General features: G+C 40.3%; 1 pseudogene across 1 annotated transcript; it reads right to left on the bottom strand.

Annotated features, from left to right (window-relative positions):
* Positions 1-11,154: 11,154 nt before the first annotated feature.
* LOC308426307 (phosphoglycerate mutase 1-like) lies at positions 11,155-50,541 on the bottom strand (annotated as a pseudogene). Its single transcript has 3 exons — positions 50,478-50,541; positions 41,706-41,860; positions 11,155-12,022 (listed from the first exon to the last, which is right to left on the bottom strand). The product of its transcript is annotated as a phosphoglycerate mutase 1-like (transcript).
* Between the last annotated feature and the right edge of the window lie 21,548 nt (positions 50,542-72,089).

A 72,089-nucleotide genomic window follows, 5' to 3' on the forward strand; every position in this document is an offset into this window, starting at 1 on the left:
CCTTTGTACTTTCCTTACTAAAGTATTTAATCTATGCAGTGTATTAGAGGCACTATCATTGTAACTATTGTGTAGATAAGAGAACTGAGGCACGAAAAGCCCAAGCAAGTGACCCCAATATAATACAGTAATTCTATAAATTATTCAGCACACATATTTGAAATTAGGTAGTGTGAGGCTGGAAGGATGGCCTAGCGATTAGAAATGCTTGCTATTTTTATGAAGTACTTGTGTTCAGTTCTTAACACACACATGCTGGCTTACAGCCACATGTTACTGATTCAGAAGAGGAGACCTAATGACCTCTGTTGGCCACCATGGGTACTGTGCTCACATGAAATACATACCCATATAGAGAGATACTCACATACAAATGAACAAAACTTAACATGGGTAATACGGACCATATCAACTTAGGAATGTTTTTATATTTGTAATTTTTAATAAGTGAATCGGTTCTCTTTGAAACACATTCTAAGCAAGTCTGTAGTACTGGTGGCACGTCTTTTGACTCGTCTAATACAATATCCCAGATCTCATTTCTCATTGAGTTGTAGTAGAAACAGTGCTTATTTCATTTGTTTCATTCAGTTTTAAATTGTTTCTAGAAATTTTACCAAAGTTCTTTAAGTAACTATTTCAACAATATGTAGACTTTGCCCCCGTGCCTCACGGAAGGACATCCTGTGATCTCAGTGACATAATCCATTACCTTGATTTGCATTTTTAATCAAAAATAATGCAGGAAAATGGATTAAAATAGAAATAAGTACTAGGAACTTACAAATACATCATTTGAAAGTACTCTCTCAACCTCCTGATCATCAGAAAAAGTCGCTCCTTACTTTTAATTTCTAATCCCTTACAGCAGACTGATTCTACTATTTCTGCACTTACCAAATTTAGACAAAAATCTATAATCTTCCTGCTTTGAAAAGTGAGGTTTGGAACACCTTTATCACTGTTTTCTCATCCGGCTTAACAGAATTTCTCCTAATGGTAGAGCTTCTCTTAATTAAATAGAAATTCACATTTACATTAATGTGAAGAAGTTGGGACTGTGTATGTGCCAATTAGGGTTTTGTCAACGTAATACAATGTGTGGCCAGCTGAGATGAGAAACCTCAATTGAGAAAATACCTTTACTAAATTGGCCCGTCAACAAGCTTGTGGGACATTTTCTTGATTGAGGATTGATATAGGGAGGACCCAACCCCTTGTAGGTGATGCTGCCTCTGGGTAGGTGTCCCCATAAACCATAAAAAATGCTGAATAAGGCATGGGGAACAAGTCAGTAATCAGCATACCTCCATGGCCTCTGCTTAAGTTTCTTCCTGGAGTTCCTGACAAGAGGATGCCTCAGCAAAGAACTGTAAGCTACAAGCTGAAAAAAACGTTTTCTTATCCAAGTTGCTTTTTGTCAGTTTTCTCACAACAAAAAGAAAGAAAGCAGAGTAGGATAGTTGTTCTCTGTTGAACAATATATCAACTTTTCTACATTTCCATTTATTTATTGGTTTTTGGCTTTTTTTTTTTTTTTTTTTTTTTTTTTTTTGTTTGGTTTGTTTTGATTGGTTGGTTTTGGTTTTTCAAGACAGGATTTTTATATAAAACAGAACTGGTTGTTCTGGAACGCACTCTGTAAAGCAGACAGGCCCTGAACTCATGTAGATCTGCCTGCCTTTACCTCCCAAGTGCTGGGATTAAAGGCATGTGTCACCACCCCTGGCTATTTATATTTCTATGGGTAGTTATTGCCTTATTTTTCTCTTGATCCTATCCAATCATGTGTCTAATCTTTTGCTTTTTATTTGAGATGGGTTCTTCCTATATGTAGCCTTGATCCATTATACTGACTATATCGCTCACACTAATTTCAGTCTCTAAGTGCTGTAATTATATCAATGCAACACTATGCCTGGCAGAAAAATTCTCTTTTGTTTCCTAGACCCAATTAATGTTCTCATTCTTGCTTTCTTCTAAATCTCATTGAATGTATCTTGCATAGTTGCCCATGAAGGAGCATTATGGTAGGTTTCAACTGGCTGAGCATGCATTCACAATTCAGTGATAATTTAGCTGGGTAGAGAAATCTAGGTTGAAATAGATTTGCCCTCCATTTAAAATTACAATTTTTTTAAACATCACATGTAATTCTATTTCTGTTTCTCTTTCCCCTCATAATTTCCTCCAACATTTTTCAGGTTTGTTTGTTTTGTTTTATTTTAATGTTACTTTTTTGAAGCCCCATGACAATAAAATATTCTGTTTCTTAAGATTTTTCAACCTAGAAATTCATAATTTATATTTGGTTATCATGTAGGTTCTCTATCATGTGACATTTCCTTTTCTGTTCTCCATATACGTCCTCCTGTCGTCTGGACTATTTAATATGTGGTCCTCTGCCTTCCTCCAACCCAGGGTACTGAAATCATGTGTATGTCCCAAAACTTCATGTTTGGGATGATCATCATTCAAGACATCCCTTTATTATTTCTTATTTTTCAACTTTCCCCTTTGTTCTACTTTGTAGATTTACTGAACTTTGTTTTCCATTTGCCAGTGTAGATATTTTCTAATGCAAAGTTTTTGAAATCACAGACTTCCCTATTCTATTTCTGACTCTACCACTTAAAACTTCATAGGTGTTTGACAAAAATTTTAACTGGTTTTGACTCAGTTTCCTTTCGAGGAAAATGGGAATGGTAATACTACCTGACTTCCAGGGTTCTCACAAGGATGAAATGAACTAAAATGTAAATCTCAGAGACTGTCTGACAAAGGAACAGCAAGTGAGTTCATTTTAAATTTAAAAATTATGGGTTTCTCTAGTTACAACTGTCTTTAGCACCAATGATTAACCCAGATTTAATAAAAAGATGTACCTTAAGTTAACTCAACTTCCCAACTTGTTCATATCCAATAATTTATTTTAAATACTGAAGGAGACAGTCATCATTGCAATGTGTCTTCATTCCTCTTCAAAGATTTTTCACTCCTACATATATTTTCTAGAAAGATTCTCTACAGATTGTTCTTACCAATCTTGAAAACATTCAATATTTTGGCCATAGCCTTCTGGAAAAAGCATTCAGAGAATACTGGGTTGGAAAGAGGACCTCAGACTTTAACATTTTAAGAATACTTAAAATACTGGCACATTCTGTCTTAGAAGATATGTGGTTTAATGTCAATCAAGAAAAGGTTTTATCTCTGCCTACTGTGATGGTCTAGTTATGGCCTCAGTGTATGAAAAATATTTTAATCTAAAGACATTCAATCATGTGGGAGCTTTCATTATCTCATCAAAAACTTCTTTTTTTGATGGAACATGGCCTAGAACTGTAAGTGAAGTATACCCTTTATTTCCTCTGAGTACGTTTTGGTCATGGTGTTCATAACAACAACAAAAAAGCAAAATAGAGCATTTAGATAGCATTTATCTCTTCATGGGCTCCTTCATAAGAGGACCCCTGTGTGCATACCTAAAGGCTTATTTATTTTCCTTTTAATATTTGTCTGTTTAGCTCACAGCAGAGTAAGAAAAGTATTCTTTCCTGGATAGTCAGGCTCTAGCACCCTGTAGTTGGCAATCACTCCCTCATTCACCTTTGGAAAAACCATCCTTCCCTCATTATGGTCTACAGACTCCACCCACATTAGCTTCATGCATGTCACAGGATGTGGATTCAGCAGGTGCCACATGGACAATGAAAACACAATGTCCTTGTATTCCATTCACTTCATCTGGGATTAACTTATCCTGGCTAATTGAATAGTAGCTTGTGGATGGCTTTAAGTGATAGTAATACTTTGTCTCCAAGATTGTAGCAAGAGAGACATGATTTTCATCCAGTGAAGAAATCTTGGGTGGGGAAAGTGACCAGAAAGAGAGAGAGACAGAGAAGAATGCACTGGATGATTACTAACATACCAATTAACCCACAATCTTCTTACATTAAAACTACTCAATATGAGACTGTTCAATGTGAGCTATGAATTTCCACAATTTTGAGTTGGGATTCTGAGTTACGATTTTGTCCTTTTTAAGCAAAGCATCCTGATTAACTCAGCAATCAGAAATGCTAGAGATATGAGGGAAAAATGGAACAAAATTTACCAGCTAGGAAAACATCTCATGGCTATGATACATGACAGCTATGAAGAGTTCTGAAAAGCTCCCATTCTAACAAATAGCTCATATATAAATTGACCTTGGCCTAGATAAGAAGGGAATGTTTGATTAGACATAATACAGGTAAGAATAATCTTTCAGGAGATAGGATTAAATAATATCTTCTGCTCGGATCTTTATAGTAATCTGTTTTCATTGTTTCCTAACAAAGCAGCTGCTGGGAATTAAATCTTCTTAGTATAGACTTGTAAGCTGTGATTCAGACATATGTGTGAGTATTTGTGTGTAGATGTGTAGGTATTAATATATGAATATGTATGTGTGTCTGTGTGTGTGTGTGTGTGTGTGTGTGTGGTATTTGTGGATACACATGCATGTGAACACACTTTGACTATAGAGTACAGAAAAGAAGGAAAAGATGACTGGAAACTCATCAAAGTTTTAGGTTCTAGTCCAGCCACTAATTAGTAATACACATGAGTATTTTACCTCCTCTTTTTGTTTGTTTTGTTTTTCTTGTCTTTCAGTTATCATGATTGTTAAACTAAGATTGCTGGGATGTTAAAAGAAATACCATCTACAAAGAATGTAGTGGGGGAGAATTGCTCAGTGGGTAATGCACTGGCCATTCAGGGGAGGGTATCTGAGTTAGACACTTCAGAATGCACATGAAGTCAGATGTCAGACTACACAGCTGCAATTCAATAAGACACCGAGACAGGAGAATTCCTGGTAGTTTTCTCTTGGATAGACTGGCATACAGGACAATGAAGGACAAAGTAGAACATGAGATCTAACATTCAGTGTTGTGGTTGATCCTACACAGGTATGCAGAGGCATGCAGACGCCTGCACAAACATGTGTGGGTATACAGGAATACAACACAATGTACAATAATTTTACTATTACTGCTATCACACCAATGTATAGGTTCAAGCGCTCATAGTAAAATATTTGGTCTAATACAGTTTTCCCATCCTATAGCTCATTTTAAATGTTGTTTCTTTTCTGCATCCAAACATTCTCTGCATTCAGACATTCGCTGCCACTGCCTATGTGTTGACCTTCATGGGGATGTTAGACAGGAACCTTTACAGTCTAAGAACCCTTTAGTAGATAAAGTCTAAGTCAGTACTTCAGAAGGAAAGAGAAAAATCCTCCATGTGGATATCAGGAATGTTCCTGTCTCTGTGTCTCATCACATTGGAGGAGAGCTGGGATATAGCTTTATAGTCTGGTATCTGAGTTCATGTGGGTTCAGAATGATCTAACTTAGGCGCCTTTTTTCTCTGCACCTAACTAGTGACCAACAGTCATTTCTTCTATCATTCTTCGTTCACTGCCGTGTAGAAGGCCACCTATCAGCCTTTAAAGATACAGTCAAAAGCCAAAAGTAATTGCCAAGCCACTCACATATTTGTAAATGTGTAAGAATGCATCTGTAAGCAATCCATTGGCCACAGCTATCAGAAATGCTGATCTTTACAAAAAAAGAGGCTCAACTGAAAGCTCAGGGGGCCATGAAGCAACAATACACTCTCCACGTGCATCAGAACAAAAGAATAGCTGAGCAACCAGGGCTGCTTTTCTGAAGTGAAGAATACATTGCTGGCAACATGTGGACATCTGTGAATATATGAGTTGTCTTTCAATGAATCAGTTACAGAGGACAATGGGTTAGGTGGTCAGCAGTGCTTCCTCTGCCCATAGGCATAGATGAACGTGTGACTGAGCCAACACACATTTTTTTTCCTGGCTACTCTATACCAAAATACTCTGCATTACCATATTTATCACAAAGATTAACGAGTTTAGAAATGAAAACCGAAGCTCAGAGTGACTAATCAGCTGGTCAACAGTCACAGTTAGGCAAATGAAGATGACTTAGTAGGTAACATGCTTGTTATGAAAACATGAACACCTCAGTCAATGGGACCTCAGTCAATGGGACTTGCTTTCCTAGTGCTGGGGACAGGCACACAGGTAGAGCTCCAGGGATATGGCTAGACAGCCAGCTGAAAATCAAGATTTCCAGGTTCAGTAAAAGACTCTGACACAAAAAGTAAAGTGGGCACCATTGAGGAAGGCACATAATATTAAATTCTAGCCTCTTCATTTGTCCACACAGGTGAGCACAGCCTCATACATTGGGCATGTAAACCTGTGCTCGTGCGCGTGCACGTGCGCGCACACACATACACACGCACACACACACACATACACACACACACTCACACACACACACACACACTTCACAGTCAATCACAGAGTCAAGACTTAGCTCTATGATCATGTTTGGTGTATTGTCAGCCTGGTAGCACTGCTCTGGATAGAGCACATCTACTCATCAGGCTCACATATGAGACAAAGTCTACAATCAATGGTCTACTGAATTTCCAGAATGAGTGATGCCTTAGGTAGGACCAGAAAACATCAGGTTCTGCTGGGAGGATGCCAAACTCACACACATCCATGGAATAAAATCTGCTTTTATACCTAAAAACTTTTACCTTTAACTTGGGTGATTATGTTTATAGAAAAAAAATTTACTTAAGTTTCAATGAATTATCTTCATCAAATGGAAAATAAATTAAAATTACCATAATGCTTCTAAATCAAAGCACACACTTCTAGTCAATGGATTCTGTCTTACATATTCAGTCAAGGCACTCTCTGAACTCTGGATAACTTCTTTTGAGTAATTTGGAAAGTGATCCCTATGACAGTGGTTCTTAACCTGTGGGTCATGGTCCCTTTAGGAGTTGCATATCAAATATCCTTCATACCAGACATTTACATTGTAATTCATAAAAGTAGTAAAATTACAGTTATGAAGCAGAAACAAGATAGTTTCATGCTAGGGGCTCACCCCAACACGAAGAACCATATTAAAGGGTATCAGACTTAGGTAGCTTGAGAACCACTGCCTTGCTTTAATGAATGTATTTATCTGTGTGTGCATTGTGCACACGCAACTGCTTCCGAACAATGGGGAACTCATACCCAGTCCACAAAGTTCTGTGTTAGTTATGATTGTGTTGCTATAATAAATCATCTGGCCAAAGGGACAGGTTTACCACAGTTCAAGTGTACAGTTTCTCAGGGTAGGGAAAGCATTAGCATGATACAGCTGATTACACTGGGTCACTAAGGAGAAAACAGAGAGGGGGAGAGACGGGGAGGGAGGGAGGAAAGGAGAGACAGAGGGAAGGAGGGAGGGAGGGAGAAAGGGAAAGAGGAAGGGAGGAAGGGAAGGAGATGAATGTTGGTACTGGTACTTATCTTGCTTTCTCCTTTGAATTCACTCTGTGACACAGCCTATAGGATAATGTCCATATTTAAGGACTCCTTAACAGGCATGCCCAGAGGATTTCATGTCCTAGGTGCCTTTTGAGTTGGCAGTGTTGATCATGGCAAGTGCTACAATCTAAATCAGCAAACAAAAATCATCTAGTCTTATTTCTTTTATTTTCTAGGTGTGTAAAAGTGATGCCAGGTAAGCAAATAAATAAATAAATAAATAAATAAATAAATAAATAAAATAAATAAAAAATCCAGGCTTATCTAACTTTAGAAGAGCAAGTGTGGGCCAGATTTTGCTGACACAACCATCTCTAAGTTTTCTCACTTTGGGTATCTTAAGTACAAATATTTGGCATATTCCCATGAAATGTTCTTCAATATTTTTTTTTTAGCCAAAGACTGAATTTTTTATCTGGGCAACCTCCATTTGTCCTGGTCCTGGTAGTTTACCTTAAAATACTTCAGTGTAGGGTGCCTGCTCTGGAAACAGATTATTTATGCCACAGAAGAGTTACCATATAACAATAATCATATCTTATTTGAAAACACACCTTCAAGACAGTGTCTCAAGGATTCACCAAAAATGCTCACATGAGGTCTCTAATCCATGTCAAAGTGTAGGTTAATCAGCACAAGGGGTAAGCAATGTCTTGCATGCAGACATGGAAACCTAGCAAAGGCCTTGACACGGATGAGCTTAAGGGCATTTTCTAGGCTTTGGATTTAGAAGTTCAAGTGCTGATATGGAAGACTTATGCATTTTGGCTTCAACCAGACTTAAAGTTTCTTATGACCCAGGCTTGTCTGATTTCAGTGGACCTTGCATTGAAAGAAAATATGTCTCATGACCTAAGTTTATTATTAACATGCGAATTCCTTTCTCAGTGCCTACAGTTCATTATAGTTACCTGGAGGAAGAAATTTACAAATTCTTGTCTATCTATAGCTTATAGAGGCAACTGAAATTAATCAAAATATCCAATGATCATGAAAGAATAAGAAATCATAAGTCAGTTTGCAAGCAGGCTCTGAGATACTTTAGAGTTTGAGCAGAGTGTGGCTGAGTATTGGATTTAAGAAATAATTACATGGGGTGAAGACAAGTCTCCATACACTATGTAAATTGAGCATGATGCTATAATGCCAGGACTCAAAAAGTAGAATCGGGAAGTTCTGAAGTTCACGGTCATTGCTGCTAAATAGTGAATTCCAAGCCATTTTGAGCTACATAAAACCCTGGGCCAAAAGATATATTTGAACATAAGTCTGTAACGGAATGGTTTTGACTATACATAGGATATACATACTCAGGGTTTTGAAAGCAGTTGGCAAACTTGACAAGATGGTGCAGTGGGTAAAGACAGTTGATGTGTGCTAGCCTCATGATGTGAATTTGATCTTTAGAAGTCGTGCAAAAGTTTAATGAGAGAACTGACCCTGCAAACTTGTCCCCTGATGGCTACCTGTCTACCTGTGGCATGTGGATGCCACCCTATTTTATACACACAAATGATAGTAACTTAAAAACAGATTACAATCTGTTCCTAGAATTATAGAATTGAGATCTCTGAGGAGACTTAAGTATCTACAATATTCATAATTTCTCAGATGAGTCTTAAAATCCCAGATCATCATTAATTCATGGGTCAGCTGATCTTTGGAAATTACATAGTTTCACGTTCCTCAAAGTTTGTTGTGTATATCTATCTATCTATCTATCTATCTATCTATCTATCTATATCATAACGAACAAACAAAATAAAAAATAAGCAGCATGAAGAAAGAAATGCTCTGAAAAGAGCCCCTTGGAGTACATATCAGAGAAGGATGAGTAAAGACAGGGAGAAAAAACAAAGCAGACATGATGGGCACTGGTGTAGGGACAGATACAACAGCAATCCTAGTTGGACATTTCCCTGTACTCCAAGGAAACTGCAGGGAGCACCAGGCAGACAAGGGGCTTTTCTAGGAGCTGAGAAATCAATCAGCTTACGTTGGCCAACTCTCAGTTAAATCTCTGGCTAGAGTTTGTATCAAGCAAATTAATTCTAGTTATTCCTCCTAATTCTTGCTGGCAGAGGACAGGAAGTTTACCATCTGTTCAATTGTGCTCTGGCAATAGGTAAACATGCTATTTCCCCAAGGCCATGAGTGGAATGCAACAACACTCGGGCAGAACTGAGGTGGGGCTCTGATGTTCTAGTAGGGAGAAGCCATGAAGAAAGAATAGGAGCTTGCTTAATGACCTGGGTCAAGGACCTTGCAATCCCACAGCAAGCAAAATTGAGAATTCTTCAGGGCTGGCCATTTTGTGTTAAATAACCAATCTTGGGATCTTCCCCAAGGGAGACTATTTTTCCCCTTCTCAACATCTCTTGGGTGCTTATAGTTCTTTAAGTAGGACTGAGGTCTCAGGGGCTCTTCCTTGTCCATATGACATGTCTACTGATGTTGTCCATGTTTGGTTCATGCTTGAGCAGTCAGGTTGCTGAAACTATAGGTGCAGCTTCTGAGTCTGTTGGGAGATGGTCCCACAGCAAACTGCTGGTCCTCTGGTGCTTACAATCCTTTTACCCCACTAAACACAATGCTATATTTTTCCATGTTATTTCTGTACTGTTGATCCTGTATCAATACTGCCTTAATTACTTAATCGCTGTGGGTTTAATTTTTGAAAGCAGAGAATTAAATCAGAAAAGTCAAATATTGGGAGTATTCTTCAGCTGGTCTTTACCTTTATATTTTGAAACAGTGCCTCATGCTAAACCCAAAGTTCTTTGATTTAGCTTAGTTAGCAGACTAGCAAGATATAGAGATCGTTCTTTCTTTCTTTCTTTTTAAGTATTGCACATCACTCCTTTATTATACTGAACTGGAAAGAGACTTGGTTATGCCCAAACACGTTCTGAACCCACACGGTAGGGTCAAGCAACTGGAACATGATTAGATAGTGAAAGACAAAAACTTGGGCACGATCAAGGGGCCCTTCACCTCTACAAAACAAGGCAGGGGGATCCAAACACAGCAAGAGGTACACAGAGTTTATCCCATTTGATATGAGAAATGGCTTATTTTTCTAGGGACCACATAGGACTGTTTCAACTGCCACTAGCAACCTCAGAGTTGCTTTTGTGTGCTGGTATCTGTATATATACTTAAAAAAATAAAAGTAAATGTAGACTTGACAAGATTGATCCCCACTTTCTAGGGCCAGCAGCTCTTTTAGGGTTAGAGAGAAATTAGGGTCTTTCAAATCACCATGAGGTTAATTTCACTTTCCACTGGGATGACTATGCCCCCAGTTACCTAATTGCGGGAAGAATGCAGGACAGGTTCCAGGGACAAACTGGACCGCAGCTTCTAATTGGTCATACCACAGTGCAGTGCCTCCCTGACTTCTTCCTAAGCAGACCCTTAGTAAACAAAGAACTAAAAAAAAAAACTATAATTACTACCTCTCAGCTCTCCTGGTACAGGGAGCCGTCCTTGGATGTAGACAAGAACTTGCACCCCCAGGGGTGTTCTTCTGACTAGATTCTATGAAGGGAGCGGATGCAGGAGATAAAATACTAAAATGAAAATGGAAGCCACAGGTCCCCATCTGCAGCTACAACTTAAGATCCTAAAGATGTAGTCAGTGTGGCAGGTGCTGGGGAGGGTGCAGGAGGCAGGAACAGGCAGGAAAGGGTGCAGGGTAGGAGCCTGCCTCCTCGCCTTCACTTCTTCACCTTGCCCTGAGCAGCCACAGCTTCCATGGCTTTACGCACGGTCTCCTTATCTCCCAGGAACTGCATGGGCTTGATGGGCTTCAAGTTCTTGTCCAATTCATAGACAATGGGAATGCCCGTTGGCAGGTTCAGCTCCATGATGGCCTCTTCTGAAAGACACTCCAAATGCTTGACGATGCCCCGCAAGCTGTTGGCATGGGCAACATTTAAGACTCTTTTCCCCTCCTTGATCTGGGGCGGGGGGCAATTTCTTCATTCCAGAAGGGCAGCACTCCGGGAATAATGTCCTTCAGGCTCTTTCAGGAGGGCAGCTGGTCCTCAGTAAGGTCTGCATACTTGTGATCCTTGCTGATGTTGCTGCAGAAGGGATGATAAGACTCCATTGGAGGCAGCGGGACATTGTAAGATCGTCTCCAGATCTTTACCTGTGTCCCATGATGCTTAGCAGCAGTTTCTGCTTTATTGAAACCTGTTAGACCCCCATAGTGTGGCTCATTGAGACTCCAAGTCCTGACCACCGGTAACCGCATCTGGTCAATGTCATCCAGGACTGTCCAGTGGGTTCGGACTGCAATCTTTTGAACAGAGGTGAAGCAGAAGTCAAACTCATAGCCAGCATTTCACAACGCCTGCAGGCTGGGCTTTGCCTCCTCGTCGCCCACCGGCTCAGGCTGGCATCGTACCAGCCTCTAAAGCCGTTCTCCGGGTTCCAGGCGCTCTCGCCATGCCTGATCAGCACCAGCTTGCAGGCAGCCGTGGCGACAGACAGAGACTGCAGCAGCAACTGGGGTTCGCTGAGATCCTCCTTATGCCTGAGCACTTGCTGTAGGGATCTTTCTATCCCCACTTCTTTTCTCTTTCCAGTTATGGGGCCTAAAGCAGCTACTGCTGCACAAAGCCGTTACTTTTTCTCTTTTTCCTGTTCTCACCTCCTCCTTCTCTTCTTTCTATTATTTATTTATTTGTTTGTTTGTTTGCACTGAGTCAGGGATGCAAACTCAGGTCCACACGTTTTCACAGAAAAGCACTTTCTTTACTGAAGCCGGAGCCATCTTCTTAACCCTCAAACATTTCTCAAAGCCCGTATTTCTCAAGAGGTGTTTGTGAGAGAAGACAGAACAGCCAATGAGCCAGAGCTGCATAGATCATGGTAAAGAAGTGGGTATTGCTGAAAGCCAAAGGGGCTTAGTCCCCAAAGACCAGTGGTATTCTTTCTGTTACCCACCTCTAAAGTTTTGGCTTAGAATGTGTATGTTCACTCGGAGTTCTCAAGGATCAGGCATTCTCAAGGACTCAGAGCAACAGTTCTGAAGTCAGCCTAAGCTGAGTTACACGTATCTGAAGATTCATCTTTAATGAATCTGCCTCCAAAGTGTCCCGCTCATATGACTGGCTCTGACTGTGGAGATATCTTTCCCAACAGATGTCCTTACAGACCCACCTGAATGTCTTTACAGCATGGAGGCTACCTTGCTCCAGAGAAAATGATCCAAGAGGTTAGAGAAGGCATTCAATGGCTTCAGAAACTAGGCTAAGAAGTTTTGCTGTACTGAGTGTGAGTTCCCTCAGTCAGAGCCTTCATTTATTGAAAGACGGAGGGTTTCTGTGAGGTCACTTACACTATGGCTAGAGTCTGGCTTCATTGATATCCTTCTGATTTCTTGCTCACTGAGTCATTGAGGAATATTCTTGCTTAGAGATGTCAATAAGCAATTTGGCTATGTTTTAAGTCCGTTATACCAATCAAGCTACAGGATCAAAAGTCTGTGTTTCTCCTGGTGCTGGAGAGATAGAAAAGCTGCTGAGATACCCTTAAATAAGCCTCACTCCCCAAGAGTCCTCAGCCCAAGGATAGGAAGATGCTTCAGTGGGTGAAGTGCTTGCCACATAGGCAAACACTGCTATCTGAATTTGAGTCCCAAGTACCTATATTAAAAGCTAGGCACATGTCTGTAGCTCCTGAGCTTAGCTTATGGTGCAGAAACAGATGGATCTGGGGGCTGTCTGGTCAGCTGAGCTATCTGTTGGTGAGTTCCAGATTTAGTGGGAGATCTTTGAAAAATAAAGTAGAGAAGTGATTGAGGAAGATGTCCCAGTAACAGCCTTGGGCATGTACATGCATTTTCACTGGGATATAGACATTCATGGACATGTAGACACAACACACACATATACAAATGCAAGCAAATACAGAAAATACATAGACCATTGTCCATAACACGAGTCAGTTACAGAATGCTAACCTTCCCATTTCTCTAAGGCTTCCAGTCACCAAGTCTGGAAGGCAAACCCAAGCCAGGGTCCTATTTACTAAGAACTGGGTCTTTATAGCTCTGGGTTTGGAACACATGGCAGTGAATTTTTTTTTCTCACTGTCTCATCACAAAAGATTCACACAAGGCTTAGAGTAAGAAGATTAGTTATGGCCTCTACCTAAAATAGCACACACACAAAAATAATACAGAACTCTAAGATTGTACCCCAAGTGCAAAGCTCTTGATGTAGGAGTGTTTGGAGAAGCAGGAAGACAGCACGAACTTGAAGAGGGGAATGGATAAGTTTGGAGAGGTGCCATGGATACCTGTTTAGTGTATATATAGCCGAGGATTTCAGAGGCTTTCTAATGCAGCAGAAGGCACCAGAACATTCAAAGCATGGGGAGACAGGACTATGACATCTTTAATGAGGATCAGTTTTTCTGTTTGGTTGTCCCATGCTCTGCCAGAAGGATATTCACCTGAAATGTCTCACTCACATCTTTGTTCTGATCAGAGTTCCCAGAGTTCCCAGAGTTCCCAGGTCACTTCAACAAATAGGACCTTCTGAACCACTCCACCTACAATACCTTTTTATAGCCCTGATTCTCTATTCCCTTCCTCTGCTTTGTTTATACAACACATGATATCTGCTGTTACATTTAAGTGGTGTGTGTGTGTGTGTGTGTGTGTGTGTGTGTGTGTGTGTGTGTGTGTAGGTCAGAGGGTAGCTTTGGGTGTCCTTTATTAGGCCTTTTATGCTTTTGTGAGACAAAGTCTCTCTCAGGCCTTAAACCTTGGTAAGTAAACTTGGCCCCACCACCACTGAGTTGCTAGAAACCTACCTGTCTCCATTTCTCATCTTGCCTGTGCTATGGTTATAGGCACACACCTATATTTCATGCTCATTGTTTTTTCCTTTCTACTTTACTTTATGCTTTTATTACTTGAGAATTTTATTAAATATTTTGATTATTTTTACCTTCCCCCCAACTCCACTTAGATCCATCCATTCACTACCCATCAAACTTTGTGTCCTCTTTTTTTTCATCCATTAAATATAATTTTCACTGTCAATATATGTTTGAGTGTGTGGCTTTACACTGAGCAAGGTTGACTTATCAGACTATATTTGTAAAGAAAGCTGACTCTTCATTGGGAGGTGAGCTAATGTATAGGCAAAACAACAACTCACTAGGAATTGCTTTAACACTGTGACCATTTAGCAAAACAATATTAACAGGTTCTCTCCTTGGGCCTATGAGCTATGTATGGGTTCTTGCCCTGACAGTGGTAACAGGTGTATGTATCATATTGTGAAGTAGATTTTAAATCCAACCAGAGAGCCATTAGTTACTCCCATAATGTTCATACTGCTGTTGCTCCAGGCCATGTGCATATTTTGGTCAAGCCCCTCCCATTTCTTTCCCTTCTAATACCTCCCTTATATTGATTATGACTCATTCCTCTCAATTTCACATGTTCTCAGCCTTGCTCCTTTTTCTTTTCTAATCCACTGATCCTAATGTGTTCATGGATACAGGATCATGTGTTAGAACACAGTAGCCTCTCATGGACCACATCTCTGAAGAAAACTAACTCTTCCTTTCCCAGTGGCCATCATTTTTTAACTGTGTCTTAGCTATGGGTGAGATTTCCTGACCTCCTACTCACTTCATGCTGAAATCTTTCTGGCTTGATTTGTAATCATTCACTGCCTCTGTCTGTTAAAGTCTTTCTACCTACCTTGTCAATGATCCCTAAGCCCTGAGGGATGAAGATGTGAAACAAATGAGCAATTTGGGGATGAGAATTATGTAATTTCTTATTCTCCGCACCTTGACCAGCTATGTCTCCCCAGATTTTTACATGGGTTCTAGAGAATAAACTCGGCTCTTCATACTTGTAAGACAAACATTGTGCTAGCTGAGCCAATTCTCCTGCTCCATTCACAGGATAAACAATATTAATTATGCCAGCTTCTCAAGAACAGGTTTCTTTTCTAAGCATTTCCAAAATCCTATCACTAGGCAGAATATATTTAAAATCAATATTTGTTGATAGTAGACTGTTGACTACAAACTGAGATTACATTTATTTTTACATGTAAATAACTCTCATTTCTAGGTCTCAAATATTTTGTTTGGCTGTGGTCAGATGTCACAACAACAACAACAACAAAAACAACATCTTACTCATTAAAATTGCTGCATATAAAGATGTGTTGAAGTAATGCTAAAAAATGATGTTTGAGATTGACAAGGATGTGGGTGATCAGTTTGCCAGGTTGGTCAGGTCCACGATAGGAACATGTGCTCCCCACAAGTTCTGCAGCTTGCCTCTTTGCAAGGATTTTGTTGAAATAGGACTGTTACTGCCCTCAGCTTTCTAACTCCCTGATACTTATTTATTCCAAAGAATCATGTGTCCTTTTTCTTAACCTCTTAATCTACCAAAAAAATCAGTAATATTTTTATTGTCTTTATTTTTGGTGTGAAGATTTAGAAGATATGCATTTTGCTCCCTTAAAGCAATGATCACTGAAAGCATGTGCTCAGAAATGTTGACTGCTTTTCTTACAATGATGGCAATAATAATTGTGGTAACATAAGGTTTTCATGGATAGCTATTAAACAGCTTCACCCACATTGAATAATATAGATATTAAGTGAAATCAGAGATTTGTGTGAAGCAGAAGTTTATTGAAACAGTATGATGGTTATATTGTTAACTTGATTGTAGAGTATTAAGTACCTTAGTGCTTTAGTAAAGTGGGGGGGCATGTGTGTGTGTCCCTGTGTGCTTGTGTATATGTATGTGCCTGTGTTTGTGTGTGTACTTATATGTGCTTGTATGTGTGCCTGTGTGCATGTGTGTGTGTGTGTGTGTGTGTGTGTGTGTGTGTGTGTGTGGTGTCATGTGTACCAATATACCCATTCTCATTTTCATATAGGATTAACTGAGGCTAAGAAGACTTACCGAGGTCATGGAAAGCTACATCGCCTGGCTAAGATTCATACAAGCTGAGCACCAGCATGTCCACATCTTCCTTTTTCTGCTTTCTGTTCTGGGAAGACATGATCAGGCAGCCTCCCTTTCTTCTGTTTATCCTGTACCAGTCTTAACTCCATGTCTTGTTTGCTATACATATATTTTCAAACCATTCCAGAATCAATGTCTCCCTCTCTTCTTTAAGTTGCTTCTTGGCTGTTATTTGGTCTCATGATTGAGAAAAATTAACCAATACTAAGGTTATGAGAGGGTGGAGCTTGAAGAGCAAGTTATTTGTCTCTGGTGACACAATGGAGTCTTCTGGAAAGACAAAGAACCCTCCTCCTCACCCTTTTTTCTCATCCTGAAATACAAAGAACACTGTGAGAATGTGAGCACAGAGGCCCCTGCTGGATCAGAACTGTCTGCCAACTTCTTGGACAGTGGAACCAGATCCAGTGACCTTCAGAGATGAACACCAGATGTCTACTGTCTATCTTGGTTAGAGTCACCACAGGCTTCTGCCTGCCTCACCCCTGTGTGACCGAGGACAGCATGTTTTACCTTATCACCAGCTGTCCCCAGACTGTTACAGTCTTTGTGTAATTAAACCTGAGGTCTTACTCCCTGTGGCTTAGAAGGTACCACCTGTAATTAGTCTACTTGGAGATGTCAAATTTTTGTATTTAAGATATCAAGCATGGTTTTGTTCCCTTAGGATAGAGAGACTAATATAAAATTCTAGGCAATACATGCTTAGTTTCAGTGTTGCACCAAAAACCACAGGAAACAATTTCTTCAGTCCAATTAGCATAGAAAGTCATGGCATAAACCTTCCATACTATGTTAAATATGAAGCTAGGCAGCCTGTAAGCCACAAAAGACATGAGATGTGATTTTAAGGAACCTTTTCTATTAAAAATACGTTTGGAAGGCAACATAAAACTAACTGCTTTTGACCAGCAGAAGAGAATGTGAATTCAGGGTACGGTAACAAAGGAAAGAAAAATCGTGCTTCAGATCCAGATAGAAGAAAGTTTGTATCTTGGCTTTCCTGGTACTTGGAAGTGTGGCCATAAACCCCTGCCCCCTCTCTGACCCTCAGTTTTCCCCTTTGCTAGTAGCAAGACCCAATCCAGAGAGGTTTAATATGAAACTCAATATGAAAAAGAAATACTTTAGTGTTTGTATAGAACACTCTCGCCATGACTTTATCCCTCAGTGGGCCTCCATCATATACACTTATGTGCTAAACAGATAATACTGCACTGAATATGTATGAAGTTAAGATTCCAATAGAAAGATGGCCCCTGATGTCATATAGGGAGTTGCTGTGTGAATGGCCCCATGTTGAAGCAAGGAACCAGGTACATTCAGGACTTTCCAGCCAATGAGATAGATGGGAAGTTACAAGACGTGGAGTGTTTTCAAGAAAGCAGTCATGCTATATGAGTCAAAACAACCTGCAACATACCTTCATAGGTGAGTCAGCTCAATACATGCTGGGTATTACTGGTGACTTTAAACAATTCGCTGTCTTGGGATGTCTTCTAAGTGTACTGTGTGGAAGAGTCCAGGATAGAGATGGGGCAAAGTGAGCCAATGAGGACTGGACATTTTAGATGGAGCAGAAGCTGGCCTGACTCAGTTGCTAACGGAATAGGATTTAACTAAAGTAGATAAAAATAAAACCACTACATATCTCACTCACAGCACAGACCAGGAATCTCTTCTAACCATTTCCATGAATGACAAGTGTTCTGGCTGGTTTTGTGTCAACTTGACACAAGCTGGAGTTATCATAGAGAAAGGAACCTAAATTGAGGAAATGCCTCCATGAGATCCAGCTGTAAGGCATTTTCTCAACTAGTGATCAAGTAGGGAGGGCCCAGTCCATTTGGATGGTGCCATCCCTGGGCTGGTAGACCTGGGTTCTATAAGAAAGCAAGCTGAGCACGCCAGGAGAAACAAGCAAGTAAGTAACATCCTTCCATGGCCTCTGCATCAGCTCCTGCTTCCTGACCTGCTTGAGTTCCAGTCCTGACTTCTTTTGATATGGAACTGTAAGCTGAATAAACCCTTTCTTCCCCAATTTTCTTCTTGTTCCTGATGTTTTGTGCAGAAATAGAAACCCTGTCTAAGCCTAGGAGGGAGTCTTAGTTCAGGGATTGTCATATCATATTGGCCTGTATGCATGCCTATGGGGGGAGTCTTAATTATGATACATAATGATGTGGAAAGAAGTAACCATCTACTGTGGGTGGCACCATTACCTTGGCAAGTAGTCCTGACCTCTGTAATTATGTAAGCTAAAATAAACCCTTTTCTCTCCTGTGTTGCTTTTGGCTGAAGTGTTTTATTACAGCAATAGAAAGTGAACCAGAACACCAAGACCAGTTGTGTGTATATGTGTTTTCTGTCCCATGGCCTTGCCATAACATCTCCTAGTAGATTTCTCATTTCCTCTTAAGTAAACCCTCCTTTCTCAGGTTATTTTAGGCTGTGTAAGTTGTCACTTAACTCTGAGCAAGATAGTTATCATTAAATAAAAACAAAACAAACTAATACACAATCCCAGGAAGAGCCACATTGCCATGGCTCTGGTTTTAACTGCCATGAGAGAGACAACTGTGGTTCAAGACACTAGGCATCTCCAGGGCTCAGCTCCTTCATCTACGGAACAAGAACAGTGATGTATCTTAATACTCAGAGGTGCTATGAGCACCAAATGGCACTTAAGACATAAAGTGCTTAGCAACAACCTGACATTTTATTAAAGGGTCATTAAATGTCACAAAATTAAATCAAACGAAAGGCATTGATGCCTATTTAGCCAGCCTCACACAATCTCCCTAGAGGAGACATTTTAGACAGTACAATTATAAAAGTTCTTGTCTACATTACAGGTTGTGGGGTTACTGCTCAGCTGAGGAAGCTGCCTGGGGTGTTTTCTTGACCTGTGATTTCCAGTGCATTCTTGGGAGTCAAATATTTCTGTGCCAGGTGCTATTCAAGCTGACAAGTCACTGACCTATGATGTATGAGTCTTAATTACTATCCACAGGTACTGCCTAATACTTCTGGGTTACACTTAGAAGGCCATATGGCAAGCAAAGGCATTTGGGATGAAAACATATTGTCAGAGAGATGGTTCTCTGATATGTCTGAGCAAGCCTGACTGTGAAATTAAACTTTAAAGTTTAATCCAAATACATGCATGCAATTCACCATTTTAGACAGAACCACATTCTAGAGGAAACTCAAGTTCAGAGGTCAATCATATTTCTGGATACGGCAGTCAGAATTTGCCTGAGCTCAGACAAATCACTGGGCTCTCACATGCCCCAAATTCCTTATAAAAGTGGTAATAATAACTGGAAGGAAAGTGAAAGACAATGAGATGAACTATAGATATTCCTTGCCATAATTAAAAATGAATATGAGGTTAGAGCTCTGCTGGCACTATGAGTTTTTTATGAACCTGTCTTCTGCTTCATGTGACCATGACTCATTTAGTGAGTCTTTGATTCATCCATAATAAAAGGAGGCTAATAGGGTCTATCCCACCTGGAGGATTCACTCCTTCAATAAATATTTTAGAGTCTCGTCTCTAGAACTAAGATGGTTTTTAGAAAAACAATATTAAGCAAGAAATGCACAGGACTTACTTTAAAGCTATAGAAGTTTCAAGAAAACAGAAAGATGAAACTAAGGGAATCACAGGTAGGAATGTAAAAGAACATATACAAAAAATCGTGACAGAAAATCCAAGGCAATGAAGAAGGAAGTGCTTTGCAATGGATAATGAGACAATGATTCAAAACAGGTTGGCTTTAACTTTGTCTTAGATTTGCTCTTATTTTACCTGCATGTGTGTTTGACCACATTTATGTCTGTGTACTGGGTACACGCTTTGCTCATGGAGGGAAGAGAGGGCATCAGAGGCCCTGTAACTGCAATAAATGGAGATTGTAAGTTGCCATATTGGTTTTGTCGACTGAATTCAAATTCTCTTCGAGAGCAGCAAGTACTCTGAACTGCTGAGCTGTCTCTCCCACCCTAAACTTTGCTTTTACTAAACAAGGGTAGCCAAGAATGGCCTGACAAATGTCAGATGGAGGTAACTGCATAAACCAGTGCCCCGTTGGGAATTAAATTAACTGGTTGAATAGTAAACGGTGACCAGATATTCTCCAGGCTCTGCGACAGAGACAGCACAGACAACCCCTGGCTGTGTTGCCTATGGAGAGCGATGAGGAAGGCAATGGCATTTAAATCACTCAGTATTGCACCAGGCACAAATCAATGGCCCACATGTAGCTGGAAGTCATTAGTGTCACTGTAGCAGCCATGAAATAAAATTAGCAGTGAGCTTCCCTGTGTAGCCGGTGCAATCCATCTTCAAAGCAAGGCAGGGTAGGGCAGTATTTGCTTCTTTCTTAAGAAGGGTACCTCTCTGCCATTTTTTGTTTTATAAGAAGAATAGTTCCAGAGGCTGGAGAGATAAATGAACAGTTAAGAGAACTTTCTGCTCTTCTAGAGAACTCAAGTTACAATTCCAGCACTCATATCAGTAGATTAACAAACACTTGTACTTTCAATTCCAGAGGACTCGACATCCTCTTTTGGCCTCTTCATATGCATATGCATGGTGTTTAGACACACACACAATAGATAAATAAATAAACAAATAAATAGATAGATAAAATATTTAAATAAAATCTAAAAAGAACATTTTAGGGGTGTTGGTTTAGACTCTAGAGCCCCAGCACGTAGATTATAGAGGCTTGAGGATCAAGGTCCTCCATGACTACATAGCAAGTTTGAGAACAGTCTGAGCTAATGTGTGACCATGAAACTGTTTATATTAGATGACTAGAGTCTGAGTTTGAAGAATTGGTTACTACACTGAGAAAACAAGCCTTTGGACCAAAGGCTTCTCCTCCCACAGATGCCAAAGAATGCTATCTTCTGCTGCATATGCACCTGGGGCCATGGGTCTCTCCATGTGAACTCATTGGTTGGTGTTTTAGTCCCTGGGAGCTGTGATGTATTTGTTTGGTTGATATTTTTTTTTCTTCCCATGGGGTTGCAAGCCCTTTCAGTTCCTTCAGTTTTTTCTTAAGCTCCATCATTGAAGTACTGATGTTCAGTCTAATGGCTAGCTCCAAGCATCCTCCTCTGTATCAGTATGGATCTGCCAGAGCCTCTGAGGAGGCATCTATATCAGGTTCCTGCCAGTAAGCACTATTTGGCATCAGCTATAGTGTGTGGGTTTAGTGGCTGCATATGAGATGGATCCCAAGTTGAGGCAGTCTATGGATGATCTTTTCTCTGGAGGATAACTGCTCTTCTTATTTTCCCTTTATTTCCTTCCATGAGTGTTTTGTTCTCCTTAATAAGGACTAAGGCATCCACCTTTTGGCTTTCTTTCTTTTTGAGCTTCAGAATTTCTATGAATTGTTTCTTGGATATACTTTAGAAGCTAGTATCTGCTTATCAGTGAGTACATACCATGAGTGTTCTTTGGTGGCTGGATTACCTCACTCAGGGTGATAGCTTCAAGTTCCATCTATTTGCCTACGAACTTCATGAAGTCATTGTTTTTAATAGTTGAGTAGTATTTCACTATATAAATATACTGCAATTTCTGTATCTATTCCTCTGTTGAAGAGCATCTGGGTTCTTTCCAGATTCTGGCTATTATAAATAAGGCTGCTATGAACATGGTGGAACATGTGTCCTTGTTAGATGTCCTTGTTAGAGCTTCTTTTGGGTATATTCCCAGTAGTGGTAGAGGTCAGTTCTCAGGATTCTCACAGTGGAAGGAATACACTGTGTCCCACAAACTGTCCTCTGACCTCTATGCACAAGCCATGACAAGAACAGGCACACAAAAACACACACAATAAATTAAAAAGAAAACCTAAGGCATGGATTAGGTTATATGTAAAAATGACAGAATATTTCAGAGAAAACATATGGGTGCAGGAAAACATTAATATTTGTGCATTACTTTCTTCTATTTTTACTGTGACAAAAAAAGAGGAAAGAGTTTCCTATGGTACAGCGTCCAAGGTTGCTGCTCATTGTGTTGGGAAGGTAGAGTGGCAGAAACTTGTGGCAGCTGGTTACATAGTGGTCATAGTCAGGAGGCAGAGAGATTAATGATGCTATTTGGCTCCTTCTCTTCAGTCTGGGATACCCAATTCATGGAACAGTGTGGACAAGCATTTAGGGTAGTTCTTGCCATTTCAATTAACCTAATTTAGAAACTCTTTCACACACACCCAGAGGTTTGTTTCCATGGTAATTCTAAATCCCATTAAGTTGACAATCAAGATAACCATCAGTTTACAAATCTATAATTAACCACATTTTTTACAACAGTGTTTGTGAGTCTTATTAATTCACTCCAGGAGCTGTTTTACCTTTATATTTCAAGCCATCCTGTCTGAAGTCTATTATTCCCCCATATTTGATCATCTGATCTACCTTGAATAACTGACCTCACTCCATCAGTGCCTTGACAATGAGCGTGCAAAATATATGAACATGTTAAGAGACTTTTCAAAATCTTACCTTTTAAAGGCAAGATTTGCATTTTTCTTTGTAATTAATTGCTAATGAACATCTATTGTAGGGCCTGGCATTTAAAAGCTGCAGCAATCAGCATGAGGCTGATTTACACAACAGCGAAGACACAGAAACTCTACTAACATGCATGCAGATTGCGTTAAAATTAGCAAACTAAAACTTAATGGAAATTTACTTTGGGACAGAGACAAAATTGGAGTCTTCAACTTTTTTAATAAAACATTTTTAATTAAGTCTCTGGAAAGCTCATACACACATACAAATTCATTTTGACCACATTCACCCTCTGCTCCTCTTCCTAATTCTTCTCAAATCTATTTTCCAAGCACCCCCTAAATGTTATGCCATATTTTGCCTGGTTTTACAACTCACTGAGTCCAGTTTATGTTGCCTATAAAATTTGGACTCAGACCCATCCTCTGGAGCATGGTCTGCAGCAAGGGGAGGGGCATGTCTCATGAGCCCCTCCGTTTTCCTGCTGGAATGTTGGCTGGCTTGATCTTGAGTAAGTCCTGTGCAGTCGGCCAGCTGCTGTTGAGTCCATGAGTACAGTGGTCCTATCATGACCAAAATCTTTAATCTCTTGCATTGAAAAAATTTAGGGGGGGGGAGGAAAAAAACTTTTAAAACATTTACAAAAATTATGTTTGACTCTGGACAAGTCTCTGTACCAATATCATCCATATCACAAAAGATTTTTCTAGACCATTAAAACGTGAATTTTCAGATTTCTAGGTCCTAAACTATGATTTAAACTCCAAACTTATTTAATGAATATTCTCGTAATTTTGATGCATGTTAATATGCAGAAACTATTGATTCAAGCCAGCATTATTTTTCTAGTGAGGAAGCCAAGATACTGGGAAGAAAATGTGACATTACTGTCGAGTTAAAAAAAAATAGCTAAGAATCAAAGTTTGATTTGTGTTATCACTTTTGTCTCTTATATAATGTTTGCTCTAAAATACTATATTCCCATGGAGCCACCAGCATACAATTTTCCTCAGAAATTTCTACTGATAAAACAATTTGTTAGTAAATTGGCCTAATATTTACATGCAATATGAACACATCTTCCTTAAATTCTTTCCAGGTTACTTAGATGCCTAATACAGAGTAAATGTTATATCTCTTGGACCGAGTTGTATTTAGAACAATGTAATAATAAATCAGTATGTGTTCTATATATAAACATTTTTTAGTGTTTGTTACATGTGGCTGTTGAAGACTATAACACAGAGCCTACTGCAACTGTACCCCCTTGGTACTGAAGGCTACCTGACTGTAAGCTATGTGTTATTTAGCTACTATCACCTTTCCACAAATAGTCTTTATCTCCATTTTGAAGGTGAAAAAAAAAAGCTAAGCAAGAGTGACACAGGGAGAATCTCATTCAGAAAGAGGTTGAGCTTCCAATTCTGTGGTTACCATCTGACTAACCCAATGATTATGTGAACTCACAGAGTGTAGAACTATACTAACATCTTTTCCAATATAACTCTGACTTTCTGTTACAGTGCCTCTTTTTATTGGTAGACACAGCAGATCTCTCTGTAGACATCCCGTTTTCTATCAATTTAATTAACTCCACTACTTTTTAAAACTTCAGTAACAAATCCAGAAATAACCTTATCGCATCAGATTGGCCAGAGAGATATTTTTACTTTTTAAATGTTATAGATACTTCTTTTTGTACATTTGAAGCTGTTGTTTAAATTTTCAAGAAATATTTTAAGTAGTGTTCATGTATTATCTTTGAGGCTTCAGGCTATGTTAGTGGAAGTTACTATTTTGGAAATCTGGAAAAAATTAAAATGCCATGTGGTACGAGAATAACAGAGAAAATATAGATTGTTTATAGAATTGATTTTCTTCTTGAAAATAGATGCTGATAGCAATTGTTATTATCAGTGATCACTATCATTTACAAATATCCAACAGAAAATTTATCCAGTGGTAAGTTACTTTATAGAGAATATCTCTCCTAATTCTCATTACGATTATATGATACCAAGGCCATTATAGACAGAGACTAGTCATCAGTGATGGATAAGTTTGCTAGAGAGAAAGAGTATGTAAGAATGTTTCTCTTGGACCTTTTCTTAGAGAACTCCACCAGTGCCTAGCTGTTGAGTCCTACACAATACTGCTGTCTACACAGAGCTCTGTCCAAGCCTTGAGAGCTCCTGCTAGGAATCCCAAACATGCAAGTTAATAAAAAAATATAGTTCTAGAGCCAGATTGTGATGGGATCCTTTCTCCCAGTGATTTGGTGAATGAGAAGAGCAGGCAAAGAACAGACTGTTTCAAGGAGACAAAAGAGCATAATAAATCACAAAGGAGGTGACAGGACAGCTGAGGAATTGGGGAAATGGAAAAGTATTAAAATGAAACAGAGTAAGAGTCTGAGGGACCCCATGGTGGCTGCCCAGAAGCAGCCTCCAGAAGACCATGACTCTTTAGTAAGCAAAGCCAAGGATGCTGACATGGTTGATATTACAAACCAGGAGCTCAAAAGTCAGCTTGTTAAGTTTTCCAATGGCTTTAAAGAAGGAATAAACTAGAGGATGAATGATGAAATTAGTTCAGGTTGTGAATAAGAAAACCAGCAAAAAGTTAGCAGCGCAGAAGGCAAGCCAAAACCACTAAGGAAACAATCCACAAGGAAATAGAAATTTCTGTACAAAATTAAATCACAAAGACAACAACAGACTAGAAATATTAGAAATGCAAACCTCAGTAAAATAAATATAAAACACCCCCAGAAGCATCTCCAAATGACTAGATCTAGCAGAGGAAAAATATCAATTCAACACAAGGTTGAGGAAATGCTGCATTTAGATACCAGTCCCCCCCCCCCCACACACACACACTTATGATCACAAAATCTGAGACATGATCAAGAGGGAAATCTTAAGACTTTATGAGGACAAAATGGCTTCAGAAATAAAATATAAGGCATATAAATATTCAATAATTCTATATTATAACCTTTTGCAAATATGGAAGGGAAGGAGATATCCAAGCTCAAAAAAAACACTTAAAAAAAGATATATGATCAGAGAAAAATCTCCAGTGACACACAATCGTTAAAAAACTAGCAGTACAAAAATGGACAAGTATTAAAGGCTGTAAGGGAAAAATAGCACGTAAAAATCAAACACATCAGAGTAATTTCAGAGTTCTCAGCAAAAACCTAAAAGCCAGGAAGATGCGGAAAGATACATTTGAAGGCTTTAAAATAAATAACTGACAACTAAGATGGCAGGACCCACCAAATTTACCTTTTACACTTAGGAGAAAGAAAAACAAATCATGAGAAGCACAGGAAGGTAGCAGTTCAGGACTACAGAGTCAGCACTGTAGAAATATTTCAAAAGCCAACAACCAGAGTAGAAAGAAAGATGACCTCAATGACAAGAGCCCAGGGAGGGACACATATCCCAGGATGAATGGATGGACAGAGGAGAAGCAACTAGGGATCAGTTCTATCCAGCTCAGCACCACAGCAAACCCATTGTATATTCGAGAACCAAAGAGCAAGAAGTAAACAAGCTCGTCCGAAAAACAACACCATGGTGACTACAAGAATCAGCAAACCCTTGTCACTGAAGGCCATGGGTGTAAATCATGACAGTTCTCCATATGAGAGATGTGCGCTGAGCAGAATGGCAGGATGTTTACTTCTGGGTTGGGAGTACTCTTGTTTTCCTAAGCTCTTAAGGTGAAAATGAATTAACCGGGACTGTTGGGATATTATAGCAATCTGAGCAGAGAGTTTATAGCTATCAGTATATGGATTTAAAACCCTAGAGAATGCAAAAAGAAATGAATAAATAAATTCACTTCAAGAGCTCAGAAAAAGAGCAACTTCCAAAAATGAAAGAAGAAAGCAAGTAAGCATATGTGCTAGCATCTATATTGCCATCCCTGTCTAGTTCAGCAGATAGTGCATTCTGACATATATATCAGTGTTTCTTTTCGGCTAAACCATCAGTGCATGATCACTCTTTACTATTTTACCTCAATGTAAAATAATTCAATTATTACATAGTTTAGAGAACAGTCCTGAAATACTGTTTAACAGTATGGCTGCAGCCAAGCAATCAACTCTCTCTCTCTCTCTCTCTCTCTCTCTCTCTCTCTCTCTCTCTCTCTCTCTCTCTATCTATCTATCTATCTATCTATCTCTGTCTCTCTCTGTCTCTTTCTCTGTCTCTCTCTCTCTGTCTCTATGTCTGTCTGTCTCCTTACAAAATTATAAGTAAAGAAGAATGTTTATTGAAACCACATTTTACAGCTTGAAAAAGCACACAGAAACCTAAAATATTCCTATAATTTAGGGTTAGGCTTACAGTATACTGCGGCTGTTTATATCAAGCCTATACAAGTCCCAGCACAGGTAGCCCACAATCAACTATAGCAATCATGAGCTATGCGTCAATAAGTGGACATACCTGGGTGGAAACAAAACTTCATCTCCAGACTCTGGTAGAAAAACAAACACAGCTTAAGGTAGATAGTCTGCAATATTTCTCTAAATATCTGTGTAGAACATTCTTCCACTGTTGTGTCTTGGAAGTAAAAGTGTGTCTGCCAGCCCCCCACCCCCGCTATTGAACCCAGCAGAAAGCCTTAGATATATTATGAATACCTGAATATTTGAGTGAATAAAGAATGACTAAAAGATTGACGCTGAGGAGGGAGAGGCTTCTAAAAGGTTTTTCTATTTTCTATGCTTCACTCTATGCATTTATCGATATTAGTAATTTATTTGCTCCATGTTTTGCTTTCGAAATTTGAATGATCTGAAATGATGACAGCCCCATTATCTTTCAATGGATGTTTAGCTCCTCTCCTTTTTATTGCAATGGAGTTTGCCTATTCTCTTAAGTTCTGAAACTTATCACACTCTCTCCCTTAACCTAAAAAGTCAGAGGCGTCTAGAATCCCGATGACACTGCAGGACTAAACATTTATCTATGACAGACCTGACCGGGCTAATATCATTCTCTTCGATGGGAACTTGTGAGTTTTAAGTTTTAATCTCTGCTGTGGGAGTCATAAACTGTACACTTTGAATTTATGGACATTCAGTGAGGACTCTGACAAAACAAGCTCATCGCTGAGAGAAATGGATGAGTTGGGCAGAGAAACATAGACATCACAGGAGGCCCAGGGAGGACTTGTTCTGAGCTCTTGATGATATTTTTTCTTCATAGACCTCTTGAATTTGCAGGTGTACTGGCTATTTTCCTTACTGCAGTGATAAAGAACTTAACAAAGTTTAGCTTCAGTTTAAAAAGGAATGCTGTCTACCTGGTGGGGATAGTGTGGTGAGGGGAACATGGAGTGCTTAGTTCATTGTGTCGTGTAGAAAAGCATGGGGTGCTGGAAAGATGGGATAGAGACTCGCTCCACTTGCAGAGGACTCAGTCAGTTCTCAGCACTCATAGCAGATCCTTAAGGCCACGTCATCGATAGCTCCAGGTACAAGAGACCCAGCTCACATGTGGGGACACACACTGAGAGGGGGAGCAAGAAAGAGAGGACAGGAAGTGGGTCCAGGCTAGAGGACATGAAGTCCCACCTACTCACTTCTACCAACAAGATTCCACTTTCTAAATGTTCCAAAGACACCCAGAACACCATCACTATTTAGAAACCTTGCTATAACACAAGGGCTTTTGGGGGGGACCCTTCACATCCATACAATATCCACATAGCCTCCCTCTCCTGGGTCCCAGGAGACATCCTTTTATATTCTAATAATATGTCCACTCTTTAGTACTGCCCACCTCCAGCTGGTTTCTGTTAGCCATCTTTAGAACTCCATGGAACAAATCTGCTTATTCCTTTTTACTACTTTATAATACACACTGTATTTCCCATGGCCAGGTCAAGCAGAACTTTCCAGACTGGCTCTTGACCCCTCTGTGTGTATTAACAGCCCTACATTCTGCTGTGAACCTCACCACACCTGGCTTTGAGTTCATATAACTTAGGTCAGTAGATATTTCTTTAGAGAAGCTCCTCAAGGCCTTGGCACCCAATATCATGACATAGTATGGACCACAGGCTTTCTCCCAGCATGCACAGGACCATACCTTGATGTCTTCCTCTTCTTTCCTATCGATGGATTTCTAACTCATTTTTGGCATGATCAGCATCTCTCACACAATCACATAATAGCCATTATCAAATCACCCAATGAGTTACTCTATTCAGATTTGTGTCCTGCTGAATGTTATGTTTGCATATTTTAGTTGTTATAATCCTTTTCAAAAAATTCCAGGACAATGAAAATGTAGCCAGTCTGATGGGTTGATATGTCCTAAAATCCAAAACCTCCATAAAAGACAGGAGGAATAAGTGGGTACTCTGACCACACACAACACATGTGAGCCACAAGTTGTAAATTAGCAAAAGCACTGAGCTAATCACACTTCATTTGAAATTGTTAGTGTACAAGCAGATATCAGGCAGTAGAAACTGCCTTCAGAATTACAGGCTTTTTATAGTTATAAATCCAAAAAATATCTCAAATCAAAATAACTCTTCCCTATTTAACTGAGTTCTTATGCATTTATCATTTTAATATTCTCCCCCACTTGAAGACATTTTAAAAATCAGGGCCAGCTCTTGAATTGAGAGACAGAGAAATTGGTATTAAAATAAAAGTAATGGGACTGGAGAGATGGCTAAGCAGTTAAAAGGATTTGCTGCTTTTGTAGATGATCTGAGTTTAGTTCCCTGCATCTTGCTGGGAAGCTCAAAGTACCTGTAACCCCAGCACTGGAAGATCCAGCTTCATCTTCATTACTATTCCATACCTACACACACACACACACACACACACACACACACACACACACACTTGACCATAAATATTAAATAAAAAAAGGGATATGACCAAGGTAAGAAAGCCCTTGCTATATTGCAATTAGAACTCAATGCTTTGAGCTGCCTGATCCAAGCTAGTTTCTCACAACTTTATTCATTCCCTTTGCTCCTAAGCCTTCCTAGACTTTAACCTCATGGACTTAGCAAACTCTAACCCCTTGCCAAACCCTAGTAAAGGTATGCAAAAGCCAAAGGAAATTTTGTTGGAAATTGATCTCACAGGCAGAAATCAAAATGACATCAGTTACAGTTAATAGCTGGTGCATTGTCTAGAGATAAAGGTTGGCTCTGTCTCAAACGAGGTCAACTTCTGGCATCCACATGAAATAAATCCGAGACGGCTTATCTTTGTGAAGGAAGGAGACTATAAAATCACAATTGCCAGGATGGAAGAAAATTGAAGCTGATTTCCATGGCAACAAAAGAGTTATGTGGGTGAAATAGGGGCACATAAAAATCTATGTTTGCCACGTTAAAGGGAGAAAAATGGCAGGCAAACAAGAGACTGACATTCATCAGGAACTCCCTCAGAGGGCGACTGCCCCAGAGACTCCTGCAGGCAGGAGTCAGCAAGGAGACACGCCTGACTGGAAGCCAAATTCTGGTTTATTTTTCTCTTCAGATGTCCTGGGCTAAGGAAGAGGAGCACTATGTGAACTTGGGGCTGTTCTTTTAGTATTCAACGTGTCTCTCATCAAAAGACTAAGGCTATCAGACACCTTAACAATACCAGAAATGTTTTTAAATCATCACTTTCCTTTATCCTAAGATCCATGTATCAGCCCATTTTCACCCTCCTGCCTTAGTCTTTCTCTACTCTTTTTACTGAAGTTATTTCTTATTTACTTGTTTATTCATCTATTGACTTATCTATCTAGATATCTAGAGTGTGTGTGTGCATGCATGCCGTAGCAGCAGAGGACAGCTGCGGGAATCAGTTCTCTCCTCCCAACATGTGGGTTCTAAGGTTCAGGTTTGGTGGTAATCACCTTTACCTGCTGGGCCACTTCTCAGATTCTTCCCGCCCTCCCATTCTTATATCCCCCCCAATCCTTTTGTGATTTAAGTGTTTATTAATACCAACCCAGTATAAAACAACCTATAGTTGGTGGTATATACGTCCACCTTCAAAATTTTTAGCATGACACAATAACTCTCATTTTTCTGGCATGTACGCAAACACATGTCATATTTCCAGCACTCAACAAACTTTATGTCCCCAGGACCTCACCTTTTCTTGGAACTTCAGACTTGTCACTCCAATAGTTTCTATGGTCTGTGTCCCTCAATCCTTTAACTCTTTCTTGCTAACCCATCTCTCATTGAGGGTGGGGGTGTAAACCCCATGCTAGAAGCTTCCCCTGGAAGTCCCCTGTCACTTCAAGGGTCCACAATCATGCTTTCATCACAACCTCATTAATGACTCATAGATGCTTATTGTACTGAACTTCAGTTCCCTGCTCTCACCCGCTGCCTGGCCATGCTTCGTGCTGATTCGCAAGTTTATCTGTTGCCAAAGGCTTGGCTTCTAGCCTCTAGTCCACATTCAATACATATTTATATGCTGAAATGAATTCAAGATAGACATTGCCTGTGAGTGTTTCCCAGGTACCTGCTGGGTGCCATGTCTCACTCAAAGCTTATTAGCTCTAGTTAAATAGTTCAAACATTTTCATTTCTTATGTTCATGTATTATAATAACTATTATGATTCATTTCTGTATTTTTCATTATTTAGGGTTTCCAAAACTTCAAAGAAGTTTTTGCTTTATATACATATACATACGCATAAGCATGCACACACACACACATATGTATGTATGTATGTATGCATGTATGTATGTATGTACATGTTTCTCACATCTTTATTAGTTCCCTTTACTCCTAGGCCAACCTAGAATTTCATATCACGGGTACAGTGAACCCTAGTCAAGGTATGGGAAAGCCATACCATAAACATATATATAATAATGTGTCTCAACTTTTTCACCTAAGGCTAAGGAATTATAGCAGAGGAGGGAGAGTAAAGACTGTAAGATCCAGAGGAACAGAAAGTTTGCTATGGGATTGTATATTCTAGAATGTAGAAAAATCTAGGCCTATGAAGCCCCACCAACATGGCATCCTGAATAAGACAAGAACAATGGTGAACAGGATGACAATAATATCAGTGTGCATGCTAACATGGAAGAGAGAAAACTTGTGATGCCTCAACCTTACACAAAGAACTACAGGCAGCTGGGAAAAACTGAGAGTGGGAGAAACAGTCTTTGGCAAGCAAAAGCCTCCTCTTGGTTATGCAATACCAAGTAGCCATGTCAGCTCTGAGACTGTATACATACAGGTAACATTATATGGAATGAGCAGAATATATATATATATATATATATATATATATATATATATATATATATATTCAGCTGCTACCTGTTCTGAGCTTTCTCACGCCACGTGCATGTTCATGGAGCCGCAGGCCACTGGGCCAGAACCCCTCACCCTGGCTGCTTCTCTACCATGCAGTCCAAGAGCTGCCTTCTCCTGGCTGTCTCACTTCGAGCCAAGAACTTTGCTCACAGCCCAAGTAAAATCATGACTCAACAATCAATCATTTATCAATCAGATTTATATGTTAAATTCTCAATCCACAATCAATCTACACAATAAGCTTACATCCATTTGGCAAAGATATACACTGTCCACCTAGATAAGACAAATTGACGTATAGAAACCCTTGAAAATATTAATATTTACCTATCGCTAATTAAGACCACCTGAATCTAGTCCTTCTCGAGCTCCATCTTGATTTTCCTCTTGCTTCTCCTCCTCCCCTCTCTTCTTAAACTTTTTCCAGCCTACCTTTCCTTCTCATCCAATGATAGGCTGGAATCATCTTGCTGCATAATGACATCATCCTACACACACACACACACACACACACACACACACACACACACATACACGCACACCACACCACACACACACACACACACACACACACACACACACACATACACACAAGCCATCAACAATTGGCAGGAGGTAAAAAATGCATGAGGTAAGTCGGAGAAAGGAAAGGGAGGAGGAGAGAGGACATTTATATCATTATAAATATATTAAAAATGTGATTATATTTTAAGAATAAAAATATTATTAAAAATAAAACAATTATGGGCACATATGAGTACAGGTACCCTAGGAAGTAATGGCTCCCTGAAGCTGGGATTGTCCACAGTTGTAAAACACATAGCATGGGTGCTGGGAACCCAGCTCCACCCCACATGTCTTTAAACAATGACCTGCTTCTTAAGCCCTCAAAGGAATTTCTTGATGTTATATATATGTATACATATAAATTGTTCAAGATGGAAAACATGAAGAAACACACAAATAGATATTCTATAAATCCTATATATCTTTTGGCTCAGGAACAACTGTTTAAGGATCACACCTTAGATTAGAAGCCGGACAGAAAGGAGAGTGTACAGACACACAAAACTTACAAAAATATTCATGGTGATGTAATAATAATCATCCTGAGCCAGACAGGACGTGTTTTTCAATGGCAGCGGAATGGAGCAGGAGATGACCGAGGTCCTTTCCCAATAAAGACCTGACATTTTTCTTCTGAGAGAAAGGAATCAGAAATGAATTGACACATCTCCTCCATCCCGAGAAAGCATCAAACCAAACTCATGAAAATAAGAGAGAAATTTGAGCTACTCTTGTCAGACAGAGGACCACAGCTCAGGACCATGCAAGTAAGAAAAGGGCCTCCCAGTTCCATCTTTTAAGAGAAGTGAGGAAGTTCTTCACTTTTCTAGTGCCCCTACTTTTTCAAGGAGGCTCCAGATATACTGATTTTTGTTACCTATCCCTGGAGCTCTGGTGGCTTCAGCCCACTCTACCTGCTCCAGGGGACAGTGGAGGCAACATCCTATGGGCTGGTGGAGGACAAGGATGGGACATTGTTTTCATTAAATTCATAGCAAGCTTTCAAATTCTATGTTAGAGAGAAAGACATGGTCTTTGCATTCCGTGTGCAGGGATCTCCAGAGAATGGCCTCACAGCTATCCTCACAGCTAGGAAGAAAAAGGAGAAATGATTGACTCTGTCTGGGAGACATTACTTCCTTCCCCAACATTCTCTAGTTTCCCTCTCAGTGCACAACCAGAAGACAAAGTCTGTGGCTGCCTGTTACTTCACAAAGAGAAAAAAAAGAGTTTTTGGAGGCTTCCGGGGTCTCTGGGATGACTGGTGTCTTTCTGAGCCCACTCTATGAACAAGAGGTGACGCAATTGATTTATCTGCTGTGCAGACACCAAAACAAAGAGTCAGGCACAAGGAAGAATCAGCAGAAGATCTTTGGAACAAAGGAACAAGAAAGATCTCCCGGAGCAGGTGCTAATGAGGATCATGATTCACCTGATGGGGGAGGAAACGGATCCAGAGTACTAAGTGTGAGCAAAATGATAATGCCAGCAAAGGGGTTTCAAATATTAAAATTCCTACCTTTTAATATCCCTCTATATCTTATAAAGAAAGTGTGAAGTGTATTCAGAAATCAGGTTGTGTCATCCAGTTCTGCTTAGCAACCACGAACAAGAGCAAATTGCCTGTGCTGCCTCCCAAAACTTAAAAATAAATAAATAAATAAATAAATAAATAAATAAATAAATAAATAAATTCCAAAATTGAAGGTCAATTTCTCCCAAATGTGTTTAAGCCCAGCACAATTCAGACAGAAAGCAAAGCTAGTAAAAGGGACAACAGAAGATTAAACTTTTTAATGGTGACATGGTTCAAACCCAGAGCATTCACATATATTATGAAAGTACTCTACTACTGGCCTGTACCCTAAGCACCATACATTATAAAGCTAAAGACCAATATTCTCTATGAATAGGAAATTACTTAAAAGTTCTGTAGCAATTAACATTGTACATCCAAATGCTTCCAACAGTAATAAAGCGGGGTCAATCACTGTACAACACGTGGCCCAATATGATGGTCAGTCTACATGAGGCATACTATCAGAATCTAGGGTAAAATTACATGATCATTCTGAGGAATAATAGTGTCATTTGATTACAACAAAATGCTCTTCTACAACAAAATCTCTGAATAACTAGAGACAAAAGAAAGTTGTCCCAACCTAATAAAAGCTATTTAGGAAAATCCCACAACTGACCTAAGCAAAGGGGGAGGGAAACCTTTCCTCACGCAGCAGCAGGATAAGAGAATCCACTCCCCACAGTACTGGAGGTCCATGCCAAAACAACTAGGCAAAAAAATAAAAAAGAGTTAAATAGTCTGGATTTACACATGACATAATTAGATGTGAAAAAAAAAAAGCTTTACAATGCTCCATAAAAGTCTGTTAGGTGTCTTGAACAAGTTCTGTAAATTAAGAGATGAAAGCCAGTGGTGTTTTGATATCTTCACAATGATCTAAAACTGAACTCAATTAAATGATCCCATTTTCAACACCATCAAAAGGAATCAAATACAAGGAACTTAACTAAGGAAAGGAAAGTCTTTGTAATGGTAACTATAAAACAAATTAAATAAGACACAGATACATAGAAGCATCTGTTTTCACAGACTGGCAGACTTAATAATGCGAAATACCCAAGGCAATCCACATACTCACTGTAATTCTCAAAATCTGGATGGGTGGGCATTTCCAGTGGGAAAGGAGGAGGGAAGAAAGGAATGAAGACAGGAGGGGGAAAGGAGGTAAGGGTTGAGATAGGGAAAGAGGGGGAGATGAGAGAGAAAACAACGGAAAGAAAAATCAGTGAAAGAAGAGGGAAAGAACTGAATGGAAGATGGAAGGAGAGAAAAGGGGAAAAGGAGGACAGAAGGAGAGAGGGAAATGAAACGAGGGGATGAGGGAGGAAAGTGAAAAGATGGAATGGAGGGAAGCCAGAAAGAGTCACATACAGAAAGGAAAATTTATAAAATGACAAAAATCAGACACCAGTTTATTATAAAAACATTAGTGAACTTCACGATACAAACACTACATATTTACAAACATACATATTGGGCAACAACCCAGAAACAAACAAATTTGACAAAGACCTAAAACCAAACTAAACAACAACAGAAATGGAAATCCTGGAGACTGAGAATAATGTGATTGGGGAAAACAATTCAACTGCAAGCTTCAACAGCCAGCCCCATCCAGTTCAGGGAACAATGGTTGAGTTCAAAGGCAGAACATTTGAATTATGAAGTCAAAACAATAACAAATAAAATGCATGACATGGAATGAGGAAGGCTGTGGGCACAATGAGACTGTGAAAAACCGGACTATCGCAGGACTCAGTGGGAAGCATGTGAAGATTCAGTGCTGAGCTTGCGTCAGGTACAGGATGCTGACAAATGTCCCATTTAAAGACTCACTCCCTGGGACTGGCTTCTTCATCCCATGCACTATCTCCACATTTACCTCATCTCTTGGAAATCTCATCAAATGACACATCTGTCAGTGGGTGGAGGCAGACCTTTGGGATCAATTCCATTCGAAAATTTCCAGTTTCCAACTCTCCCCTGAGGACCAAAAGCTTCATTCACTCCATAAACCTCAAGAGACACTTTCCCACAATACCAAAGCACTGTGGCTTGCACATCTCTTGTGCAAATGGAGTCTTAGACAAGCATGGCCACCCTGGAAGCCAGTACAGGGTTATTAAAGTTAGCGCTCTCATTTCTTAAGTGTAATTTAAAGCCAAACTTGTGTCAAAGAGCAATTAAGGTGACAACTTTCCTCCCTAATTTTTCTTTTCTTAATATACCTGTTCAAAATAATGTGAGAGGGCACCTCCAGGATGTCCTTGAGAGCTGGGTTCTGACAACCACACTAAAATCCTTGTCATGCTTTATTTAACATCATCTTCATAACCACTCAAAGTGTTTATAATTATAACACCCATGTGAACTGTGGGACCGAAGGATTGAAGTGGTTCCTGTAATTAATCCTTCGCATCTTCCAGAAGGCAAGTCAAGGACTGGAGTTAGGAAATTATGAGTGAACATGTGCTTCCTCCACACCCCAACTCGTTCATGGTTACATGGATGTTACTTGACAATAACTGGGTGGGAGTAGGGGAGGGCTTTAGAAGAAAATGCAGACTGCATGAGGTCAGGAGGTCTGTGATTCCTCATGGGCTTGCTGTCATTAGTCTAAGTTGGGGCATGGCAGGGCTCCCCAGCTCTGGCTCTGATGTCCTCTAAACCAGATAGAGGATGTTTTATGAAAAACAATCAGTCTGCCCTTGATGGTGAGACTCCCCAGACTATGAAACTAAAAAAAAAACAAATACCCATTATTCATAAGCCACTCAGCCCATAATATGTTTCCTCATATCAAACAAAATTCAACACAGAGGACTCAATGTGCTCTGGAGCTTCACACTCAGCCAAGGCCTGCGCACAGGGGGGTCTCAGGAATACGGTTTTGCAGTTCCAACCAGAATGTAATGAGTAATGATGGTCAACATGGCCAGACTTAAAATTACCATGGAAACATATCTCTCATTAATTCTCTGAAAGGGTTTCCAGAAACCTGAGATCAGAAGAACCACCCTGCACATGAGCAGCTCCATTGTATGGCCTGTGATACTAGGCTGAATGAAAGAAGAAAGAGAGCTGAGGACCAACATCCATCTTTGTCCGCTTCCACAGACACCAGAACCAGCTACTTCACAGCCCTACCATTATGACTTCTTTGACATGATGGTCTGTATCCTGGAACTGTGAGCCAAGATAAACTCTTTGTCACTTAAGTTGTTCTGTCAGGTCTTTTGTCACAGCCACAGGAAAAGTAGCTAAGATAGAGAGATGAGAGGCCGATGAGATGGTTCAGTGGTTAACCATCTGTTACTGCTGTTGCAAAGGACCAGCATCAATTACCAGCACCCAGATGGTGCCTTACAACCACCCATAACTCTAGTTCTGATGTTCTCTCCTCACGTCTGTGGGCTCCTGCTGTGTGTGGTACACAGATAGTACACACACTGCTTATGTGTGGTACACAGATGGTATACATGGGCGTGCACATGAATGCTCGAAAACACACACACACACACACACACACACACACACACACACACACACACACACACACAAAGCACCTTTTAAAGGAGATAAGCTAGACACTAGCAAAATAGAAACCACACATAGCATCCTACTCCCTTGGTAGCCCTTAGTCACACTGAGCTTTAGATTATTTGTACAGCAGAAAAGGTGATGCCCAGGGCCTGCCTGAAGCACAGGATGCTGTCCTAAGGACGTGAAACAGTGTAAGTCTGTGTCCTCCAGGAATGGCATGGTGTACTGCTGGTCAGCAAAGACACATCCCTCCTTCAAGCTCGCAAGACTAAGAACATGCAAACAAGTCTAGAAACTGAATGGTGACATTAAATTTACTATTTTGGACTAATCCATTTTTGCTTCATTTTTCTGTGTATTACTGGGTTTAAAGACCGGCTCTCATGTCCACTGAGAGAGGGCTCCACACTGTAATCAGTATACATTTTCTGGGTGCTAATTTCCTCACAAGTCTCAGCCTCCTCCACATCTGTGCATATCTGTGATCAAAGGAGTGTCACACCAGAGGAGCCAGGAGATGACTCAGTTATCAAAATGCTTGCTGAAAAATCATGATTACATGCGTTCATTCTTCAAGCACCCACACAAATGCCAGGAGTAGCATTGTGTCTTCTATGCCACCATAAAAGAAGTAGTTACAGGAAATTCTTGGGGCTCACTGGCCGAATGACCTAACCAAGATACTCATCTCTGCATTCAGTAAGAGAATCTACCTCAAAAAATAAATGGAGTGACATAGAAGAAGACATGTGGCTTTGACCTCTGACCTACACACACATGTAAACATATACACATTAACACACACACCATCACACCATCTCTCTCTCTCTCTCTCTCTCTCTCTCTCTCACACACACACACACACACACACACACACACAATGACATCCAGAAGTACCCTACTAGCAGTTTCGTGACAAGGATTACTAACTCTGCAAGTTGGTAAAGATATTCATAAATGTGTGTGTGTGTGTGTGTGTGTGTGTGTGTACCATAGCTTTATCTATGACACAGGGACCTCCGGAGACAATTCATCAGTTACGGGGCACAGCTCATATTTTTCTACAAGAATCCATAAGACCCGATCCCTGCCACTACCATCAAAGTGATACCTTATGTAGAGTTTTGGTCCTGTGGTTGTGTTGTTTGCCATGATGAATGCTTCCCAAAGTCACAAAGGATCAAACACAGAATTAGAAAGCCAAAGAACCCTACTAAAACTGTTTGATATTAAAGTTTAGTATGTTGATTTGTTTAATTTTATCATCATCTCATACTTGAAAAACCAAGTGGAAAAATATTACTACACTCATGATGAAGACAGATTAATACTGAGACACGGTCAATGACTTGAGGCACATTGTGAACAAGACTCAAATTAGTCTTTAAATTAAACAAAGAAATTGTACTACAAAAAAAAAGTATAGCTAGCACACTTTGATATTTTAACTTTGAAAAATGGAGGCCTCCATTTTTTGGTAAACTGATTGCAGAACATTTAACACTGTCCTAATGATTTCATAAGTGAACATTCTATCCTACTGAGCACACAGCCTTTCACCATGCTATCAGATATGGACAGAGAACTTATATGGATTCACTGGTAAGAAGTCCTGGTGCCTGACTGGACATAAATTGAAGGTGTTCTCTGAAGGAAGAGAAGGCTCTCACTCCTTGCTTGGCCAGGTGACTGTGAGACCAGTGGGAAGTGGCTCTTTGGCAATTCTTGCTGGAAGTTTCTAGAGACAACTGTCCCTATTTCCTAATCTCCCATTCTCTGCTAGGGGGACAGCATACACTGACAGGTGCTCTTTTAGGTTGAACTGTAAGTAAAAAGACTCAGTGGACCTGCTAACATTATTTGTAGGATCTGGTGAAGAATTGAAGACTCCAGATAATTTGAGAAATGTCATAAAAAATATTGGGTTCCTCTCAATACATTGAGGGCATGATGCTTTCGGGGGCTTCTCTCAGCCAAAAGCTCCAGCTTGATGTCTATCTTAACCTTATAGGATAGAGGGCAAAGAAGATTCTACATCAACATATCATGGCTATCACAGAGGTACACATGTATCACATCCATGTTCTCTTGCACACAATTCGCATTATCAGAGTTACAACCATCAAGAAGAATGAAGTTCTGTCAATCTCAGGAAGACAGATGTGATTGGAGATGATCACATTAAGATGATTAAGGCACATGCAGAAAGACAAGGAGCACATTTTTTATCATTTGTGGGTCATAGATTACATATAGACATTGAATCATACCTGAAAGTAGAAAATTTTCTAGAGAATAAAAGTGGACTCAAGGGAGTCAGAAATTGGGAGGTATTGGGTACAGGGTAAGGTTATGGTCATAGCATTTTATATATGAAAGTGACCTTATATAATTCTATATCATAAAATTCTATAAAATACTCACCTGCTCTTGCTACAAAAAAAAAAAAAAAAAAAAAAAAAAAAAAAAAAAAAAAAAAACAATGTTCTTTATTCCAGCAGATGCCCAAGAAAAATCTGATCAGCCAATAGAATATTGTCACTGTGGGAAAATAGGCAACTCGTTAGCACCCAGGGACAGGCAGCAGCATTTCATAGGTCACTGCTGTGGCTTCACTGGCAGGGCGCAGGCATCTGACTCTCCAGCACTGACAACCCTACTCTTCAACATTAGGAGGAAATCTGCATTTTATGTTAAATATCTCCATATCCTAAATATGTGTGGTTTGTTTTGAGGATATTCTACAATGAAGACAATAATCTATCACTGATCATCTTGATCGTGAATGTTAAGTATTTGGGTCTCCCCCCTCCCCAGTTTTCCTGTGAGTGTGCACATAAACCACTTATGAGCCAGAATAAATTGTTTACATCTGAGTCCTAGGAGACATTAAAGTGGCTGCTGTGCTGAATTCTCTGGAGCACTTGTGGCTGGCTCAAAGCTGAGCTAGTAAGCCACAGGACAGCAGAGCCACAGGAAGATGGACAGAGTAGCCATCTGAAATGACATTCCGATAAATAGACTTATCCTTAAATCTTGAAGATACAAGGAGCACTCAGACACTTTCAGAAGGATCAAGAAAAAATAATAAAGTTGACTATCAAATCAGAATGAAGCCAAAGGCCAGAGAACTTACTAAGAAGCAAAGAAGCCCCTACCCACACACACTCACAAATCCTAAAAAGTTTAAATCAATCTTTACTTGATTTTCAACTTTCGTGTTTGATTGTGATTTCTAACTTTGTTGGATTATATTTCTTATGACAAAAGTGTTCATAGGCGCCGAGTTCTCCCCATGGGACCGCCTGAGGTTCAGACAATGGCCACAAAGCATTTCACTGGCAAGATAACATTACTAGCTCTCAACATCTCTAGTCTCATCCTCTTGACCACCGCATTCCAGGTCTTCAGAGCATGGCCTATCATAGACTAGATGCTCAATACTGGCATAATAAGACAAATAATGAACCAATTCTATTCAGTAAGTGGCTTTGTTCAGTGGCAGTGGGAGAGGTTCAGAGATGGTAAGTTAAAGCCACTAACCGTTCAGCTACTGAGGACAGACTCAACCTTCTCATACATCCTCACCTCCGCTGGACAGTGTCATTGCCCCTGCATAGCTGACAAAAATTCAAGTCCTCTGGCAAGGGGAAGTGTGATCAGAGAAGACAGCCCTACCTTCACCCGAACATTGCTTTCTGATTGGTCCCGCTCTCTCCAATGGTCTTCATAAAATGTTTCCTCATCGGTAGCAGCTGTTGTGGAGGCCCGTGTGAATGGGTTCTGGTTAATGAGATGACAGGGGAACTCCACAGGTTGCCATTGGGGAAAATCTTTGAAGACAGAAGACAGATAAGTAAGTTACAGAGATCTGCTTCCCTTCCGTCCTTCCCTCCTGCCCTGGCTTTGCTCCTTAAATTCTCACTTTTCTATAAAGACAACCATGTTACTATTATGTTATGGAGGAGTGGATTGTGGTTGTGGCAGCTTCTTGGCTCTGTGAGAGAAAAATAAAGAGATTCACAGATTTAAAAAAAAAAAAAAAAAAAAAAAAAAAAAAAAAAAAAAAAAAGGAAAGAAAAAGCCACGGAGCTGTCAAGCAGTTGAACTAAGTAGCTTGGGACATCTCTTGGCTCAAAACATCTGCTAAATGGAATTAGAAGTGTTTGCTGTATGAGTTAATTTCAGTCAGTGATCTGTCTCTTGAAAATTCAAAGCATCTAAACCACTGTTGTGCTAAAGCTCTGAGTCTTCAAGGGTTAGCCAGTGAGGGTAAAGCTTCCAGCCCAGTCACTACAGTGATTCCTCCGTATCCTGTGATTAAAGCATGTGGTGTCTTGGACAATAGACGGGCTGTCATGGGTAACCCACCATGGTATCATTGTCTTTACAATTGTTGTGGGCTTTGTGAGAAGCCTACCCTGGCTCTGGGATTTTTGTTTAAAATCCTATGACTTCAGGAAGCGTCTGTAGCCAAGTCTATTTTATAATTTTATTTTCTAGCCCAAAAGCTCTTTTAAAATTCTGTCATTAGAAGCTGGGGGTATGGCTCAGCAGTTAAGAGCATTGGCTGTTCTTCTAGAGGACTGGGGTCCAATTCCCAGGACCCATATGTTGGCTCACAGGCTTTTACAACTCCAGTTTCAGGGCATCCAGCTACTTCTTCTGGCCTCTATGGGCACCAGTCACAGAAGTGGTACGTGTGTGTGTGTGTGTGTGTGTGTGTGTGTGTGTGTGTGTGTGTGTATGTGTGTGTATAATGTATATGAATATGTATATGTATTTATACCTCCAGTTAAAACACTGGTAAGCATACAATAAAAGGTTAAAAATTCTGTCATTAAAATCTTATGACATAGGTTACTATGATAGCACATATGATCCCAGCACTTGGGCTACCAGATCCTTATCCTCATCTACAAAGCAAGGTTGGGATACCTGAGGTTGTACATTAGGAAGACAAATAAACAAAAAGAAAAGAAAAAGTGAGACTGGAGAGATGCCACAGTAGATTAAAAAATGCTTGTTACCTAAACATAAATACTGAAGGTCTGATCCCAGGATTTGTGAACACACTGGTATGGTATGTGTCTGCAACCCAGGGGTTGTTGGGGGCAGAGACGGCAGGTCTCCTAATGAATGATGTCTTGCAGACCAGCTTTAGTGAAAGAACTTGTCTCAAGCAGATAAGACAGAAAATGTATCATTAATCAGGACATTCAGTGTCCTCCTGTGGCCTCTGCTTGTAGATTCATACCTGTACACATTCACACACACTGAGGTGTATATACCAAAGATATACAGAGACACAGAGAGAGGAGTAAGTAGGGGAAGTTAAATCAAACAAAGAGGGGAGGAAATGTAAAAGAAGACAGGGGAAGAGAAGGGGGTAAAGGGAGGCAGGAAGTCTTTATTACACTGATGAGAATCCTAGGGAAGTAGAGGGCATTGGTTAAGTACCAGGTTCATGCATAAAGCCTCCACTATCTAAGGTGAACATTATTGGCAGTGTTTCATAAACAAAGGGAAATTGGCTTTAGAACAAGCACAGCCCACCCCGATTTGATCTGTGATTCACAGCTCCTCTCAGGACCAAGTCCTGCCTGTGATGTGGGGTTAGAATAAGACCTGTCATGTCACCCACTGCCTTCAGCATCCTTTCCCTTCATCACACACAGCAATTCTGTGTGATTTTAGATTTCTTCTTCCTAGAAATATGGCCTCATGTGGCATTTTTCTTAATGTCCACAAAAAAGATGAGAGGAAAGATTGTATGAAAGCATTCTTTCCCTTTAAAATTCAGTCACCAATGCGGTGCTTACAGATCATTTTCTCCATTGTTTTAAGCACAAACTGAAGCAAATCACGAGTCAGGTGGAGAGGAACAAGGTAAAGAGGTGTGTAAGCTGAGCCCTCACCACTATTTAAAAACCACAGAACAAAAGCTTCTATAAGACAAAAAAAAAAAAAAAAAAAAAAAAAAAAGAAAAGAAAAAAAAAAGAAACAAATAAACAAACAAAAAATCAACATTGTCATTAGAACAAAATGGCAACCAACAGATTGGAAAAAACATCTTTGCCAATCCTATATCTGATAGTTGGCTAATATCCAATATATACAAAGAACTCAAGAAGTTAGACTCCCAAGAATCAAATAACCCTATGAAAAAATGGGGGAGAGGTCTAAACAAAGAATTTTCATCTGAGGAATATCAATTAGCTGAGAAGCACCTAAAAATATGTTCAACATCCTTAGTCATCAGAGAAATGAAAATCAAAACAACCCTGAAATTCTACCTCACACCAGTCAGAATGGCTTAGATAAAAAACTCAAGTGACAGCAGATGCTGGCAAGGATGTGTCGAAAGAAGAACACCCCTCCATTGTTAGTGGGATTGCAAGCTGGTACAAGAACTCTGGAAATCAGTCTGGAGGTTCCTTAAAAAATTGGACATAGTACTACCTGAGGACCCAGCTATACCACTTCTGGGCATATACTTAAAAGATGCTCCAACATATAACAACAATACATGCTCCACTATGTTCATAGCAGCCTTATTTGTAATAGCCAGAAGCTATAAATAACTCATATGTCCTTCAATGTAGGAATGAATACATTAAATGTGGTACATTTATACAAGGGAATACTACTCAGCTATATAAAAACAATGACTTCATGAAATTCTTAGGCAAATGGATGGAACTAGGAAATATCCTAAGTGAGATAACCCAATCACAAAAAAAAAAAAAAAAAAAAAAAAAAAAACAACAACAACAACAACAAAAAAAACAAAAAACAAAACAAAAAAAACAAAACAAAAAAAAAAACCACACATGGCATGTACTCAGTGCTCAGTGGATGTTAGCCCAAAATCTCGGAAACCCTAAGATACAATTCACAGACCACATGAAGCTCAAGAAGATGGATGACCAAAGTGTAGATGCCTCTGTCTTTCTTGGAAGGGAGAACAAAGATAATCATAGGAGGAAATACTAAGACAAAGTTTGGAGAAAATACTGATAAAAAGGCCATCCAGAGACTGCCCTACCTGGGGATTTATCCCATATACATACACCAAGAAGTGCATGCTGACAGGAGCCTGATATAGCTGTCTCTTGAGAGGTTCTGCTGGGTCAGGACAAATACAGAGCTGGATGCTTGCAGCCAACCATGGAACTGAGAATGGGGTCCATAATTGAGGAGTTAGAGAAAGGATTGAAGGAGATGAAAGGGTTTACAATCCCAAAAGAACAACAATACCAATCAACCAGAGCTCCTAGTGACTAAACCACTATCCAAAGAGTACACATGGACGGATCTACGGCACCAGCTGCATATGTAGCAGAGGATGGCCTTGTCAGGCATCAGTGTTGATGAGAAGCCCTTGGTCCTGCCAAGGCTCAATGTCCCAGGGTAGGGGAATGTCAGGGTGGGGAGCTGGGAGAGAGTGGGTGGGATAAGGAGTTCATTGGAGGGAAACTGGAAAAGAGGATAACATTTGAAATGTAAATAAAATATATCCAATACAAATGTTTTAGAAATCATCTAAACTCATAAAAAGGCTATTAAAACCAAAGAAAACAAAAACAAACAAACGAACAAACAAGGCACCAAGCACCAAGGAGCTCAAGAGGAAAAAATGGGAAGTTGAGGAAATCGTTAGGTGCTTCTTCTTCTCCATGAAAGAAACCCTTCTGCTTTGTCTGCCAAGGATGATTTAGGCAGAAATGATGGTGCCATTCATTGAAGAGACTAATAAATGTGAGGGCTGGCCTGTAGAACTATCTTACTTTGTGAGTATAATAGGCCTGGTCTGAGGATTGGCTTTAGAAAAGACAGATGTGAATTTGAATGCTGTCTTTGCTGCTGAAGTAGGCTTGGGCACAACTGGATATAATGTTTGGTCTCAACATGGACACGGCAATTAAATGAGATAATGTGGTCAAGGACCCCTTACCAAGAAAGAACTTATGAAATATTGGCTGGGAGCTGTGAGAGGCTCATGAGCAGGGGTCCTACGGATTATGTGGAGTAGTGTATAGGGCAGTAAAGGATGGTACAGGGACTGGCTTGGAATCCCAGTACCTTGGAGGGGAAGACAGGAGGATACATTCAAGGACAGCCATCAAGGTCATTGTCCCTGGCTGGATGGGAAGATCTAGGTCAGCCTGTCTACCTGAGAGACTACCCTAAAGAATAAGCAAAGAGAACGTGCTTCCTATAGTGGCACAGCCAGTCACATGTCAAATGGGAAAATAATTTCCCCAAGTGATACAAAAGCAAGAACAAAACTTAAACCCCGTAGTTTAACATCTGTGGTTCTGGATTTTGCAGCAATAACTGTGTGGGCAAGAACATTTGCTGTGCGTGAAGACTTGAACTTAGATCCAATCACCACAGAGAAAGATGAGCCAGACCATACAAGTGCTGTGGAGAGCAAAGACGGGGGAATTGCGGAAGCTTGGTGGTGCCATATTACCTTCAGGTTCTATGAGCAACCCTGTTTCAAAGGAATAAAAAGGAGAGTGGTGGATCAGGACACCATCTTCTTTTTGGCTTCTACTTTCATGCCCATTTGTATCAGTATACACAAATGTGCCTCCCTCTTTTATACACACACACACACACACACACACACACACAAAACCCAACTAATGAACTGCAGCACAGTACAAACCTTAGTAGCATAATGATGTTTTTTTATCTTTAAAGGGAAGGAGGAAAAAACATTAATAGATTTATTTTATTTGTTTGGTGGTTTGTTTGTTGACCATGATCTCTTTACCTACTATGACTATTGAGGTTGAAAAGTGTTTGTTCACAAGCATGCATATGTGTGTGTGTATGTGTGTGTGTGTGTGTGAGAGAGAGAGAGAGAAAGAGAGAGAAAGAGAGAGAGAGAAAGAGAGAGAGAGAGAGAGGGAGAGAGAGAGATTTGAGGTGTAGAGAAAGAGTAAATGCATGTCTTAGGAGGTCCCTTCTGTGAAACAACCAGCCTCTCCACCAGCCAGACCTCCATGTCATCCTCCAGTTCTAGCCAGGTAAATAGACTAGTAACCCAGAACCATAAAGACAAGTGTCACAGTTGCATGTCCTCTCTCAGAGACTCCTACCACCAACCCCTCATCCAAGAAAATTTCTCCTTGAAGCAGACATAGACCAACATAATAAACAAGCAAGCAAACAAACAAACAAAAAACAACTAATCAAAAGGCGAAGTTGTGGAGGCCAGTCCCAATGGATACATCTACAAAACATCTCCTGAATTCGGGACTCAGAGAGCAATTTTTTTTTGGAAGAAGGAGCAGAAAGTAAAAGATAGAGGGTTGGAGAGCTTGTAGTAATATTTTGCTTCCTAGCAATCTTAAAAAGTACATCCATAAATTCCCAGCAACATAGCTAGCTAAATATGAAATGAACCAACTCAAGTATTTAAATATGAGACCAACAACAGACAGTGGACAGGGGACTGACCATACACAAGAACTTTAGCAACTAAGGACTGCTCAGAGTAGGAGGAATAGTAATTCCCCCCAAAAAAGCACAACATTTCATTATCCACTGCCAAATGATCATCCCTGGAACATATCTTGAAGGAGCTTTGTATATATTGAACATGTACACACAGACATACACACCCATGTATGTGTATATGTAAGTATATATGTGTATTTATGTGTATATATACACACATAAAACAATCAATGAAAATGAAGCTATGTATTCTGTGAGTGGGTTTAGAATAAGGAAAGAGAAGCCAATATTATGTAATTCTACTGTAATTTCAGAAATAAGGAAAAAATGGAGTCATACAGCTTCCTCATATGGTTCTGTGAGCTGAACTAACAGTCTATCCATGTCGATATAGGGACTGATAGGGCAGCAGCTCTGCAAATGAGCAGATTCTGAATATGAACAGAGCTGAAGCAATGACTCCATAGTTACAAATGCCTACTGTTATTGCTAGAAAGCAGAATCCCTTTTCTTCCCACCCACATGTAACTCCAGCTTCAGGAGATCTGATCACCTTCTCTGGCCTCTATACTCGTGTGTGTGTGTGTGTGTGTGTGTGTGTGTGTGTGTGTGTGTGTGCGCGCGCGCGTGCGTGCATGTGCATATGTGCTCATGCGTACTGAGAAGTGCACTAAATCCTTAACAATGGTTCTGTAAATGCTAAAAATCACCAGACTTTTCATCTTCTTCTGTATACTTTGCTATTTTCCCTCTATTCATTCTAGTTGAGCCTGCCAAAGATTTATTTATGTGTCTCTTTGTGAATTTAAAGGTACATTTGCACACATAGCTCTGGACACACATGGAGGCCAGAAAAGGGCACCTGGTATCCTCTGTGATTCTCCACCTACTCCTCTGAGACAGGCTCTCTCACTAAACCTAGAGAGTCACATTTTCTGGAGGCTGGAAGCCAGCAAACTCTACTGATCCCCTGTCTCTGCTCTGCTTGCAGAACTGGGCTTACAGTCACATGCAGGATGCCCACTTCCTACATTAGTACTGGGATCCGAAACCCTCCTCTCCATATCTGTGCAGCAAGCACTCTGAACTGGTGGAGTAAACTGGGAGTGCTGATTCCCAAAGGCCCAAGAAAACTGTTAAAAAGTGTGAGGAGATGAGAACACATAGGTGAAAGTAGTCGCTGAGTGAGGTACAAACAAAATGACGTCATCATGGAAAGCCAGAGGGCTTTCATTGCTCAAGAGCAGAACAATTTGGGATACTTCAACCCACTGAAAAATCCAGGAGAGATTTGAACAATAGTGTCTCTGAAAACAACTAAATACTTACATTCAAAATTTCAAGATAATATGGCTTCCTCTGAGAGGTTATATAACCCTACCATTGCCCTGGATGTTTATTATGGGATGGATGTCCCTGGAGACACTAATGGGCATAACCATTAAAGCAAGCAGTGGAGGGAGTGAAAAACATAACCTTCTAAAACATCCTATATTCCCCAGATATAAATTCCAACAATCAAAATTAAGATGCAGAGGAGAAAAACCCCCCAAAGGGAGAAATTAGACTCTGAAAGTGCTTTGTTAGGACTGTTTTTATTTTAAGCCAAAATGTTTTCACCCTCTTTATGTGCTGGGCATCAAGAGGAGTTATAGAGGCTGCAAGATACCAGACACACACAACTGGGGAGCCTAGACTCTTTCTCTAGGGATGACATTAAAATTGTCTTCCTAAGTAGACATACACAAAGGGGTTTTCCTGGGGAAAACAAGATCTGCTTTAATTTTTAAAGAAAATAGTAGATCTGGTGGCTGTTGTAAAGCTGAAGGCTGTGTGAAGGAAAGGCCAAAGGGAGCATGAAAGGACGTGTGAGCCTGGGTGGTCTAGGCACATGAGGATCACATCTGCAGAGGTGTTTACCTCCAGGACAAAGTAGACACATTTTGGGAGAAGGTTTGTTCTCCAGACTTTGTGATTATATCCTAGATCCCCTGCTTGACCAATGAGCATAGAACCCCAGCATGTGAACACTAGCCTGCAGTGGGGAAGGGCAAGACAGGCCTGGGAGCTTCAGAAGTCCAACCAGATGGATGCAGACACTCAGGCCAGAAGGAGAGAGGTTCCTATAGTTTCTTTCCCAGTACTGCCCCTGGTGGGAGCCATCAGAGAACACAGGAAATCCTAACCAAACCATTCCATCACTTGAGGAAAATCTAAAGTAAAAAAAAAAAAAAAAAAGTTACAATGGTAACTAATTCAAACAGGAAACACTGCTGGTTTAAGGATATCTCAATATCCATGCCAAACTGAGTTTTAAGTGACTTTGATTGAGATAATCTTAGAGTGTAGTAATCTAAAACTGGACACTCTGGTTATTTACTGAAGTCATCGTAAGACATGAAGCTTATAAGACACAGAAGATTATATAAGTCCACAGAGCTTTTATTTCCTTGAGTCATCACTCATTATTAACATGAAAAATGTTAAGTCATCAGCTTCTGTACAGAAGTCAGGGCATCTGGTTAATGCAAAAAGTTCCTAAAGAAAGGTGTGAGGAGACAGCTCATTGGTGAGGTGCTGGCTACACAGATGAGGGTCTGAGTTCATACCTTCCAGCACTCCCAGAAATGATAGCTATGGTGGTGTACACCTATAACCCCAGTGCTGGGAGACAGGAGGATTCTGGGACCCAATCTAGCTGCCCAGACAGCCTGGTCTAATCAGTCAGCTCCAGGTTCAGTGAGAGACTCTGTCTCAATAAACAATGTGAAGAATACACACATCCACATCCACACACACACACACACACACACACACACAGAGCACACAAAGCATATTCTTGTACTCTATTATTTCTATCAGGTGATAACTACTTTATCTATAAAATTTGAACTAAAATATGAATAGTAAGTTAGCAGGTCACTTCTTTTTAAGAGCATTTTGTTGTGGCAAAGTAGATACAACATAAAACTCACCATTGGATACCGTGTTGGCATCTAAAGACAGCCACATTTCCTCGCTGAAAGCACCATCATACATCTCCCAAACTCCTTTTCTTCCCAAACCCAAACTTGCATCGGTGAAGAAACGCCCCCCTGGTCCCCGGCAGTACTCTGTTTCTTCTCTATGAACTGACCATTCTAGCCCTGCTGTAATAGCAAATTAAAATAAGGAAACATCAATCATTTTCATTTGGGTTTAATGTTCCACAGATCCATTCACGAAGCACACATCAACATTTTGTTCATTCCAAGGCTCAATACCTAATTTGGGGCATGGGCTACATTTTCCCTGCTGAACATAAATGTTGATCCATATGTGGTGGTCTAATGCAAACTGGGTCTGAGTCCTCACCTTCAGGTTTTGGAGGCAGAAGATGGCATTAGATTACCTGGAGGTTATGAGCTGCCAGACGTGGGTGCTGGGAAGAAAAATCAAATCCTCTACAAGAGCAACACATTCTCATTTTACCCCTAAGCCATCTCTTCAGCATGACCTGCTTTTATTCTAAATACTACATTTCAAAGGGTGTTGTATTCTTAATACTTGAAGCCAAAATTAAGGAGATTGATGGTTTTCTCTTTTTTTAATTTTTATTTCAGTTATGAGCAGAATATCCTTTCATCATATCCAGCTCTCTCTCTGTCTCTCTGTCTGTCTGTCTCTCTCTCTCTCTCTCCCTCCCCCCCCCCCTCTCTCTCTCTCTCTCTCTCTCTCTCTCTCAGTTTCATTTATTGTTTTTGAGACATGGTTTCACTATGCAGCCTGAAACTCTATATCAAACTGGCCAGGAATTCACAGCCTCTGCTCTGCCTTCATAGTGAAAAGATTAAAAGGTGTCTTACCAAGACAGGCCCTATCTCTAGTTTTAAGGACCAAGGCAACCTGTTTCTTAGTGGCTGTGTTGCTTTCTCTTCATGTAAGCAGCCAGCAAAGCTTCTGGTCCCTCTGTGCCTTCACCAACACATGCTCTTACCTCTTTCATGATTCCAGTGTACTCTGTGAAGGTGTGAGGGTGTCATCTTCAAATAGCTGGCAGAATTGGTAAGAATACATCTTTAGGATTTTTTTAAATATTGGGATTATATTAATTTAATTTAAATTTAATTAAATATTGTTAAATGAAAATTTTGCAATGATTATAATGTACCTATGAGGCAAACATTTTCCCCCTGTTCCCAGTTTGCTCAGCTCAAATGGAAACAATTCCTAGATGCCATTCTATGGACCTCACTGGAGCCAAAGCAGGGGGTTCCAGTTTATGCAAACTGAAAGCACATTTACTTTATCTCTCTGAGGCTCATATAGCCAGATTATCACACAAAATTCATGAATGTTAACCACTCAGAGTAAAGCCAGGGTCCCTATAATGGATTTGTTCTAACTACCCCACTTCCCTGCTAACCCATTGACCTCCCCAGTATCCTTGCTCTACAGCCCACAGCTCAGGTCCGCATTCCTTGATGCGTCTATTTCTTTTTACCACAGGACATTTGCATGCCTCTCCAACTCCTGCATTATCTTTTCTGTAAGAGTTGTATCTTTTCTACTCAAGCTCTTGAGTCTTAGATTTCAGTTCGTCTCTCACCTGTAAGATTTTTTTTTTTTTTTTTTTGAGACTAAGTCTCACTGTTTGACTAAGTCTGATCTCAGACTCAGGGTAATCCTGCCTCAGCATTTATGTGCTGGGATGGTCAGCATGAGACATCACACAGCTAAGGCTGTAGTTTGGGGGCAGATTTTACCAATGCTCTCTTCTGACCTGTGGTGGGTTCTTTTTGAATTGTGTACTGATGTTTCCTTTAGCCTATGGATCCAGAGGTAGAACATCCCTTGGGGCTTGGAAGTCCTCAAGGTGTCAGGAAGCTGTCTAATCACATTCCATCCATATATGAGAATAAGCAATGGGACCAGACCATATGACCTCAGAGCTTACTCTCAGTAACCTCTAGCAAGCCTGTAGAAACGAAAGGTTTCATAACTTCCCCAGAGAGCACCACCAAATGTTGACCAAGTGTTAAAATGCCAGAACCTACGGGGAACATTGCTTTTTCAAATCACAGCACAAAACCTGCTTTAAAGTTGTAGAAGTGGACACTCTCTCAAATGTACAATTTATCAACCATTCATCAGTTGATGCCTCACTATTCTCATGCCACTGGCTAACTTCTCAGTGTCCACATCTGGGCTTCTATTCCCGTCTTATGCACACGTTTTACCTTGCCTATGTCCTCAGAAATTCAACAAGAGCCAAACCCTGGGAAAGCCATGAAATCCTTCAGCGCAGTCACACCCCTGAGGTGTTTTCTCAGCTACAAAATCACTGTGTGATGCAGAAAATGGAACAGAGAAAAGCAACAGCAACAGACTGTCCTTCTAGAAGCTCCCAGGAACAAGAAAGAGGCAGGTGAGACCCAAAGACACCAGCTCACTTTCTCATGCAGGCCACCAGGTTTGAAGGACCATTTACAGTAGACATTTATTCATCCCATGTCCTTCCAGTGGATGAGAGTGATGTGTCTACAGTTCACCTTTGGTCCCTAGGGTAGAGGATGCAGTTGAATGTCTCTGTTGTAGATGAAGAAGGTCTCAGAAGGAAGGAGATGGACAGTTCTATAGGACAAGCATCTGGGAAATGAAGCACCGAAGCCCAAGAGGCCACCACCTTCTTATTTCCACGGTGACTACAAGCAGCAGGCTTCCATGTCTATTTAAGAAATTGTATGTAGCATATAGTTAATAAATTATATTTAATAACACATTTATACATTAAAATACAATGCTTGTCTTATAAGAAGAGTGCTGAAGAAGCACTTTGAGAGTCACCTGTGATGTAAGTACTTCATGGTATAAGCCTGAGAAAAAATGGTATTCAACAACCACGTGGCAAAGCAATGAAGCATCCCCACATCATACTAAGTGGGGAAAACTGAAGTCAGGAATGAGACAGAGGGCTCACCTTTCCCTCTCCTTTTCAATGATAACAACGACAATTTCCCATCAGAATGGCAAAGAAAATAGAATAGATAGGGTAGTGAGGATTCAAGCTATCCCTATTTTAGTGATATGATCCTGTATTTGGCAGAACTAAAACACTCCACTAACAGACGCTACAAATACATGCCTATACCATAGCAGCATGCAAATCTAAGCAGAACACCATGGCAAGACTTGGACACCATGTCTATTGCTGCTCTACCAGCAAAGCCTTGGAATCAGCCTAGATACTCATTGATGACGGAATGGCAACAAAAAATGCCATGCATGTACACTAAGCAATTTATTCAGCCATTAAAAAAGATGAGCTTTAAAAAAATGGAAGGAACCACCTCTCATCCATCAAGTAAAACTAAGCAATCACATATTTCTTTTTCTCTCATGTGTAGAGTCTAGAAATAGGAAAAGCAAGAGACAAGGGTGACTATTGGGTTCATTAGGGAGGGAACAGAGGGCACAGATGGAGGCATCCCTGGAAGTACCATGACCTGATGATTCAATCCATATCCATTAATAAAGGAAATTTAAAGGTAAGGCCTAGACTGGCACTGAAGATAGTCGCAGGGGCATGGATTGAGCTAATTGTTTATACTTTTGTTTCACAAAAAACCTGTGAGGTAGGTGCTATCACAATGCTCATTTTCTGGTCTGGAAATGAGGGCACAGTCGTAGAAGCCACCCAAGACTTCTTAGGAGCCATTGCTGGGAATCATTGTCCTGTGATGGTCAGCTTCTCCCAGCATGCTCTTTGTTGATGATAGAAACTGGTAGTACAGTAAAGAGATAGACAGAAATTTAGCAGAAATATAAAGTATCAGATGCAAGGTAGCCCACAGAATAGAGTCACCAAGGGATAAATACACAGACCGTGTTTGTCTCCTTGTGACTGCTATCTAACACAACACTGAGATTTTGGAGCCCTGGTGCCTCTTCTAGGAGAGAGAGATGGTTAGAGATCACAAGACAAGCTTGGAACACACACCCCCAGTAAGTGACTTTATCTGGACTGTGAAGGAATGGAGTCTGTGCTTCTGTTTCCTATGTGAAGACAGAAAGGAAGACTGCATGCTCAGAAGGAAGGCCATGTAGGGAAATTCCACTGTTTTCTTCTCACCAATCTGTGTGTCTTCTTGTTTAGAGCATTGGAGGCACCAGATTAATTCCATAAAAATGAAATTACAGACATCATTGAAATGGTCCTTCACATAGAGAGCCTGCGTTAAATTATCAACAGATTGATTTGGGTTATTCCTATAGCCATGTGTTGGTTGGAGATGAGGCATACTGCTATCAGCAATGTGTGAACACAGCCATGAAAGTTAGCTTGTGTGTCATGCAACCATATCAGTACATGTCTGTATTGAGCCTTGGATTCTAATCTCACGGTTTCTAAAAGTTGGACATGTAGAAGTGGGCTTATTTCATTCCTTTATTGCTCAAGACCTTGACAAAATTTTCAAACAATTAAATATCCTTGTGAGTCTATATTTTCTCCTCCAAGATCACTCACTCCTATATTTCGGGTGATAACATTTCATGTCCCATCAATAGTCTTGGTAATTTCAGATGGCTGCACAATCTGTTTATTGTTTGAGACTTTAATAGAGGGAAGGGCACCTGCTTCCTCCAAGTAAGGAATCTCTTTACTGTACCAAAAAAAAAAAAAAAAAAAAAAAAAAAAAAAGTACCACTCTTAGAATCCCAGATGTGTGGGAATTTGTGTTCTAATCCAACATCTTAAATGGAATTACCAGAAGAAGTACGCTGGGCAGTGTGTTAAGTCCTGTCCACATGTCCGTGTTATCAGTCTTGCCCTCTGACAGTATTAGCCGTACTATTACAGGAGTCTCAGAGCCCTTAGCACACATTAGAGATAATCGAACAGCATTTTCTACAAAAGTTTGAGCTCCTTCTTCTAAGTTCACGAGTTCACCCTGGTCATGTTCATCCCTAGACAGCAAATCACTTGTCTTTAAAGACTAGAATTTGCCTTCCTGTCATGAGTTCACCCTGGTCATGTTCAGCCCTAGACAGCAAAGCACTTGTCTTTAAGGACTAGAATTTGTCTTCCTGAAAACACCAAATCCATTACTCCTGCCTATGGATTAAAGATCACTGGGAACAAAGCTTCTGAATCTTTTATTTTAACTTATATATCCACTTACATGTTAAACAAACGTATATGTGCGTATATGCATGTATACATTCATATGTACTCATACACACATGTGGATACACATATATGGTCATATACATGTACGTGTTTATGCATACAGATATTCACATGCATACTTTACACACATACATGGCCACACAAGTATGTGTATGTGTATAGATGTACATATATATTTGCATGTATATATGTAAGTGTATATATATTTATATGCTTGGATATACATACATATATGTATATATATATATACATGAATGAATACGAGTGTGTGAGAGTGCATGTATGTTGCAAACACATATTTGAAAGAAAAAAAATACTGTGCAAATGACAAAATCTATCTGCTACCTGAGATCAGTCTTGCTCATCTAGCACCCATCATTGCAGGACTTTGAATTGAATGATGTGCTCGCTTCAGAAGATGCCACCTGCTTCTACAAAACAGAAAACAGTGGGCTCTGGTGCATCATGACCACACTGAGCCTTGAGTCACTCAGACCCTTATTATGAGAACTCCTGCAGCACCTCCATTACTGCCTCAGTAATGGACTCTGCAAATCACAGACTGGATGTCTGAGGAACTGTCAAAATCCCAGGTCTACACTGAAAAGTACGGTCAGGGTCTGGATTCAAACTACAGTTTTTCTTAACTATATTTGGCACCTTTAAATGCTATCGCAGTTTGTGCCAGAGACGAGAGCTGCCAGTGACTACCTCCGGGTCTGTGAAATGGGGAAGATAATTACCATAAAGTACTCAGTGCCACACTGCAGTCATTGTTAGTATACCATCATATAGTATATGATATATAATACTGCATATGTAATATGGCACATATAATAATTTATCATGCTACAGAGTATGTATGCCAAATAATTGGTTAGCATGCTATGATATACAATATCTATTTAACACAGGACACATAGTAATTTATTTTATAATTATATCATAATATATATAATATATATACAGATAGTATATATAAACCATAATAATACATTAACATATATTATGTATATGAATTTATTATATAATAAAATAATTTATCATTTTGTTGTGTGGTTAAATTAATGTCATAAAAGCCAAGTGCATAACTCCTATGGCTTCTTGAAAATGATTTCCCAGCCAGCTTAAGACAGTTTTTGATCTCCAAGTTCAATGACACCATGAATTTCCTACTGGAGTTAAAAAGTCATAAGTTCACATCATCCCAGAAAAAGTCAGCCAAAGGAAAAAGTTCTGTAAAGAGTCAGACCTTTGGGATTGTGGAAGGTACAACAATGTCAAGGGATGGTAAGGGATACACGTGAGAAGGAAAGCAGAGGCTGCCCACCCTTTCAAGCCAGTTCATCTCTACAAGCTAGCACGTTTAATCTCTGATCACCCATCTAGCTCCAAAACCCTGGATTCCAAGGCTCTTGTCAAGCTCCATTCCCATCTTGCCTAAGCCTTGTGACTTCACCCTCTTTAGGGTTTGCTGGCAGTCATTCCATCTAAAAATTAATTTAAGAACCTCAGTGCCACTCATTGTAAACCCCCCTTCCACATTACACTCTGAAAACATGGAATCATTTCCTTGTACTAGTTTATTTGTGAGAAATGCGACTTGGATGAACTTAAGTTTTACCCAAAAGTGCACATTCAAAGCACATCTTGATAACTTCCTTTAAAAGCTTGACATTTCCCCAAAGCCTAGGGGGTGGCATTTGGCCTTGGTGGATGTTGCCCTGGACATTGTTTGGAAAATGTGAATAGACTTTTTATTTCTTCCAGTACTTTCTATGGGGCTGAGTGGCTGGGAGGAGCTGAGTACTATAAACAAGTTCCTCCATCTGTCTAGGTTTTTCTTTTCCTGTTTCTGTTTTGGATGTAAATATGCCTAGAATTAGGTTAGTCAGACCTCTCCCTGATCAGTTTAGCATCATCGTCATCTCTCAACACAAAGGCATTCATGAGTAGAAGTCAGATCTCTCACCAAGGTTAAGAGAGAGCTTTTTGTGAAGCCAAAATTGAGTGACCACAGCCTCAGAAACACAGATTTGGGTTATACCAAATGCCATGTTCCAACATGGCAACAGTTTAATGAAATGTTTTTTTTTTTTTTTTTTTTTTTTTTTTTTTTTGGTTGGTTGGTTTTGGTTTGGTTTGTATTTTTGTTCGGTTGGTTTTTTGTTGTTGTTGTTTTGTTTTGGGTTTTTTTGTTTTGTTTTTTTGACCAAATAAGCTCATACAACAGCATTGTCTGAAAATACACTGGTGTGTTCCATGAGGTAGGTAGGACACTGTAAGGCAGGGACATCTCTGCTGTGGGCAGAAATTTTGCCCTTTGATGGCATACTTAGCTGTTGGACTGGTGAAAGCTAGAGACCTTTCATATATTGTACCCAGACTTACCCAGACTTATTGTCCCTAGGATATTAAGTCATAAAGAGGTGGACCACAAGTGACTATTGTAAGAGCCAAGAATTTGGAGATTATATCTTTGAATCAGCAACATTCAACTTCTCCATAGACACTGAAGTTTTGCTTTGAAGAAACTTCAGTATTTGTCCCTCCCCCACCCTCTCTCTCTCTCTCTCTCTCTCTCTCTCTCTCTCTCTCTCTCTCTCTCTCTGTCTCTCGTGTGTGTGTGTGTGTGTGTGTGTGTGTGTGTGTGTGTGTGTGTGTGTGTGTGGTGAGATCCCAAATTCCCAGTTAAAAATCCCTTTTTATAATTTCTAAATTCTGTTACAGATCTTTCACAATTGCCCTTCCTTCCATTTTAAAATAAGTATTAGGTGTGCTTGTGATCTACTGTAAGCTGTGCTCCTTTCATGGATTATCTTGGTTGCTTCCAGTCTGTTAGCACCCGTGTTGGCCTCCTCGGCTACCCCAGTGTTTTCTCATGTGAGTTACTTCACTCATGGAAGAGGTAGTAGCGAACTATATAAAAGAATAAGAGATATAACATCTTGAAATTGTCAGGCACCTGGCAATTCTCATGGAACCAGCCAGGGGGAAGAATGTATTCTAAAACAGTGGAAATTGATAATGCCAGAAACTGCTTCACAGGCAGGCATCACATCTGATAGACAGCTGAGCGCACAGGGAAACTTGGGCACTGAAGCTCTGCTTTCTTCTTCAAAATAAACCCTTCTTGTAGTTGGACCCAAGTGACCCTGGTTAGCCTGCAGCGGTTCCTGAGGTGAGACTTGTCTTCAGCAGCTCCTCTGACACTTTATATTTGCAGGACTTCTGGATCTTCTGGTTCTTTTAGCAAAGCTGAAGACTGGCTTGTAGTGGGAAGGGAGGAACTTCACAGAAAAAGTGCAGGCAGTAGTTTGTTTTTAGGGTAGATAGTGAGTATCCAACACAAGGTGCCAGATGAGGTGGGGACGGGTGCTGCTTCTAGAATCACACTGTAGGCATCCCTTTTTGACACACTGAGGCTCTTTCTCAAACATCTGAGTTTCAAGGCTAATTGAATGATTGAGTTTTTAAAACTCAGACCAGATTGGGGATGGGGGGATCTGGAGAGATGTCTCAGCAGTTAAAAGCATTGGCTATTTTTCTTCCATAAGTCCTGAGTTCAACTCCCAGCAACTTCATGGTGGCTCACAACCAGGTTTGATAGTAATTCTCACTATGTGAGATCCTGGCTCAAATAAAAACAAATCATCACAAAAGGAAAAGAAAGTGCTTCTTAGCCACAAGAGAGGAATTTTTAGGGACTTCCTCTTGATCACTTGTTCAATTGTTCGAATTTCAGGATTCGGGGACAAGTTGAGGAAGGACAGGCAGGAGCTGGCTTTGAACATCTGGCAGCCCGCTAACCTCAACCTCAGCATTCTTGAAAAGAGTCGCTTTCGAGTTGCTGCTTTTGTGAAGGACCCAGATTCTGTTCCCAGCCTTGTAGGGCAGCTCAACCCTAAGGAATGTTAGCTTCCGGGAATCTGATACCTTCTTATGATAACCACGTGCATAGCAGGCAGTCACATAGACACAGATACATACACAAATCAGTAAAAATGAACTGATACTTTGCAATAACAGAAGCTAGTAGCAGCCCCAGGTCCTCAACCAAAGGAGATTTAACAGCATTGAAAGGCAACACAGGAGACACTAAACTGAGCTCAGAGCAGACAGCAGGACAGCAAGCTTTTCTTGTACCATGCCCCTCCCGCCTCATCCCTGATATTCTCATTGAGTCTACCTTCTCTGGCCTTTCAGGTTTCTCCAATTCACTTACTCACTCACAGCTTCACTTCTGCATATAATACGGGTCAGGACACAAGTGATGATTCAATCCACAGAGCAGCATCTACACTGAGGTGCTCACAGATCAGATGGCAGACACACGGGCCATGTGACTCACACAGACATGGCAATTGCTGCACATTCAGGAGGTTCACTTTCTGGGGAAAGTGTTTGCTACAAGAGAGGACGTGGGTTCATCCTCCTATCAACTGTGCCAGTGCTCCTGTGGGAAGATGGGATGGAAAAGTCTTCTGGCTGGTACTCCAGACAAGCATGTGCAGTGGTGGACAATGAGACCCATCTCAGAGGAGGTAGAGTACAAGGAATGATACCTAACGTTTTTCTCTGACATCTGTATATGCACCAACATTCCTCTCTCTCTCTCTCTCTCTCTCTCTCTCTCTCTCTCTCTCTCTCTCACACACACACACACACACACACACACACACACATACACACACACACACACACACAAACACACACACACACACACACACCACAGATGGAAACCATTTTGGTGGGAGACAATCTAGTACTAGGTGTTTTTAAGATTCTTGGAAAAGATTCCTGCAGCCCAGGATAGAGGGGATATGTTTCAAACCCATTGTGATCCTATAGGAATTAGAGTATGCATTTGTTCATCTGTTCTTTAACTCTAGTGTCAAGCCCTGGGTTTTCTCTGAATAGCCATGTCACACATCTATGTGGGTAATACAATGTTCTGAACTCCAGAAGGGGCCCCTAGTATTGTCCTGGATAATAAACACAGGGCATCCATTCTGAGGTCATTTGACCTAACCCCTAGGAGACAACTGTGATCTGTAAAGGATCAGAACATTCATTGCTCTGGCTTCTGTGAAGCTACTAGAGCGTCAGACTGGAGATACAGAGCTATAGAGCTGCTGAGAACTGGATGAAGAAACCCATAAGCACAGTGGGGAAAAGAGCCAGAGATGGGTGCCTCATGAGCAGAATTTCCAAATCCTGCCAGGCCTAGAACTTGTCTAAGATGCCCTATGGACACCATTGCTGGTATAGCTGGGAATGAGTAACTCCAGCTATGTTTCAGCCCACTTGGGTTTTCCCTCTGTTTTTTATAAATGAACTAGTCTTTGATGACACAGGTCTATAAGATAAAGGGAAGGCTGATCCCCCTGAGACAGTCTATTAAATAAAACAATCATTGTTTTTGTCCTGAAGCAGTGATTAACAGACATCAACATAAATCATAGTCACCTAGAGGGCTCCTTACAAAACACATTGCTTAGTGTTAGCTGGAGATTTGAACATTTGATTAAACAGCTGTGCGGTGATCTATGATATAGATCAAGATCAATATAGATATTGGCTCAAGATGACAAACAAATAAATACCCACATTGTCAAGCTGTCTTCTAAATCCGTATGTCTATAGCCTTAAAGTCGCACAGCCCTCAGGAAGCTACTCTCTGCAGTAGACAGCCATCCATACAGAAGTAGACAACTGGTCAATGTGCTGAGAATATGTGACCTTTTAGCATTCAGTCCTAAACAGGACATCTATGTCATCTCCTCCAAGGCTCAGGAAGTTATGTGCACAAGCTCAAGCTAAATGATGAGTCAAAATTCAGTCAGGCATTGCTAACTGAACTTAGTAGGTTAGGAGAGGGGAAGGCAGCAGGAAAATGGGATGGATGTGTGGTGCTGGTGTTGTACAGGAGGGGAGAGGGGGACTGGCAGTGCATAGAATCAAGATACAATATGAATATGTATAAAGTTACCATCCATTAGATAAAGGCTGTTTTTAAAAAGCATATAAACAAAAATGATTGTATACATGCCTTATTTGTTGTCTGTTACCCACAGGCCAGTCTGATGGAGGTATTTTCTTTACTGAGGTTTCGCTTCTCAGACATGCCTAGATTTGTGTCAAGTAGACACACACACACACACACACACACACACACAAATCTGTACAAATCTCTGTCTTAACTGTGTGAACTGAAGCACAGTATGAATGAGGCAGAGCTGGTAATAGGAACACGCTTGAGAGATCTGAAGGATTCACAGTAGCCCCGAGAAACTCTGTGAGCTGAAGCCCAAAATGGACCCCTGTCCTTCTAGACAGGAGTAAGGCAAATCAGCACCATGTGCCTTTCATCCATGTTTTAATCCAGGGGACTTTATTCTCAAACATCCACTCATCACCAAAAACTCTCCCCAACAATGCCTGAGTCAAAATTTTAGAGCTTAGCCAGAACAGAATATTTTTTAAAATATCATATATTTTACTAAGTTATGTGAGATCATTGTCCCTTTCTCTGTCACCTCCCACTAGTCATTCTTGCTAATTTTAGTTTTACTTTCATGATGTTTGTGTATGTGTATGTGGTTGTGTGAGAGACCGAGACAGACAGGGACAGAGAGAGAGAAAGATTTAATGTAAAGTTTGAGACCTACAAATGAGAAATATGTTGACTGGCATCTTTTGAATGACAATGTTATAGTTGGGCCATAGGGTAGATCTATATTTTAAGTTGGTTTCTTTCTATGAGCCTTTATACTCATTTCCATTAGTTTTATGACTATTTATTTTTTACTAAACTCTCAATATTTTATCTTCAGGTATGGCTTCATTACCATCTCCAAGTCTACCACTATTACAAGGGGATGAACAGACACATAGTTCAGGACATTCATCTCTCATGAACAGTCGTGATCACTGAGAAAGAGAACATGGGACTTTTCTATCAAGGAAATTGATTCTGAAAAAGAGAAAAAAAACTATATAATATCCAAGTGAACACAGTGTCCATTGAGATTGCTGGATGTATCTTTAACCTGCATGAGCAGGTACCCTCTTACATATATAGGACCTATGTCAAAACATATTAAAGAGGTGCATCCAAAAAAACATTCATCTGGGGGCAACAATAAATTCTCACCAATGTTTTTGACAAGAAAAAGATTGACAGGATAAATTCTGAGACTATGATAAAATGGGAGGGCAGGAAAGGGAGGAGAACAGACAAGCAGGGAGAAGGAAAAGGATGGGGGAGGACCTGTTCTAGGTCATACTTGGTTAGCAGGAATTCTTGGCCATTCGGCACCTCAGCAAGTGTATGAAGCAAGTGAGAATGTTCTTCGTTTGTGAGAACTCTGCCTTCTAATAATATCTTGATCTTGCAGAGCACTTTGTTTCCCAAGGCCTCAGTGTTCCTGTGATACTTAACATCTTCCTCTCAAGAGAGAGAAACCAAAGCAGAAGACCTGAGTAAGTATAGGTCCTGGAATAAGAATCAGGATTAGAATGAATGGAGGCTGATATTCTAAGGCATCAAGGTTAACTCCATTTTCACACACCTGGACCTTTGTCTCTAAAAAGCTGGGAAGATCTGTTTCTGACCATTCTGACCACTGGTGCATACCTGGGAAGGAAAATGTCAATCAAAAAAAAAAAAAAAAAAAAACATTGAGAGACTTAATCCCATCTCCTCTCCAGGTTATTACTCCTTCTTTCTCATTCCCAAAAAAATGCTAACATTGCACAGAAATATGATATCATATTTAGTATTTTTGATATACCATGCTATATGAAACTTTGTATTTCCTTCCTGTGTATTTTAGAAATAATTATCACAATCCTGTTTTTTTACAATGAAAATAAAAATAGAAATGATGATTGTGATGTTTGCTTTGGACTCCGGAGTGGACACAAGCCAGATGAACAAGTTCACTGCCATCATAGTAACAGCTATCAGAAGAAAAATGACAGACTGAAGGACAGAAGGATGACAGAGAGTGCTTCCTCTTTGATGCTGATAGAACGCAAATTCTAGTTTCATGTCTGCTGCTGTGATAACATCTGCTTGCTGAAAGCTACTTAGGGAAGAGAGGGTTCTCTTTAGCTCACAGTTGCAGATTATCTAGAAATTCACAGATGATTATAGTACAAAAGAACAAAAAGAATAGCTGTGGAGTCTGACAGACAAAAATGGAGTATCTACACACACACACCACACACACACACACCCCAATATCAGACACAACTGTAGAGAATGAGAAAAAATTATGCAAGCTGAATATAGAGGATAAATGTAACACAATGTAATCATGACAGCGATGTTGCACTCATGAACCTACAGCACTCTGGTTGATTGATGCACAAGTCAAGCCAGTCAACACTGTAACACAGAAAGTGGAAGGGCTTGTGAACCTCTACTCCTAGTTGAGGAGATATGGATAGTAGAAGGCTTCTAGGGGAAGAATAGTCAGTTATCTTCAGGAGCGAAGCATGGTGGATTCACCATGCTCTGGTGAATAACCCCACAACCATGAGTATATGGGCAACACAAATGAGACTTAATGGGGATATACAGAGGAAATACCATAGAGTTGGGAGGTGGTAGGAAGGTAGGCACTGATCTGTAAGAAGCTAACGGTAAACATGATAAAATATACTGTATAGTAATATGTTAAAAAGGCAATAATTCAACTTCTAGTTCATTTCTCTGAGGAAACCCAGAAAACAGGTAATCAAAGCAGCTGGTATATGACATCCAAAATCAAAGAGGGAAATAAACATATGAACACTTGATGAACAGCTCACATTCTTTACAAGACAGGGCCCCCAAATGAGGGATTGGTGCTTTCCAGGTTCAGGTTAGATATTTCCCTATGAATTAAGATACACAAGATGGTCCCCCACTGGCCATCTTGATCCAAGTCATCCCCTAATTCGGACAGTTTTTTCAGGGAATTTTAGGTTGTGCTAAGTTGACAATACTAATCATCACAGAAGATCAATCTATTGTTTAAGATATAGTCACTAAAACTGACAAGGACCTACATGAGCGTCCAGCTCTCACACATATTCAAGCTGTGTGATGAAAACAGGTCAAGCAGACTTTGAGAAAGTCTGGATAAAATTCCAACCAGAAGGCAGAAGTCTAATTGTAGATGGTTTTTTTTCCTGTGAATTCTAACTACCTAGTCAACTCTTACTCACATATTGAAACTGTAACCAGAAAACCTCTTCTCTGATGCTTCTCTAACACATCAGGATCTTTGCAGACTTTACCACTAACTCCTTTTGAGAACATGTGTCACCCTAAGTAGAATGATTTCTTTACATGGCTGATACCTTCCTCAAGCCAAGCTTTGACTTCTCATATTAACTGTACTTTCTCTGGTTTCCTAAACTGAATGCCTAGCACACAGAATTTTCACGACTGTGGGAAAAGAAAGTGAGATCACTGTGAGAACATTTTCTGAGAGACAGTAGCTGTGAGGTCAAAGGTATGATAGTGGTTTTTTTTTTTTTTTCTGGCAAATGTTTACCTACTGTGACTCATATCATCTCTGTCTATGGGAGAAACAGTAGCTTCTAATCTAAGTCATGGTATGAATGCTTCATCAATGACCTTTGTAAAGAACATAAAGCTATACCCAGGTGTGATGCTATCAGCTTGTAGAACCTGGTAGCCTGAGGTAAGGACATTAGAAGTTTCCAGCCAGCCGGAGCTACATAGCAAGACTATCTCTAAACTAAAAATTAAGCAGAATAAACCACTTTTCAATTCCTTCCAGATCCATCCCACCTAATGCCTCCTTCAACTCCACGTCATTAAAAAATAATAATAATCCACTGAGTTTGGTTTGTGCTGGCCATATCCTCATAGACATGTAGAACCATCCACCAGAGCATGGCTGAACAAGAAGAGAGCACATAAACAAGCATCTTCATCATCATCATCAACTACAACAACAAAACAAAACAAAATGCTGTTCTTCTTGCAGAATCCATCAATTCTCAATAGATCCTCAGTTATAGATAGAACTGTGTCTTGTTAGAGTTTCTATTACTGCAATGAATCACCATTCCAAAAAAAAAAAAAAGAAAAAAAAAAAAAAAAAAAAGAAAAGAAAGCAAATTGGGAAGAAAAGAAGGTAGTAGGCTTACATTCCCACATTGTAGTTCATCAATAAAGGAAACCAGGACAGAAACTCAAACAGATCAGTAATATGGAGGCAGAAACTGGTTTAGAGGCCAAGGTGACTTGCTAGTTACTGTCTTGCTCCCATTGGCTTGCTCAGTATGCTTATAAAACTCAGGACCCAGATTCTCAGGGATGGCACCACCTGCAAATGGCTGAGCTCTCCTCCATCAATTATTAATTATACAGAGGCATTTTCTCAATTGAGTTTCCCTCTTTTCAAATAACTCTAGCTTGGGCCAAGTTGACATATAGAAGATTAGTCAACACAGCTGGTGAGCCCTGTCTTTCACTCAAAATAATTCCCATCAGGATTAAAATCAGGAAATCTGGATGGAGAGATAACTCAGTGGTTAACAGCACTGGCTGCTCTTGCAAAAGATCTAGGTTTGATTCCTAGTACCCATGTGGCCACTCAAAACCACCTATAACTCCAGTCCATCCAATATTCTCTTGTAGCCTACACAGTCACCAAACATGTTAGTCTTGAACAAATGACAGCAAACCCTCATACACACTGAAACTAAAAGACCAGGAACTGTGAAGTCCCACTGTTCCATGTTGGATACATACTCATGTACATATTACTACATACCTATTATGCACTAAGCCCTATGATAAGCAATGAATGTTTAAGAATGTATGCATAAAACGACAGGCTGGGAAGAAGGCTCAGTTGGCAAAGCATTTTTTAGATACACATAAGAAGACACACTCAATATTCAAAACCCATCAAACAACAACAACAAAAATGAGAGCTGATGGCTTATACTAATAATTCTTGACTGAAGAGGCAGATCCCTGGGGTTCTCTGTTAAAGAAACCACAGAGTTCTAAGCCAATGAGAATGACCCTACCTTAAACAATAATGTGAACCACTACTAAACAAATAAGTAGAGATTGGCCTCTAACCCCTACACCCAGGTGCAGCACACAGGTTTATTAACACAGAGACCAAAAAAGGCTATGTTAAAATTAAAACAAATAAATGAAAAGCTAAAGTATGAACAAATAGTAAAAAAATGAAAACTTGATCTTTTTAGTGTTTGGAAACACTGCCCTGTTGTTTCTTTTAGTTCATACACTAAGTCAGAAAAGTCACTTTACTTCAAACACTGCATGCTGTGCTTAGACTTCATGCCTTGGCTAAAGTCCCCAGCACTAGAATTTAATATCCTTCAGAAGAAAATTGCGTACTGTGTGTCATTGATTCTTGGCTCCTAAACACAGTGCTTGGAATAAGACTCCACAGTAAGTACTTAAAAAGAATATTACATGGTCAGCTTGTGACTACGCACACCTGAGCCCCTCACTGTTGACTCTGTCTGGTAGAATACGTTGTCTCTTCTAAGCAGAGAGAAAGCAGGGATGGGAGGTTTCCAAAGGACTGGAACACAGACCCATAGCCCACAATGCACTCAGAAAATACACATCAGTTATGTTCGGAGCAAGTCCTACTCATCATACATGTTCAGAGTCTCTTAAAGAGTACTAGATTCTTACCCACGATTTAGGGATGAGGAAGTCAAGACTTGAAAATATTAGCTAATTTTTCTAGTTGCCAGTTTTAGCAGCAGTTGATTGATCAGACCATATTCACTTCATGGAGAGGCCTGTTGTGTCAGAAACAAAATTAAATAAACAAACCAAAATGTAACTAAAGGTTATGTTCCTGATTCTTCATGAGAAATACTTTCTTCCAAACTAGCCAGAAAAAATTGAAACTAATCCAACTAACATCTATAGTGTTCTTCCTTTGGGTCCAATTTATGGGGGTAAACTATCTCATAATTATTTTTCTACCTTTACATTTGAGATAAAACTTCTTGTTTGGACTGGAAGGCATGGTCAGCTGTTAAGAGGACCTACTGCTCCTATGAGGGACTGAAATTTTGTTCCTGGAGCCTATTTAGGGTAGTTCACAGCAATCCTCTAGCTCTAAGGGATCAGACATACTCTTTCTGGCCTATGTGGGGCCACAAGCACAGATGCATACGTGTTATAAGAGTTCTCAGAAACACATCCCTTCATTTGCCTTCCCTCTTGGCACAAAAGTTAAATTTCCCACTACCAAATTATCTATGTGAAAAAGAAACCTGCATAGTGTAGTCAAAGTTCTTTAGATACAGAAGGACTCAGCAGAGGGGAAGCTTGGGATTATTCATTTGCATAAGTCTTCAGGCTCCTAGTCACCTTAAGTAGGTAACTATTGTATTTAATGGTTCATGAAGGTAGAATGCCATGGGCCACTACAGAGCCAGGAGACTCCTTTCCTCCTGCCTCATTCTTTTCCTAATATTTTGTAATTTGGACATGCCTGACATCTCTAATCCTCCAGGCTTAGCACCCCCAAGTGACTGAAATTATAAGCCTATCTGTGGTACCTTGGACACTAAGAGCTCACCCACATGTGTGTCTCCTGGCACTGCCTCGCCCTGGTCTTGGATAGAAGACTTGCTAGAAGTCTCTTTTATATGCATTTCTGCTACTTGACCTGAGTGACCTGCTTCCTTCTATTAAGTTTGGTAGTTTTGTATTCTCAGAAGAGCTAGGACAATTCTAAAGTTAGATTCCAATGACAAGATTTGGTACTTTGAGTGAAAATGACTCCCGTTAAGAGGAATGGCCTTGTTGGAGGAGGCATGTTCTTGCTGGTGTTAGTGTGTCACTGGGGTTGGACTATGGGTGTTTTAAATGCTCAAACAGTATCTCTCTCTTCCTGCTGACTGGGGAACCAGGATATATAACTCTCAGTTCTCCAGCACATCATGACTGCCTATGTGCCTCCCCAATTCCTGTTATGGCAGTAATGGAGTAAGACTCTGAACCTGAAAGTCAACTCCAATCAAATGTGTTCCTTTACAAGGGTTGCCATAATCACATTGTCTCGTCACAGGAATAGAAATTGTCACTAATACAAAAGGCAGTAAAGCAATTTCAGGGGGAAATCCACTTGGGTCTCCTGTAAAGTGCATTTTCCTCCGTTGGAGCCTCTGACCCACAGAAGCTTGCCCTTGACATACCTGGATAGCCCCTCTAACTGAAGCATCTCACCACCTCTGTTTATCTTATCTTGGGAGTGATGATGAAGTCTGCCTTATAACAATCACCATTCCAGGTTTCTCGAGTTTATATCATACAAAGTAACTCTGAACTCCCCTTAAGACTGAAGGACTTGGCAGTATGTCTAGCAGAATGGCAATAAGCTCTAATCTAGGATGTATGATCTCCTCAGACGCGGGACTTTGGCTAGATTTACAGTAGCTGCATAAAATCCCTTCTGTGGAACAGTTTTACAATCTAATCAGTTGGTCACCCCCATAACCCTCTTGCCACTAATGTGCCTGTGAGCACATCATGCCTGGCAGGTCAACAATAGAGCACACAGGGTCTACTGCTGAGTTGTAGCCATCAATTTTTTTTCTCACCCAGAAACCACAGAGAGTTACTAACTAGAAGCTGCCTTTTACAGAAAGTACTGGGTTCTCATTTGGGTCCATGGAGAAATTAAAGTTGGATAAGATTTTGGGTTGCCACATTCATTTCATAGCTATCTTCCTTATTGATGGATCAGTACTTTTTCATTTGGTGACAGGAGCAAGAGGGGGCTGGTCACATTGCATCTGCAATCAAGATGTTAGAGAGAAATTAACAACTGGTGCTTCCTCAACTTTATTACATTGAAGACCTACCTAGCCCATTTCACAGAGCCCACATTTAGGGTGGTTCCTCCAATCTTGATTAACCAAGTCTATAATTTCTCTCACAGACCTGCCCTGAGTATCATGTCTCTTCATGATTCTAGATACTGTCAAGTTCATATTCAGTAGTAACCATCACAATTGAAACTGTACTTTCAGCTGAAATTTTATCCAAAGGAAGCCTAAACCTCATATGGATTTTAGAAACAACAGGACTGGGACAAATTGAAAATGGAGCAATAATAGTGCCAACCCCTGCTGAGCACAGAGACCACTCCTTAAAAGTAGATCATCATTCCAGATTGAGATTGCTTCCTAGAGAGAAGAGGGCACCATTAGGGAGCCATCCTGCTTCCTTGCATCAAAGTCTTGAGTCTCCTGTAGGACCAGAACTGAGGCAATGTCAGACCAGCCACAGCTCAACTAGGCTGTTTCATTATGAAGACTCCAGTTCATACCGGTGCCTCAGAGACAGACCCTTGATTGGTCCTTCTGAACGCTGTGTCTCCGTCTTCAAGATAGGAAGAAAATCCTCAGAGAAGTCATGAATTTTTTTCTGCTTTTAAATCTGTTCATCCATTTTGCCTTCATTTGTTTCTTTGGCATTTTAGGATGAGTTACATTTGATTTCTTAGTACCCCCAAGTCTGTGAATGGCTCTCCCCCTAACATTTCAGTTCCAGCGCCAACAATAGTAGATTCATAACCAAAGCATACTGAAATTAAAGCATGGATACATTGAAATATGTTTCCCACATCGTTTTTCTTTTTTTTTCCTTTACATTTTTTAATTAGATACTCTGTATTTACATTTCAGATGTTATCCCTTTACCCCGCCCCCAAATTGTTTTTCTTGTATAAGAGATTTCTGTTCTGCTTCAGCTACTTTTAAATTGAGAATTCAAAACCCAGCCATGGAAAGGCCAAATTACATGATTACAAAGTTACCTTAATACCACTTGGCCCAAAGGATATCCCAACATCCTTCATGGTATTAAAGTGAACATGGGATTTGGATACTCAGTGGAAGACTGTTAGCTATGGTAGGGTTTCTGTGAGCTTATCTGCTTCAGAGCTGGGCCATTGGAATAGCAGACGTTGGCCTCCTCACTGCAGTGTGCAGAGGGGAGACAGGTAGGGAGTGCCCAAGCTCCTTGAGGCATCATCCAGCCTCTCCAGAACTTTGCTCGTACGCCACAGACATCACAGTACTTTCTGTTGAATCAATTGCATTACACCTTTATTGCCTCGTTTTTCACCTTGTTTTAGAGATTATTACTTGGATGAGTCTCAGTGAATTGGAAATGAGTAAGAAGGAATCACTTTAAGACTCACTAGGAAGATGTGTTTTCCTGGCAACCAGCTACAAATGTGCTTATACTATGAATAAACTAAGTTTTATCTTGTTTATGTCAAGACTAGCAGGAAATGATTCTCCAATATGCATATGATCAAAAATGCCTTGTTAGGTCTCCCTCTCTCTCTAGGTCTCTCTAGGTTTCTTTCTCTCTCCCTCTCACCCTATATTCTCCTCTCTTTGTTTTTCTGTCTGTTTCTGTCTTTCTCTTTGACTCTTTCTGTCTCTGTCTTAGTCTCTCTTTCTCTCTGTCTCTGTCTCTTTTTCTCTCTTGCTCCGGGTCTGTGTATGTATGCTTCTGTGTGTATGTGTGTGTGTGTATGTGTGCATGTTTACTTGTACCCATTCATGTGTGCAATACGTGCGCGCGCGCGCGCACACACACACACACACACACACACACACACACACATTTACTTAGACCATAGACATTTTGAATGTTTTCAGCCAGAAAGAACAAAATAATTACAGTGCTTAATTGTTAAGAATGTGGTGGCTGGAAACAGCAGAAGATGCTCCTGGGGTGATCAGGCAGGCATCTGAGAGCAGAAAGAAAGGTTAAAAAGAAGGGAACTGGGAGAGGGGAGGGAAGGGGGAGGGATGGGAAGGAAATAGGCTGAGGCAGAAAAAGAAGGAGGTCTCAAGAGAGGCTGCTGACCAGTAAGTCCTGCTTCCAGTGCAAGGAGGGTGAGGGAGGAGGGCAAGAAGGCATTTGTAAAACAGGAAGGTGTAGCTTGCTCATTTATCTCAGGGAAAGGAGAATTTGGGGGTTTAGTGGACAGAGCTACAGGATGCCCTGCCTCTAGTGAGACATACATATTTTTTTTCCACACTGCTCAGCTTTCCCAATAACCTTGCATATAATGGGAGAAGGCAGGAGAGCCACACTGAGTCTGGGAATCAAGCAAGAAAGAAAAGATCGAAAGTAGATCGGGTACTTCACAGCAGGAATAAGAATCTTTGACTTTTAAAGTCAGATCAGAGAAGCATTAATAGGTCAGCCCCAAGGCACTGTCCTGATAGGTGAAGAAGTAGTTAAGGAGTCTTCTGGATGTCAAGGACAGACCTGACATCTGCCTGACACAAAATGGGGTCTGAGAGGCCACACACACACACACACACACACACACACACACACACACACACCTATCTA

This window comes from Micromys minutus, assembly GCF_963924665.1.
Source record: "Micromys minutus genome assembly, chromosome: 10".
Classification (NCBI taxonomy): domain Eukaryota; kingdom Metazoa; phylum Chordata; class Mammalia; order Rodentia; family Muridae; genus Micromys; species Micromys minutus.